A 60,948-nucleotide genomic window follows, 5' to 3' on the forward strand; every position below is an offset into this window, starting at 1 on the left:
TGATACAAATTATTATTCTAGATGGTGAAGGATTAGAGATACCGGAAGAAGGCATCTAGATGGAAACCCTTTGCTATGTTGAGATGCTTGAGACGGTGGAAAATGGCCACAGCATCCGCCTTAGTAGCGTCTTATATACTATGCCAAAAAGTCCATCAAACGATAGAACTGTTCTGTCGTTTGAAGAAACCCAAATATGTCGTCTAGTACGGTGTCGTGTCTTGGGGGTATCAGACGACAGAACACTTCTGTCGTCTGATTTTTCAGACGACAGAAACAAATAAAAGTTTTGTGTCGTCTGATGAGTTTTGCGTTTCAGGACCAATGTGATATGTATCTTTAAATGTAATCACACAACAGTTTTGTATTGTATGAGAAACAAAACAACTACATTCTAATATAAATTCTATTGTGTGAAGCATATTTGCAAAATAGATTTCTGTCATCTGAGGTTATTAACATGACAAATATTTGTGGTTTGAATATAAAAGGGACCACTAATTGTAGGTCTTTTATATTGTCTTTGGTTAAGTCCAACCACACTTATTTGTTATTGTTATATTCTTTAGCCAACATTTTCATCTAACTTATGTCGTTGTTTTGTCATTTAGACTACAATTTTATGTTGTACCAACGCCAAAAGAACAATAGATTTCTAATTGGTCTTTGTGTTGTTTGTGTGTAGCTGCAACCACACATTTTGGTGTGCTTTTGTTGTAGCTTGCAATTCGGTTGAGTCTTTGGTTGCTGAGAGAGAGGATAGATCGAGTTCTAGACTGAGATTGAGATTGTGATTCGGTTGAGTCTTTGGTTGCAGAGAGAGAGGATAGATCGAGTTCTAGATAGTTTTTTCGAGGGGTTGAGTTTTAGACCGTGATATTAGGGGTTCTTTGTTATATATGTCCAAAGAGACTTGAAACAATTAAAGTCAAACTCACAATATTCAGACAACACAATTGTGTCGTCTGAATATCACCTCGTTAACTAGTCAGCTACAGAGTTCGAGCACTTGAGAGGGAAAGACTTCAATTTCTTGGGGGGAATTCTAAAATTTTTGCTAGGGTTTAATGTAGAAAATCTCCATTTTTTACAACAACATATAACTGTTGTTTGAATCTGACCATATTTTCAAAAAGTTCAAAGTATGGTTTTTCTGTGTACTTAGACCACACATATAATTTATCTCTCTTCCCAAAAACACAGACGACATAAAATCAGCATTCTGTCGTCTGATAACTTTTTTGGCATAGTGTTTCTTCTCCTTGAAACTCGATATATAAAAGATTTATGAAGTTCATCAATGCTCATGGTGCCATTTTCTGCATACTAATGAGGCAATGAATCACGTTCACTATATATTCAGGAGGCAATGCCACCCGCCCTACCACGCACCACCCAAGTCTTTTCAAACCAATGATGGAGTGATAAACAGAAGGCCATTTGTACAAACCGACTCAGAATTTAAGACCAGCTGCCAATAATTTCTCTATATCTATTTGTTTAATTCAGAAAGGAATAGCTTTAGGTTTTGCCTTCAACAATTGTTTAACGAGAATCGAATTTTCATGCGGGGGTGTGATAAAGAAGTTCCATTTTTCAACGAACACCTTGTGCCTCTCCTTCAAAGAAAAAAAAACAAACATTGATGTAGAAGGAGTGGATTAATTGGAGACAGGGTCTAATGGACTGCTGAATAGTTAAAAATACCCAAAGGAACGTAACTGGCTGGATTTGTGATCGAAAAAACTGGACTACTGGAAAGTAGCAAAAGTCAGAATCTGTGCTCATGCTCCACATTCCCAACTCCTTTTGTTAATGATGTCAGATAAACGCCCTCGTATAGCATCCCAAACCCTTGCTCCAGAATAGGCCTCGGGCCCGGCCCATTCATAGCGGGCTTGGGTCGGACCTTACTATATTTTTAAATAGTAGCGGGCCGGGCCGGGCCGAACTTTATTGTAAATCGAAGGATCCAAGCTCGTCCATATAAAGCGGGCATTGCGGGCTTTTTCGGGCTTTTGTGTGCCGGGCCTTGCGGGCTTTATTTACAAATAAATCTTTAAAGACACTAATTTTTTTATAAACTTATATTTATATATCATGCACTCCAAAGAGCAACCCCTATCAATTCAAAGAAAATGGAAAAACCGACCGTTGGATGGAATTATTACAATAAATTATGAGTGTGGTAAAAAATTTAGCCAATTTCACCATATTTTCAAATCCGATCGAATTGGTCAACCGTCGTCGCTTGTATGTTTTCTTGGTTGACCGATGGCTTTGACGACCGCGAAACATGCTTATTTTTTCACATCACGTCTGTAAATATCCTATCGATGAATGTGCGTGTACATAAGATAAAATTTTCAATTTTAATTACAAAGACGTTGGCCTATATCAATTTGCCTCCTAAAGTTGTATGACTTGTACATTGCATTTAAATTGTTGAGGTTCATTCTAAAGCAACCATGAAGTAGAAAAATGAATTTAGAGAAACCAACCGCTCGATGGAGAGATTGTAATGTTTTATGGTGGTTGTCAAAAATTCAGCCAATTTGGTTCTCGTTTCGAATTCAATCAACGAGGTCAAATATAGTTACTTTTATAAACCTATATTTATATATCATACACTCCAAAGAGCAACCCCTATCAATTCAATAAAAATGGAAAAACTGACTGTTGGATGAGATTATTACAATAAATTATGAGTGTGGTAAAAAATTTAGCCAATTTCACCATATTTTCGAATCCGATCGAATTGGTCAACCGTCGTCATGATATGTAGAATATATATGCACATATTCTATATAGAAGTATGAGAACTTCCACACACACACACACACACATATATATATATATAAACACACACACATATTCTTTTATATATATCTATAAGAATATGTGTGTGTGTTTATATATATATATATATATATATATATATATATATTTATGTGTGTGTGTGTGTGTGTGTTTATATATGTGTGGAAGTTCTCATACTTTTATATAGAATATGAGTTTATATATATATATATATATACTAGCAGGGCCCACCCACTATGTGTGTGGAGAGAAGTTAAAAGTACTGGAAAAACTTTTTGTACAACTACCATATTTTCTGATTTTTTTTTATTTTTATTATTTTATTTTTTATTATCCCTATTGGTTAATTATATTTTACTATATTATCCCTATTGATTAATTATATTTACTATATTATCCCTATTGATTAATTATATTTCTGTTTAAGGATATCTCTATTTGTGTTTGGCCCAAACTCTAGGTTACTTGACCTAGTGGTAATAGGATTTAATTAGAAGGATCTAGAATCCTAATCAATGTAGAATTACTTTCCTTGTATGATTGAGATTCTATGCATTGTAATCCTCTATATAAAGAGGCCCCTATTATCAATGAGAATACACAGCAAATTCCTCTCAATTTCAGTTTCTCTACAACACGTTATCAGCACGAGCCCTAACCCTAGCTTTAGAAACCAAAACCCCAGAAATTGATCAAGCTCCACCAGATTTGCCTTGCCTACGCTACTACTGCCCCCGCAGCCCCCGCGTCGCAACTCATCGCTAACCCTACCAGGTTAGCCTCGCTGCCCCTGTAGCGCCCGCAAGCACTGCTTGCCTTCTACCTTCGCGCGCGCTCGCCTGCCCTCGCGACCGTGACTCACTAGCGGCCTCGCGGCATCTCCACAGCATCCCCGCAACTATCCTCGCGGCCTCGCGACATCCCCGCAGCAGTCGCATCCCACAGCATCCCCGCAACTGTCCTCGCGGCCTCGCGACATCCCCGCAGTGGCCCCGCAACTGTCCTCGCGACATCCCCGCAGCAGTCGCATCCCCGCAGTGGCCCCGCAACAGTCCTCGCGACATCTCCGTAGCGTCCTCGCGACATCCTCGCAGCGACCCTGCAGTATCACTGCACAGCCCAACCAACATCTTTTCCGGTCAAGAATTCCGGCATCTTTTCAAGGTAAACTTTTCTAAAAGTTCCCGTTTTTGAAGTTTTTCAAATTTTTTTTTTTTTTTTTTTTCTTGGGGACTTCCAACATCCCTTCTTCTACCCCCCTTTCTTCTTCATAGGGGAGACCAATAGCCGAACTGTGGGGGTTCGTGCTCACTCCAAGCTTGGAGCTTGTAGAGTCCTCCAAACTTAGAGTTTGTTGAGAAGAAAACGATCGACCACATACATCGTCGTTTCGATCTAATCCAAAACCCCTATTGGAATCGGATTTTCTTGAAAGCGACTACGCTCAGAAAATCCCTAATTTCTTGGAAGCGACTCCGCTCAGAAATTTTATATGTTTTCGTGGTAGCCTTACACGCTCCGAAACTAACCCTAATTCCTTGTTCTCTTTCAGGATGAGTAACCTGAACAAATTGGACTTTGCTCCATTGGGAACAACTGGCTCTGGATATCACAGGTGGGTTCGTGATGTCCGCCAACATCTCAAGGCCGATGGAATCCTGGATATGATTCTCGAGCCTAGCCAGGACGTGCTAACTGTTGAGCAAGCTCAAGATTCGGAAGCAAATTGAGCAGCCTTAGAGGCAAATAAGGCGAAAGCCATCATCCTAATGACTCGTCATATGGATGATTCGCTCCAGTACGAGTGTATGAATGAAGAAGACCCCAGAAGGCTGTGGGTCTCACTCGAAGATAGATTTGGCAACGTCCGTGACTCCCTGCTTCCTGACCTAGAAGTGAGATGGCATAGCCTCCACCTCTGTGATTTCAAGTCAATTCTTGACTACAACTCGGAAGTACTTCGCATTAAATTCTTAATGGAATTCTGTGGTAAAGAGATCACACATGCGATGTTGATTGAGAAGACTCTCTCCACTTTCCCCGTCTCTACATTGATGGTTGCTAAGAACTATCGAATCGATGTTAATGCAAGACGAATCACAAGGTTTCATGAGCTCATTGGAGCTATGAATGTCGTTGAAAAGCATGATAACATCCTTGTGAAGAACTATAATTCGAGATCAGTGGAAATAGAGAATATTTCGGAATCCAATTATAGTCGTGCCCCTAAGAGAAGGCGCCAAGAGCAAAACCCTAATATTAGGGATACTTCTGGACTTTCTGGTCCATATAATCGCTCTACTTGGGAAGGTAATCGCCAAAATAGGCGAACACGGAACCGAAGAGGTCAACGTGGAAAGAGAGAAGGAGGCAACGCCTCTAGCCATGTTGGTGGCTCCACCAACACTAAGAGCCATCCTAATGACGCTTTCAAAGCGCCTCAATCAATGGAGTTTGAGCAAAGAGATGTATGTTCTCAATGTTGAGTGTCTGATCATTGGGCACACATTTGTAGAGCTCGTGAAGAAATTGTCACCGCCTACAAAACATATTGTGAAGCAAGAGAAGCTCACTATGTAGAACAAGAAGATCAAGAAGATGATCTAGAGTGAAGGGTTGAAGACTACGAATCTGGCTGGGATCAATAGATCACCAATTCTGTTTAAGTCTTTATTTTCCAAGAGATGTAGGCAATTGCCATATCATTTTTTGTAGTAGATGCCAATGTTTTTGTCTTTCTTCAAAGTAGGCGTACTCAACGTAAATGTGATGTCTAGGAAGGTTTTGAGATTAGTGGTATCTAAGCGAGCCTTGCTCCACCGACATCTCTCTACTCACCTGGTCACATTTATTTTGGAATTACCGAAAGAAGTTAGATGACTACCATTGTTTTGCATTAGCTAGCATTTGGATTAAGATTCACCTAATGGTTAAGAGACAATGATGTACTCCGTTGGCTTATGAATAAAATTTTGAGTTCTTTTCATTATGACTCCATTTTGATTCATGAGCATGTTACTTTGTGACTACGATGGCTGGGCCATCAGTATTAATTCAAGGACATGGAATAGCCCAAGTCTCTTTGCCAAATGGCACCTTGATTAATGTCACAGAAACTCTCTACGCTCCTAGGGCAACTCGCACCTAAGGATAGCCAACGGATTCCATGCGAAAACGCATATAGAGAACGGAAATGAGTTCCTTTGCAATATCTCTAATGATTGCGAACAAAGGCGCATCTTAGAGAAGTTTATGTGTCTCTCTAGTGGACTCTATGTCACTATTCGAGCTATTAAATCCAATAAAGTTATGAGAGAAAATCTCTTGGATTCAGACACATATTGGCTTTGTCTCGACAGGATAAGTCACCCTGGTCATGATATGATGATCCGTCTACTAAAGACTTCACATGGACACCCTCGAGCGAAATGAAGCAAGAATAAAAAATTGGTTCCTGGACTTAGCAAGACCGCAACAATTGCAGCATCTGGCGCTGCAGCTGTCTTGGGGCGCCATATGGCCGCCCAAGTCCCTTGTGACAACGCCATATATGGCGCTACCCATGGCCATGACGCCATGGATGTCAATCCCCATGGTTATAACGCCATTGATGCCACTTCCCATGGTCATGACACCATGATGGGTGATGTAGTCACAAACTTTGCTTCAATATGCGTTTCAGACGCTCAGGCCCAACCAAAATTCTCATTGGTTGCTTCTAAAGCCTCTCGCTCGTTTTACAAAGCCCGTTCCTTAGGGAAATTAGGACTGAGACCGTCCTATGCAAAGGATATGAAAATACTCATTATGTTCTTACATAGAATCCGTAGGGATTCTGTGGACTGATTCCACCAACATGCGGACGTTTAAATATCTCATGATGTTGGTTGATATGCAAACACGCTGGTCACGTGTTGTGCCATTGTCCACTTGTAATGCTGCTTATGCTCCACTCCTAGCACATATCATATGACAACGGGCTCACTCCCCAGATCATCCTATTCAGTCAATTGGATTTGACTATGCTAGTGAGTTTACATTGAGGACTTTCGATAGTTATTGCATTTGGGACTGATGTTGGACATCATATTCCCATGAGCACACCCAAATGGTCTCGCGGAAACGACTACGATGGTAGTCCGGACATTGGTAATGCGCACCAATATCCGCCTGGGGTGATGCAATATCGCATGCAGCTATGCTAATCCGCCTACGACCTACCGCCACTCAATGTCTCTCTGCGTTACAGCTAGTGACTGGGTACAAGTATTTTGTACTTACGCACATTTGAGTGAGCCATTTATATGCCAATTGCGCCGTCACAGCGCTCTATAATGGGTCCTTACAAACGAATGAGCAACTCAGTTGGATTTGAGACTCCAACAATCGTCCGCCACTTAATGCCCTTGCTAGGCGATCTCCTTACCGCTAGATTTGCGGATGTCACTTTGATGAGACAGTCTTCCCGTCGTTAGGGGGAGATACGAACACGAATGTTCAACAGGAATGACAGGAATTGTCGTAGTCTGTCCCCACTATGTCTCATCTCGATCCCTGTTAAAGTGACGAGATCACACAAATATGCTGCAAACATGCCTGCAAGGATGGACGTCCCTACGAGAGGACGTAGCGCCACCCTACACAGAGGTAGGCATGGCGCCAACGCCATAGAGAGTGGCACTCTGGCGTTACAGGCCATGGCCCCAGCTAGGATGCATGGGAGGCCCGTGGGTTCGAATGATACTTTGGCACATTCCAATCCTTTGATCATCGACACTCAAAATCCGTCTCATGAGTATCTTTCGGGTTATGGTTATAGTTGGGGGACGCCTCAACGTTAGAACCCTATTCCTGAGAATTTAGAGCTCTATGAAACTTACACTAGTGTACATGAGATGTGGGATAGAAACTCCATCATAATTGATGATGTAGTCGCGCATTTCGTTGCGCATGAGTTTGTTGAGTCTGATGATATCAAACCACGCTCCGTTGATGAATGAATGCCAACGTAGAGAGATTTGGCCCAAATGGAAAGATGCGATCCAGGTTAAGATGGATTCTCTAACAAAGAGGAAGGTTTTCTGAGCTAGTGATGCCAACACCTCCTAACATAAAACCTATTGACTAATGGGTCTTCGTTAGAAAGCGTGATGAGAAAAAGAGATGGCAATCTCGCCTTATGGCGCAAGGCTTCTCACAAAACGCCCTGGAATCGACTACGATGAGACATATTCTCTCGTAATGGATGTCATTGCACTCCACTACCTTGTCAGTTTGGTAGTTTTCGAATAACTGAACATGCAGCTTACAAATGTGGTCACTACGTATCTCTATGGGGATCTAGATACAGAATATACATGAAGGTTCATGGTGAACTTCATTTACCCAAGTCAAGTGGCTCTAGACCACGGAGCGCGTTACAAAGAGGTTGAAACGCTCACTAAAGTGACTACTTGATTGGGAAGGGATATGCCCACGCGTTTCCATAACAAGTTTCGGATTCTATCGCGGTTCATGTTGGACATGATCTTCATTAGAAGCCCTTAAAGAGTTAAGGGAAACCGCTGAACACTAGAAATCCGAGTTTGAGATGAAGGATTTTGGGAGAACACGATTATGTCTCGGTTTGGAACTTGAGCATCGTGTTGATAGATGCTTAGGCATTTTGACAAGGTCAAACCTTCAAGCACCCCCATGATCGTCCGTAGTCTTGATCCTGAAAAGGATCCTCTTCGTTCAAAGGATGATGACGAAGATGCGCTAGGGGCAGAAATGCCCTAGTTAAGTACAATATGCGCATTATTGTACTTAGCTCCATGCACAAGACCGGACATCTCATATATTGTGAACTTGTTAGCTAGATATAGCTCTGCGCCAACGCGACGCCATTGGATTGGTGTAAAAGATATCTTTCGATACTTGAGATGTACGATTGATATGGGCTTGTTCTATCCCTACAGAGAGATGATGGATTCGGACCCATCACACACCAGGAACGCCGCCAACACTGGCCTGCGTCCCCTCTCCCCATCCCAAAATGAAGTTAGCGTTTTGGAAGGTTTTGCTGATGCTGGGTATCTCTCTGACCCACACAAAGGTCATTCCCAAACTGGTTAAGTGTTCACCATGGGTAAAGACTGCGATATCTTGGAGGTCTACAGAATAGACCCTAGTCGCTATATCTTCGGACCATGCAGAGACTATTGCTCTTCACGAAGAGATTCGTGAATGTATATGGATTGGATCCATAATTACGCATGTTCGAACAATTGTGGTTTGAAGTCTACCATAGATGAGCCTACGAGCATTTAGGATAATGCAGCTTGTTTTGAACAAATGAAGTAAGGCTACATCAAAGCGACAACACCAAGCTTAATCAGCAACAACAAACTCTCCTCAAGATCAAAATGAACTAGGTTCGATCTGAGGACAGTGTGGCAGACTTGCTCACTAAGTCATTGCCTAAATTCCACTTTCGAGAAACATGTTGGTAGCATCGTTTACGGAAATTATCCGAACTCCCATGACCGTAGTCATCAGGGGGAGATGCAGACATCAGGGGGAGATGTCTACATGTATGGTCTGAAACGTGAAGGGTGTGTTGTGCTCTTTTTCCCCTTCGACCGAGGTTATTTTTGTCCCACTGGGTTTTTGTTACTCGGCAAGGTTTTTAACGAGGCAACGAGAGAAGCACCGCGTTTGGACAACACAAGGGGGAGTGTTTAAGGATATCTCTATTTGTGTTTGGCCCAAACTCTAGGTTACTTGACCTAGTGGTAATAGGATTTAATTAGAAGGATCTAGAATCCTAATCAATGTAGAATTACTTTCCTTGTATGATTGAGATTCTATGCATTGTAATCCTCTATATAAAGAGGCCTCTATTATCAATGAGAATACACAGCAAATTCCTCTCAATTTCAGTTTCTCTACAACAATTTCATAATTTTTTAATATATAAAGGTTAAATTGATAAAAAAATTCAGTTTTGGAGAGCAAGCTCTCTTCTCTTAATAATAGTATATTATTTTATTTTTTATTTTACAATTTACTATATTATCTCTATTGATTAATTATATTTCATAATTTTTTAATATATAAAGGTTAAATTGGTAAAAAAATTCAGTTTTGGAGAGCAAGCTCTCTTGTCTTAATAATAGTATATATATATATATATATATATATATATATATATATATATATATATATATACAGTCCGGCTACACTAAGGATGTCCTTAGTTTTTCTTAGGTACGAATTTCCGGTTTTCACCCACTTTCAGATCAAATTTTCACATCTTAACCGTTCAGTTTTTAGGTCCTAATGTATAGATCACCTCTGCAAAATTTCAGCCAAATTGGTGATCATTAAGGCATCCAAAACTATAAATTACAACAATGTAAACGAACGGTTCCGGTTCGACAGATTCGGTTCGTTCGTGTAAATTGCAGTTTTGGACGCCTTAACGATCACCAAATTGGCTGAAATTTTGCAGAGGTGATCCATACATTAGGACCTAAAAACTGAACGGTTAAGATGTGAAAATGTGATCGGAAAGTGGGTGAAAACAGTAAATCCGTTCCATAAGAAAAACTAAGGACATCCTTACCTGAGAAAAATCCTATATATATATATATATGTAAGAATATGTGTATGTGTTCATATATATATATATATATATATATGTGTGTGTGTGTGTGTGTTTATATATGTGTGTTTATAAATATATACTAGTATTTTCTCACACATGCTCTGCATGTGCAAGTTATTATTATTTTTTTCAGAAAATAAAAAAGAAAAAAGTTAGTTATTGCAGAGAAAATATAATGGAGAGAGAAAAGTAGATTGTGGATATTTTTTTTGTTTATTTTTTTTAATAAAAATATATTTTATAAATGTCTTGATTATCCTTCTGATTTAATTAATTCTCAAAGTTTATTAATCTTCTAAGGGCATTTCTGTCAGAATTTTAGATTTTGGCTAACATATATATATATATATATATATATATATATATATATATATATATATATATATATATATAACACATACATATATAATAGTTTACGGGCCGGGCCTATGGGCTGGGCCGAGTTTTTGCGGGCGGGCCCACTACCCACCGAGGCAGGCTTTTTGCCAGGCCGGACCGGGTTTTTGGTCCTCAGGGCCGGCGGGCCTCCATCGGCCCACTTGATCCACGGGCTTTTTGATGAGGCCTACTCCAGAAATAAACAAATTGCATCTCAAGGGAGCATCCTAAATTGGACAAATATAAGGGAGAGCATCCAAAATTGGTAGGAATAACTTGTTTTCTGCATAACATAATAAAATCACCAAAAAAAAAAAAACAAATCACAAAAGAAAACAATTCGTTGGTTACAACTTACAAGGGAGTGCATACGTTGGCTTTTACATAAACTTTTTTCAAAAGAGAAACACGACAAAATAGTCCCTGGATTATAATACACAACAGTTTATTCTTTAGACAAGAATCATTCTCCAGCAAGTTCTGACAGCACCCACAAAACCATGGCTTCTGTTAGCAACGAATTGTTCATAACTCTTTCACAGGCTTAGCACCATAACTGGTATTGCTAAATTCATAGATCTCGATGGTTTTCTCATGATGTTATAATGGTATAGGTCTTTCGTTGAACACACAAAACTGGGGCAAATATTTAGTGTGCGCTTTATATGACTGCCCATGTATATAAAGTAAAAGCAACACAAATGCAACAGATATACAGTTGTCAGAACAAGAAACTACGCCTAAAAATCTGTGTTTGCCATCCAGCATCGATCCACTCATTTGTGTCTAGAAGTATCATGCTGGTTTGAACCCTTGTGGTCATCTCGATGAGAAGCCCTGGATCTAAATATGTGTTTGAATTTCCTGAAATTATAGAAGTAAAATCGTCAAAATCTAGAGACAATTTGAAATCAGAAGCAGCAATAACAAAGATAGAAGAAGATAGCAAATGAATTGAGAATCTTCAGGAAACCAGAGAAATGAGTGAAATCAATCTATGCTTGTGCTAAGAAAGAGTTACCCCCATCACCCAAAAATTTACTTAACGGATTGATTTGAATATAAGGTATCACAACCAGGTTAGATAAATTTTGCAGCAGGGCATTTAATTGGCCTAAGAATCTATTGATCACTATTGAGGAGTTTAAAAGGTCTTCACCTATGATGTTAACGTAACTACAACTACAAAACAACATATATAAGCAAAAGTGCCCCATTATCTCTCTAGATCTCTAAGGTGCAAACTACAAGGTGCAAGAGTATTACGAGTTCAACTCCTCAGTCCGGCTCTTAATATCACTCGACCATAATATTGGGTCCATGTTCTTTGGCATGGAGTTTTGCTGTTGGTTTTTCTCTCTAAGCCACTGCTCCACCTTAAAGCACTCGGTAACAATCTGAAAATGGAAAGTCAAAGACTCAAAATCATAGAAAATATTATTGTAAAGAAATTATATTAGCCATAACTATGTTTTCATACCGATTCTTTATCCATGGTTGAAAGTGAATCCGCAGCCATGCGATAATCACCAATGCACTTTAATAGATCTCTAGTAGCCTGTGCTCTTGCTTCCTCATCTTTATATCGGCTTTCAATTGGATCTACCAGCTATGATTATCAAATAGAACATCAAGAATGAGAGATAGAATAGGAATTTACATTCTCAGATTTGAAGAGGAAAGAACCTTCTTAAGATCTTCCAGCTTTGAAGTATAGGCATTTTCAGTTTCATCATCTCCATCATCATAAAGCCAGTCCTCTGTCTGCTGTAGGCTCCTGGAGATGCCCTCCCTCTCTTGGTCACTTGCGAAGCTTCGATATGTGTTGAAGAGCTATTTCACATGGATGTCCTCATGTTAAGAGGTAGCATATGGCAAAAATATAGCCGCATGAACTAAAAGATCTATAAGAGTGTGACTAAGCTACAGCCAAACATGCTCAGGTATAGATAGTGAGAAGAACATAGTTAACAGCTACCATGAGAACAGCCTGATATTCTTTTTCAAAATAAATCCATAACTAGTGGTCATCCCTACTATTAGATAATTTAAGAATTCAAGTTCACATCACAATCATACAGTCAGAATTCTGAAATGACTACCGGCATGAAAGAAAAATTTGTTGGGTGGAAAATATGTAAGTACAGTCATTTAGAGGGGAAAAAACATTGGCCTCATAATCAATTACTGCTTGGAAAGACCCAAGCATATTCAGGGAGGTTAATCAGATTCAAATCAGTGCTAAGTGTTTGAGCCGGTGGAACTATAGAAGCGAAGCAAACATGATGGGAATATATACGAGTTGTACCTTATTCCGCATCTCATAGACATAAGATTCCAACGCATTCTTTTTGTCTTTGGTTTGTTCCATAGTTCTGTCCTGTTTAGCTAACTGAAGTTCTTTTCCTTGAGCTTCTGAAAGTTCAGCCTTGGTCATTCCACCGTATATATTTTCACTAATGGGTATATCTAGCCTGCTAGTGGCTTTATTGTGTCTACCATCACCCTGGAAAAGAAGATAAACTTTAAATGAGTTTACAACTACTCTGTAAACTTTAACAACAAAAATGGACAGGAATAGAGTTAAAATCTTTGCAACAAATAAATACAGCCATCAGTGAAATTCTTCAAACCAATAACAAGTAGAAAACAAACTTACAGTAGCATGTGAAGATTTGGACTGCATACTCTCTTGAAACCTGTCTTCAGCTGCCTCAGATGAAACAGAAGCAGTTACACAATCAGTGTCCATCGGGTCCATTTTTGAATCGTCTCCATGTTCTTCCACCATCTGAAGCCATGATAAGATTTATACCACAGAAGCTAAAAAGTAATTAGTAATGACAAAGTTGATATATGTAAGAATTAAACTTCTTAGTTCTTACTTACCCTGGCTGACACAACAGAGACAATACCATGGAGGTCTAATTGAATTTTAACTTTAACCCTTGTCTTGTCACTATGGAAGCCTTGGAAAGGACCAATCTGCATAAAGAGAAGCATGTTAACTAAGAGGTATTTGTATTCCACTAAAAAAAGGTAATTTCATATCTAGGTAAAGCCTAGAAAGTATCAAAATGGGATCTTCATGAAGAATATAGTGAATCTCTCTCTAACAAATATGTATTGTTTTACAGAGACTGGGGTTTCTACCCTCAAGGCTGCAAATAGTGGTCCTACGATCCTGATATTACCAAATGCTGCAAACAGTAGACGTTTAAGTTGGCAGTCTACAGTTGTGATCAAGCAAATATCTGTTTCTAATATGATTCTGTGTGATTTACCGCTGTTTATGTTGTATAATCCTTGTCCATTCACATAAGTATTCAACATGGATTAACAAAAAATTATCTTCACTGATAAAATTTTGATGGCCATATCCCTCTCCCACACCATCCAAAGAAGAAAATGAAGAGCACATATTACCGTAAAACAACTAATTTTTGGAGATGCGCCAGCAGGCAGTTCACTGGGATCAGCATACAATGCTTCCAAATGGAATAAACTGCTTCGTTGAAGTGTTAATACTTTAGCACTTGGGATGGGTTGGCCTTTTGGAAACAAGACGCCATCCGAGCCAGTGCCGATTGGACCTTCATCTGAACAGAATCCTATAGTGAAAGGAATAGCATCTTGAACCTGCATATAGATCCAGAAAAGCAATTACTTTCATTGTGGTGCAACTATCCACATAGCACAATTTGAAAAATAATAATGTAATTATATTTCCACAACCATTAAAAGCTGACAATGGCATACTTGTATACAAAAGATCGTAGAAATGAAAATGGCATGATCTCATCCTCCATATTATTTTTCAAGAAAACTACATTTTACTTAAAAAGGAAGTACTAAATAAGAGATCATAATGAAAAAAAAGAAAAGAACTATCTCTTTCTTTTCCGTGGAGCATGCAGTATCTTGTGTAGCACAAAAGTCAAAAAATTTCAGTGCTACTAACATAATGATTATATAGACATAATTGTTTACATTTCCTGATAACCTTCAGTTATTGCAAGATTACTTTATCTCAAGTCATTACCTAAATTTTTCCCTATTAGTTGAAGATGACTAGAATGTGATGCCCATATAGTCCACTATTGTGCTTTGTTTCTTTGAATCTAGTAGGGATTATGGAGTGCACATCAAAACTGAAGCAACAAGAAGTTCTTACGTCGAAACAATAAAGTCAAATAGCCAAGCTGTTATCCTTCCTGGATTATTGTGCTTTTTATCTGCTTAAGTGCTCCATGTTTCAAATTAAAATAATTCTTTTTGAAGGTTGTCTCTCTTCAGTAATTAATGAAAGGCAATCATACTTCTCAAAACTATAAAAAAAAAAAAAAATGAAAGAGAAATGGGGGAGGAAAGAGCTCATTTGTTGAGCAGCAAGCACAAAGTCAGGCTCTAGGATAAAAATGTGTGAGGCATTTAAATCAAGCACGACGTGTTGAGAATAAGTCAACATAGCAACATGCTATTGCATATTTAAGTAAGAGAATCCCATCTGCAGCTTAATTGACAAAAGCCATATAACCCATCAACAGGATAGAAAATCTACAATTGCACTTTCAATATCAACTCTTTGAATATCCCATATCTGCCTATAACAGATGTGAAATGCAGTAAGACGAAAAAAAAAAAAATTGACAAGCAACAATTATTCTGTATGAACAAACATATCATGACAATCTGATGGCAAGCAAGTACTACATTTGAGACCAGGAATTGAAAATTCATCTCGAGATGCAAACCTCATATTCTCTGACTCGGAAAACAGGACTTAGCATTGCACATTGAAGAGCACATCCACGTGCTACACATTCACTAGCATTCAGTGTCCGACGTGGTTCTACCTTGAATAGAGAAACTAATGCTCTAGCAATAGCTGGGATCCTAGACCCTGACCCAACAAGCTCTACAGAATGAATCATGTCGGCGGTTAAATCTGCATCAGCTAAAGCTTTACTACAAGGAACACGAATCCTCTCCAACAAACTTGAAGCCAGCATTTCAAATTCTTCCCTTTTAATGAAACCCTTAACATCTTTCTCATCCATTAAACACTCAATATTAAGAGGTGCCTCCGCATTTGCACTCAAAACCTTTTTCAGCTTCTCACATGCTGCCCTTAGCCTGACACATGCCTTGACATTAGAGTACACATCAATTCTATACTGCTCCTTGAACTGTGCAGCAAAATGACTAAACAAGACCTCATCAAAGTCTCTCCCTCCCAAGCTTCTATCAAAAGTGTGAGATCGCATCGTCATATGCCCAGACTCAAAAGATGCAACAGAGACCTGGGTATCACAATGGCCAATGTCAACAAATGCCACGTAAGTTGGACCTGAACTGGGGAAATCTGTTTTGTAAATCCCATAACTGAGAGCAGTTGCAGTACAGTCATGCATCAATCTCAAAGGCTTCAACCCAGCAACTATCGCAGCATCCAAATATGCGCGTCTCTGCAAGTCTGTAAAGTACGATGGAATACCGATCACACAATCTGAAACAGGCATTTCCAGATTCTTCTCTATACTCTCTCTCAAATGTGCAAAAAGCATCGCTGTAATTTGAACCGGTGTAAATGTATGCATTCCACCCAAGTAACTCAAATGTATCAAAATGCCACCGTCTGGGCCTTCAGAAGTTTGAAAAGGCAACATTCGAAGGTCCTTTTGAACATCAGGCTCCCTAAAACTCCTACCAATAAGCCTCTTTACCTGCGAAACCGTCGATTTTGGGTGCATCATTGCAGAGGCAGAAGCAGCAGACCCGAGAAACCTTTGCTTCTCGCCGAAGCAAACCACAGCCGGGGTTTCACGTTTCGATTCCTCATTCAACAAAACATCAATCCCCCGTTGCTTCACCACCGCAATCACACAGTTCTCATTTCCGATATCAATCCCCACCACACTCATCTTTAACAAAAATTAACGCCTCCGATCAAATTATCACCACCAAGTCCTCAAAATTGTGCCCTCAAAACCTAAAATCCAAACCCAAAACGGAAAACAGAATCGTCAATTAAATGCACCAAGGCTTTTACAACCCAATTTCCATTCAATTAACCAAAACTGAGCTATTCCTAAACTAATCCAAAGCTTAAATTGAGATATTACTACACTCGATCCTACATTTTCCAGCGTCTTACAAATCAAATCAACCGTATATTCATTCAATTTCAATGTGCAATGTTGGATAAAGCGAATCGTCAAAAAATTGAAGAAAGATGAAGGTACCTGGTTGAGAAACGACGTTCCGGGGAAGATGTGGGAAACGGAAACCCTAGAAAGGGAGAAAAGAGATTAAGAGACTGGTGGGGAGAAAAGCTCTGCGATTTGCTCGCATTACAGAATATTCAACATATACCATAGAATTGGAATTCCATGCTTTACACAAAATTTGTGGCAATTTCGTGGGTCTTGTTGCAAATACAGGTATTTGCAGCACTGCCTTTTCAATTTGAGTACCCTGCCGTATGAAGCTTGAGCCATTGACAAATTCCAAACGACATACATATCTACAGTTCTACACTACACTTTTTTCGTCTTTTTTTTTTTTCTTTCAATTTTAGTTCTTTTTAGTTTTTACTTTTGATTTAAGTGAGGAGAATAGCTAGTCGGTATCTGGGTGCGTGTATTTGGTGGGGTGATAAGACAATAGTTTCTCATTTGATAGATCATGTGTTCGAGCTCCATCAAGGCTAAATGCCCATAAAACAGTATTAGGTAATCCACTAATAGTAGCAGTAGTGACACATAGATTTTCATGAAAGTGTTAATACATTTTTCTTTTCTTTTTTTAAATATTTTTTAATGTCGGATATTATCCCGCTATGGGTTGATCGGCCATTCGAATTTGTCCCACTTACAAGAAGCAGTTATTGGATCGATTGAGTTTACTTGCTCGATGATGACTACAACAAAATAAGAGGTTACGATTCTCATTTTTCTACCTTTGTGGGGGTATTTCCCTACGGTGGTTAAATGCCCATAGACAGTATTAATACACTAGTAGTGACATAAATGGCTTTCGTTTCACAACAATTGGTATAAGTAAGACTAGAACACGAAATCAAATGTCAATGACCGGTCAATATGACAACTCAAAAATGTAGCAGGTGGAGCCAGCTCCAAAAAAAATTTCTAACAAAGTGGAGTGAAGTGAAAAGAGTCGAGATGTGAAGTGAATGGAAACCTAGGTTGAGCAAGTTAAACTTGGATTGAAGTTGCAAAGGGACTATGATATAACTCGAGTTAATCTTGGGTGGATTTTGAATTTGCTCACCACTATCCCTTAGATGGTGATACTACCACTCAATACGGTGCTGCCACGTGTAATGCACCATAATTATAATTAACCATGGTTAATATTATAATTAAGAATAAAAAAAGACTTTAATAAATATAAAATAAAATATAAGGAAATGAGGAATAAACCACCCGATCGACATCGCAGCCGCCATCAAGTCCTCTCTACATACATTATGAATATAAGAAGAATTCTTATAAAGAATCCTAATGATAACAAGTCAAACAGAACAAAGGCAAAGAGAAAGTTTGGGAATTTCTAATGTTATATTGATCTTCTCCAAAGATGGAGTATATATACAAAGTATGCAGAACCCTAATAGGAAAGTGACTACCTAATTACACCGTACTATACTCCCCCTTAACTACATAATATTCTAAATAATTACACAATCCTAATTACATAACAATTGCTACAATCATGGGATACGATGCAGGAGTGACTCACGCCAACACTCCCCCTTAAGTTGGAGCATACAGATCACATATGCCCAACTTGTCAAGTGAGTCATAAAAGGCTTTACTCGAGAGAGCCTTTGTAAGAAAATATGTTAACTGTTCTTCAGTAGGAACGAAGGGAAACAAAATGATCTGTCCATCCAGCTTCTCTTTAATGAAGTGTCGATATACCTCCACATGCTTTGTGCGATCATGTTGAACAGGATTGTGAGCAATTTCAATTGCAGCCTTATTATCACAATAAAGCGGCATATATAGCCTTTTTCTGTCTGAACCCCAAATCTCTCAACAAATTTCTCAACCACAACATCTCACAAAGTCCTTGGGCTATTCCTCTATACTCTGCTTCTGCACTAGAACAAGCCACCACCTTCTGTTTCTTGTTCTTTCAAGTAACCAAGTTACCACCCACAAACGTGAAGTAGCCTGAAGTAGACCTACGATCTGTAATATTACATGCCCAGTCTGCATCTGTGTATCCGGAAACATCCAAGTGACTATGCTTTGAAAAGAGTAATCCCTTACCTGGAGCAGACTTCAAATACCGTAAAATACGAAATACATCACTCATATAAGCCTCACTAGGATTATGCATAAACTGACTCACCACACTAACTGCATAAGCTAAATCTGGTCTAGTGTGAGATAAATAAATCAACCGGCCACTAACCTCTAGTATCTAGCTTTATTCGTAGGTACTTGATCCAAATACTCTGCTAACAAATGGTTTTGTTCAATAGGAGTATCAACAGGTTGATAGTCAAGCATACATGTTTCTGCCAGCAAGTCGAGAACATACTTCATCTGACTCAACACAATACAATCCTTCCCACGAGCAACTTCAATTCCTAAGAAATATTTCAAAGTACCCAAATCTTTCATCTCAAATTCAGAAGATAACTGACCTTGTAACCTTTGAATCTCCTCAAAGTCATCACCTGTCACAACCATGTCGTCAACATAAATAATCAAGGCAGTCACTTTACCACACCGATGCTTAAGAAACAAGGTGTGGTCTGAATTGCTCTGCTGGTACCCAATTTTCTTCATGAACTTGGTGAACCTGCCAAACTAAGCTCTGGGAGACTGCTTCAAACCATAAAGAGACTTTCTCAATTTGCACACCACCTGCTTTCCAGTAGAAGTACCATATCCAGGAGGTAAATCCATATAAACCTCTTCATGTAGATCACCATGCAAGAATGCATTCTTAACATCAAACTGTTGCAAAGACCAATCAAGATTAGCAGCTAACGAAAGAAGTACCCGAATTGTGTTAATTTTGGCCATTGGTGCAAATGTCTCATCATAATCCACTCCATACTTCTGCGTATAGCCTTTAGCCACTAATCTTGCCTTATATCTGTCCACTAAACCATCAGGATTGTGTTTCACGGTGTACACCCACCGACAACCAACTGTCTTCTTCCCAGGTGGCAGTGATACTAACTCCCACGTACAATTCTTCTCAAGAGCATCCATCTCGACTATCATTGCCTGCATCCACTTCTCGTCCCTTATTGCATCCAGCACTTTACTAGGAAGTGATACAGAAGATAATTGATTCACAAAGGCTATATACGATTTAGACAACCTATGGGTAGACACATAATTAGCTACAGGATACCTGGCCTTAGCATTCAAAATTGGTTCATATTTCTTTGGGCTCTTGGAAATCTCGTAAAATACTCGTATCGTAAAATAGGATAAGACTAGAGGGAACTGCTGACTAGTCATCTCATGCCACCTGGAAGGGACTACCGACCAGAGACGCATCAAAGGGTACTGCTGACCGGGTGAGGAGGTGATGACTAGAGGGTACTGCCGACTAACCATAAATAGTTTGAGGGTACTGCCGACTAACTATCTCATGCCACCTGGAGAGTATTGCCGACCGGAATATTCTGGAAGGTACTGCTGACCAAAATATTCTGGAGGGTATTGCCGACCAGAATATTGTCTGGAGGGTATTGCCGACCAGACTATTACCTGGAGGGTATTGCCGACCAGACTATTACCTGGAGGGTACTGCCGACCAGGTAATGCATGCATGCGCTAACATATTTACCTCTTCAAATAAACTAAAATCATTAAATCATAATAATAAGCTCATGAAATCTCGATAAATCATTTATATCAAATACTGGAATTTTTTTACTCATACTAGTTAAATCTCCATTTTTTTTCTCTCAATAACTCGGTACTCAAAATCTCGATAGAAATCATCATAAAATCTCAATAATTCAAATATCGGCAAAAACTCTGAAAATCCTCCATAACTCAAAATAAACTCATTGCCGAAAAATCATAAATCATGAAATCTCGAAAAAATATTCATACTTAAATATAATCATTAGTAAATCATCGAAACCATAAATCAAATACTTGATAAATCAAAACTCATAACACTCAATATCTCAATAAGCCATAAAATCATAAATAAATGCTCGAAAGTAGTACCGCATGCATAATTTATTTTAAAATCAAATGTCCACTCACAGATTTCCGCTATGATGTCCAACCGACAATTTACTCCTCGAACTCGATCTACATGTCATCCTAAACAAATTGATATTATCATTAATTGTTTAAGATAATTGAGGATAAATTGAGGGTACTAAAATTTGAAACCCTAAAAATGATAATTCATTGAAAACTCAAATTTATGTCAGAACGAGTTCAAACTACATAGGTTATGTCGATTTGATAACTATAACAACCTATCGAAAATTGGGGTCGATCCAACGATCGGATCTTCCCAAATCGAAATCTGAATTTCTGAAACTTTGGAAATTCTGATTATTTTCAAAACGTGCACCAAACGATACAAAGTTCGTACCAACATGTCTGTAATGCTACGCTCTACCTAACAAACCAAAACAGAAGGTCTGAAGTGGCCGGACGCGCCCTCACGGGCTGCCACAAGCAGCTGCGCGTGGGCCCCACGTGTCGCCACCTCCGACCCCAAATTGGGTCACCAAACCTACATAAAAATGTTCCTTACAACATCCCCAACAACTTTCTCAACTACAACATTGATCAATTTCAAGTCTACAAGTTGGAATTTTCCTCGAAAACACGAAATCCCTTGTTTTTCTTCCGATCTTCGGTTCTCCTTCCTCCAATCGAATTGGAGCTGGTAGCTGGGTGGGTTTGAACCACGAAGAAGAGAGCTTCAAGAAGTGGTTGGTGGCGCGGCTGGAAGTGGCCGGAAAAATGAGAATTGGTCTGAAATCCCAAAACTGGTCGGCCGGAGTTTTTGCTTGCTGCGCCTTCCACCACCAAAACGGTCGTGCGCTGCTGCCACAGAGAGGAAGAGGAAGACAAGGCGGTTCAGATGAGACTGATTTTGCAGCCAGAAGTGGCCAGAATCGGCGCCGGTAAGGCCGAGAAAGATCGGCGCCTATTTGGGGTTTTTTGGGTTCTCTCTCTCTCTCTCTATTCGATTTCCTGATCACTAAAATAATTAGTTTCCCCTTCTGGAAACATCTAAATATGCTTAAATAAATTTCCCAAAATTACAAAAGTGCCACTGAGTTTTAACCTTTATAACTCCTTCGTTACAATTTTAACATGCCGCATGTCCACGAACTCAGTTTAACGCGCTCTACAACTTCCTATAAGAAATTTTCATAAAAAACTAAGCCGAACAAAAATTCAATTTTTGAAACCCCTAAAAAGTCTTAAACGAATGTCAAAAGTAAAGATAATTATCGTTTACCATCCAAATGACCAGTAAACAGGTAAATTTGGATACGGGGCGTAATACACCAAGGGCTTGATTTGGTCATGATAGGGGCTTGTTTCTTGTTCAATTCTGTTGGGGATGAGCTTGGCGGTGAGCTCTCTGTCGGAGATGGCTACGTGTTAGGTTGTGAGGGAGATGAAAGAGTTTGACTCCAAACTGCAAAAATACAATTGTACTGTTCATTTATTTGATAATGGCATGGGTTGTAACGGGGTAGTTAACGGTATGTATCGAAAATGGGTCGGGTTAAATTCTCCATATACTTATGTTATAGTTCTGAAAATATATTAACCTGAATTCTCAGTGGAGGATAACTCATGTACCGTTCTTAAAAATTTCTCAAATTTAATATTATTTTCAAAATTTAAAAATATTCGTTATTATAAAATCGGATTAACGGATCGGGTATCTGTTAATCCCGCGGATATGGATTTGAATTGAGCTATCAACGATCCGCCAAGTTAACAGACCAGATTGGTTTAAATTTTTATTACTAAAACGAATTCGAATTTAGACCAATACGCTCCAAAATTTAATCCATTTACATATCTATCTTTAATAGGTCTAGGTCTTTTGTCCAATTAAATTTTGCTTAGTCGTTGCTTCGTACACATTTGATAGAGTCGTATTGAAGTGAAGTCTAAACGACTTTGGTGTTCCAGACCATGTCAACCGACAGTAAATCCTAATAGACTCCATTTATGTCGTGCCATCTGCCCGCACCTCTCTCTCAGGAGTGACACCACGTTTTATCTCCTCATTTTTGCACTTTCTGATTCCGCACCTATTTCAAAACCACACCCTGCTATCTTCCCCCACTTCGCCCATTCCGCCCCAGACACTACAAAAAATAAAACCACCCCCCAAAATATTTTCCAGAATCAATCAAACCATTTTTGTTCATTTCCAGAACGACATCGTATCTCACAAGCAGTAAGGTACCCAGCACCTCTCTTTCCCAGTTTCTCAACTCACTATTTGCTCTTTGTATAATTATATTTGTTTACTGTAACTATACACCTCTTCCATCTTAGAGATTTACTGGATCGAAACCCTAATCTTAAATCGACTTTACTTCCCTTTCCTCGCTCAAAGTTGGAAAATTTACCTTGGTTTGCAGAGTAAAAATTGAAATTTTTTTTTTTTTTTTGAACTGATATGTTGAGAAGAAACGAATCAGGAATTATGATTTGTTAGGTGAATGGAGGGAATTATAGTTTATTGGCTCCTATTTATAAGCTTCTTAGTTTTATTTTTCTGACTACATGGTTTTATCCTATATAATCTCAGGTTTGGTGCAAGTAAATATGTTGATTAGGGAATTTTGGGTTAATCGTTTAGTTTCGGAGCTGGGTTTTAATTTGTTTGTTGCTTCAGGTGTCTTATTAAATAAAGTTGATTATTTTAAATGTACTTTAAGGTTGTAGTTCATCCGACTGTTTTTAATCATAATCATTGTCACTGTTATTATGTATTTAAGGTTCATTTATTCATTAGAGACCAGTACTTCTTTGTTACTTTTTTTTTCTTGGAAATTTACTATATCTTTAGTATTGGAATGCAAAAGTTATATAAATTTGCAGGTGTTGTAAATTTGTAATTTTTGCATCTTCAGACTACACATGTATGGGTACATTGCCACCTTTATGGTGAAAAATATAGATCTTCTTCCGCTTTTCGTTTTAGTGTTTATTTATTTTTGATATTGTTTGATAAGGTAAAAAGCTTTAGCTTTTGGTTACGGGCTTGGAATTTGTGGAGGTTAGCTTACTTCATATGGTATGGGTGTGTTGACTAAACTTGAATGGGGTTAAGAAGGAATTGAAGAGAGAAGGAGATGGAATTGGAGTGGAGAAGAGTCACTCCTATTAAGATGTTTACCAACATTTGGAATCAGAATAGGAATCTATGGGTAGTATAGATTATTGAAAAATATAAGTGCGGTTTTTGGTAGAAAAATTTCCCCCAAAAAAAAAAAAAAAGGCAAGGTGTTTTAGGGTTATTAAGAACCTAGACTTTCTGCACTTGCTCTTCTGTGTGTGAAAGACTGCACTTGTGTACGCAAAAAGCTTTAGTATGTATGTGTAATGTGTTGGACTTCTTCTATTGCAGATACAATGTTTACAAGGAAACTAAAAACATCTATAGAATCTTGTCATTGAATTTCTTATAACCAAAACCAAATTAGAAATATATGCAGTTAAGGGGTTTCCACACGGCATTATTGCTAAGTCTTACTATTGAAGCCCAGATGTCTGGCAGGTAATTTAAATTTTGGTTTCAATTTCTCATTCAGGCTCACTACTTGTTGCAGGGAGGGGAAATACAAGAATTTGTGGGGAAAACAAGATTAGACAAAAGCACCAAAGATGCAAGGAGATCAAGAAAACATTGCTGATGCCTTATCAAACATCCCTGTGAAGCGTAAACGTGGACGCCCACGGAAATATCCAAGACTTGATCCTCAAGAGAATGCTGCTCCTGTGCCCAGGTATCAGAACCTGAACTTGGGGGAGAATGCTGCTGTTCCTCCTCCTGGATTTGTAAGGAGCAACGGAAACCAAGCCCAACAAGCAGCACCAACTAATGGTACAAGTACAACTGATAACATGGTGGGAATGGTTGTTTCTGGTGTTGTTGAAGCATCATTTGACGCCGGCTACCTTCTCAGAGTTAGGGTTGGTAATACTGGTACCACTTTGAGGGGTGTTGTCTTCAAGCCTGGACATTACGCTCCTGTTGTACCAGAAAATGATGTGGCTCCAGATGTTGAAATGATCCGACGGCATGAAATTGCCCTCCCAGTTGAAAACCATTCTTCTGTTCATGGCCATAAACCTCATTCAAGAGATGCTTCCCACCCCGTTAATCATGTGGCTTCAGAAGGCCGACATGTGGCTCCGGTGGCTGCACAAAATGTTAATCGAGTAACGTCCAGAGGCAACTTGATGCCTGTTGTGCTCGAACCTTGCAAGGTATCAAATGGGCCGGCACTCACCAGTGAATCGAATCCCGTTGCAATCCAGGTTGCAACCGTAGCAACCTCGAAAGGGAAACAGGTTGTATCAGCTGCTCCATCGAATGGGTGTTCAATTCCCAACGACCAGGCATCAGCAGTTCAAAATCAAATGCTCGGGTCCCAACCTCACACCGGCCATCAGGTAATGTATGATGCTAAAATAAATGAGAATGGTCCTACTGATCCACCCTCTGTAGAGGAGCTGCATAAGACAGAAGCCAAGCAAATGACATTGCCTGAGAATGTGCCCTCAGAACCAACTGAGAGTCACGTAGAGGCTGGTAACTTGGCTACTCAACCCTTAGTTGAGCCCCTGCAAGCAGTAGAGCATAAAGACCATCCTGCATCTGCTTCCAAACCAATGGAGGATGGCAGAAATGGCAAAATGTCCGAGCTATTGCAGGTAAGGACTTTGTTTATAACAGAATATCTTTAAACATCTGGTTATAACAGAATGATATTCAGGAATCAGGACATAGCCACTGATTTCCACCACCTCATTAAGGTTTTGCAGGAAAGCATGAAGGAGAGGATGAAGGACCAAACTGAGAAACTGTTCGGAGATGGACAAAATGATCATTCAAGCACACCTTCACAGGCATCTTGAACGAATGTTATGTATACATGCCTCCTTGTTGGACATCAGGTCTTAGCATGATCAGCCAATTGTGTATTAGGAATTTAAAAAAAAAAAAAAAACAATTTAAATGATGAAGGATGCTGGGAAAGTTCATTTAAGTACTGTTCTCTTATGTAGGACTGAGAAGATTTTAATTTTTCCCTGTTGTAGTTTTATTTGACTAATAAATGTATTTTTGTTTTTTTTTTTCATGATCTGTGCAACTGATACAGTATCCATGCTTGATTTGATTGCTGCTTTAATTTTTTTTTTTTTTTTTTTTATCGAAATGATAATACTACCCTTCTGTTAAAAAAAGAGTGATAGTACTACCTTCCACTTCCATATCCTAATTTTGGAAGAACTTGTACCGAGTTCAAGCATTGGTTCCTCACCTCACCTTGAGGATGGAAGTATTGATCAACTTTACCTTATTTTTCGTGTGGATGTTAGTCGTATCACAAGCATGAGCAAATGTGAGTGAAATAATTAGACCTGTTTACTATTGGTGTGTTATCATAAACAATATGTTCGAACTTTGATACAATGTCTTTTTGGAGAAGGGGTCTCATTCTGGTTCATAATATTACAACACATCCAGATTCTTTTCAAAAGCAGTTGATTATAAAATTTACACAATTTGACAGCAGCTTATAAACGTTGGTAAAAAAACAATTTTCATAAGCTAAAAGTTAAAGCTGCTTGTTGCGTTGGCTGTACCAAACTGTGTTGTTTCTATTTAGCCGGTGAAATCCTTCAACCTAGGTCGCAGAGTTTCTAGCATGACTGCATGACACTCATAAGAAGTGGTAACATACTTCTCATGTGACTGGAATGTTATAAGAGCTGCATGAGAAACGTTCTTGGTTTGATACTAGTTACCCTTTATACAGAGCAACCTCTTGGACTGAATAATTTCCTTGACTGGCAGCCATTTTAAAAAAGGTTTACTTTATTATACCTCCCAACTCCCGGCCTTTACACACGAAGGCATATGTAATGAAATTAAAAATGCAAGGAAAGAACACTAATTTAATGTGTAAAGATAAAGGACATAAAATGCAATTAGCATATAAAAATATTTATTCAAATCTTTTCATAGAGCTGAAGAAAGCATGGAAACAAATAACAAAAAAATAAAGATACTGTTCATCTCATATCAAGGGTTCATTACAATTTATAAATGAACCATCCACGGCACAATGGCAAAACTTCCAACAAATCAGAAGATATAAACATCAGGGATTATGAAATTTAGAATCAACAGAATCAGTCCATCTGTTTTTTCAAGTACTTTACATGTTGCTCTCTTCTCAAAATTATTCAACCCTATTCTGTTTTCTATAAAAAAAAACAATCACCACATTTTTCAAACAAAAAAAAAATTGAATGAAGCTTCATCCCCCTAATCAGGTTTGACAGGTTCCCTTGTGTAAAAGTTCTCTAGCTTTCTATGTATAGAGAATAACCTGAATGGACTTTTGTCCAGCAAAAAACTCGAGGCCAAAACTTTGTATTAATATGATAAATATATACTGTAATTAAATGCCAGCTGAGGTCATGAGTGAGAAAACTTGTTCACCAAACTTGGGGAAGATATCATTAGAATCTGGAACTTGGATGAGACAATTAGAACGGAAGGGAGGTTGCAAAAATCGGATGCGACTTGGCAATGGGAAAAGGCTGCTGTCCAGTAGCCATAAACTGCGGAGGCACACACAGCTGCAATGCTTGGCCTGCAGTTCCTGAATTAAAATCAACAAAGTAAAAAGAGAGAAAGTGGAGACAAAGATTCCAAAGTGAAGGTGGTTTCAGAGCTACTATTTTTATTTGAAAATTAAATTGTGAAAGCTACAATTGTATCCATGAAGATGACATAAGAAGGTCTAAAAGAAAGCAATAATTATGTTATTCAGGCTTTTCCTTTTCCGATGATTCAAATAGTTGGAATTTCTATTTTCCAAACATGAACATTTTACGCGAACACATAAATTGCTGGACCGGATTCATCATAAAGGTAATAGAATTGTCCATACCTTGGTGCTTTGGAAACTGGACCTGATGTGGAGTCAACATAGGACGTGCAGATAGTGGTGAGATGGTTGGTGTACCCTGAACCAAATCCTTCAATATATACAAAGGAAGGGAGGTCAGAAAAATGGTTAATAAAAATAAAGAGAAAAAAGACAAATTAAAAATAAAGATACAATTATCATATGCATTATGTTATTTTCTAAACTGTTATTCCTCACAAGCATCTAGCCATCTATCAATAAAATTCATCCAGCTATTTGTTCAAAAGAGCGTCAGCTATACTTCAGTTTGAGCAATGAAAGAAACTATCTTTTGTTATTTATCTGCTTCCAACATACAATCGTATAATATTTGTTATGCCAACGTATCTCTTACTTGAGAAACTGGATGCACATAGACAAGCTGTCCAAATCGTCCTACCATAACCTGGAGGGGGAGAGAGAGACACACACAGAGAGAGATCAGAAACATGGAGTTAAACAGTAGTCATAAATACTGAAATCAAATTGATATAAAGATGATTTTACATCCTTTAAATTACTTACAGCTTGAGTATTGGGATGCACATAGGTCGGTCCAGCCTGAACAGGATGCTGACCAGCATACCTAACTGTCTGCGCCCTACTGCTCATGTGTCCAACAATCTATAGGCAGAAAGTAAAACCCAACATGAATCATAACTTGTTCGCAAGAACTCTATAGCAAATATTACTATACATTTTGATAAGAGAGGTATCATGCCATATTTCAGTCAACGGATAATAGAAATCATATCACTTGCATGCTCTACACAAATGTTATTTTGACTACTTGATGTAAGGTATGTAGACACTAGATATGTAATCTTCGTTTCCTACTCAAGGTGAGGGAAAAAAACCATGCTCACCAATTGCTTCCAACAATTGGTATACACATCAAGTACTTAATTTTCAAAGAAATGTTATCTATTAGATTGTGAATCTTTGACCTAACAAATAATCATCATAGATTTTTCTGATAGATGACTACATATAACACACATGATGATTTGATCTAACTCACCAATGTACACAAAATATATGAACAGTAAGTAAACATACATATATGTTACATATATATAGATACATATTATATACGTTACAGACAGATGAGTAGATAAAATATAATTCAATCTTGGGCTGTTAATCACTTCCTAAAGCTAAGATTAAAACACTCAAAATAGTAGTATTTTAAACCAAGCAGTGAGATCGTTTTAGCCTTGGATCTAATGGCCGAGGATTGACTGCTTTAGCTCCCACTAAAGATCATGCAGACAGTAACTCTGCTAGTATATAAACAAAGTCTTACTTTTTTTTTTCTGGCAGGGAAACAACGCCTTACTATACACCATAAGAAAAGTGATAAAACCAGAAAAGTCATCAGCTTCCTAATAACCAACCATTGAATCAAAATCTAACAACTGATATTCAAATCAGATGATGTACTTTAAGAAGGAAGAAATAAATGTAACACATGATCCCATGATTGACCAGCATGAATTTTTGTCCATTGGTCAATAGGCTGGTTAACAGAAACATATGTGTTGGACACAGACACACACACAGAGGGACTTTTCCAATACTCAGAAGTAAAGCTTGAATCAGTATCATTAAATAGTACCAATATGAATTAAGTAATGCCTATGATACGTACAGGTTGTGAAAATTGAGAAGCACTGCTACCATTCCCAGTTGTGAAATTATTGTATGGGAGAACCTTAACAGGCACAGATGTACGGGATGCGAAAGGATTCGATCCAACTTCTGGCTGGACGGCAGGACCAGGTACCACGGGGCAATTGGTTGGTATAAAACCCATGCTTGCCACTGTTGGCACTGCAGGAGAGGTGGCTGCTATGGGCTTTGTAAAAGATGGCGAGAATACTTTTGCTCCTGGGTTGAGCTTAAATTCCTAAAAGAAACACCAAAACAGAAGAAAATATATCAACTTGATTATGTAAGTTAGGAAACAAAACATCAACTTCTAAAAGTTATTTATATAACCCGGTAATTGATACTAGAATAATTGGAATCACCAAGCAGTAAGGTTTCCTTAGTATTAGGCAACTAAATCTATAGTCTCTTATAATGCAATTACAGAAGATTTTAACATAGGTATTCTTATATTAGTATTAGTGCCCAGGTGCATAAATTAGATGGTAAAGACAGATAACTAATTGATTCTCGTTTAAGAAGACAATATGATGATCAGTGAAATCACTGAATAACTCAAGTTGACTCAAGCATGGGTATTTCAATAATAAGTTTTACCTTGCCACTTTTATTTAACTCTGAACCATGAGGGATCATTTCAGTTGATGTTGTTTCTGAATTACGACTTGAGACATTAGCAGCTGGCTTCAACAAAGTTGAGGAACCTGAAGAAACAACATTTGAACCGGAAGAAGTGTATTCTGAAGTTGTCCTTTCACAGCACTGAATGTCTCGTTGAACAATTACAGTAGAAGGATCACAAGACACTCCGAAAGGAAATAGCTTGGATGTCATCTTTGTATCCTGAACTTTGTCAGCCTGGACAAACGATTAGCACAAATGAGTACAGCATATATCACAAAGTGGTAGAGCACTATTGGAAGAGTTTCTTAACATACACTTTCTTTCCTATAAACCTCTAATTTCTGGTTGAAATCATCCTGCTTCCCTTGAGACCCATCATCCACCTGTCTGCCAAACAGTTAACAAGATCCTGATGATAAGATTGAAATAAAAAAAGACAGTACATAGAAACGTAATTATCCTATGGTAACATGACATATGACGGTTGTTGCACACAGTTATCAGCAATCTGACATGATGACCGTCAATGTGCCTATGTCCAAGAGAAGTCGAAGAGGCATTTTCACTCAAGAGATACATGCCAAAAGTCCATCACAGAACACTGGTGGAGGTATATTAACATGTGAGCACTTCTAATGCCAGAGTCAAGGCACAGAGGGCTGGGGCCAAAGCTCAAGGGTGGTGCCCAAAGTGTCACTCTCAACTATAAAATGATATAAATAAAAAGAAGAATAGAATTCATACCTCCTGTTCATGCAGGCACCAGAGGATTCTCTAATCTGCATTACCAAAAAGAACAGATTTTACAATAATAAACCTAAGAGATCCTACCTACAAGTGAACATTACTACGCTCCATGCAAACATAAGATATACTCCGGCAATACCACATCGACTCCTTTAAACAAAAGCTTTTTTTTTTTTTTTTCCAACAACAAAGAAGACGAAAAAATCATTGTAATAACACAAAAAATCCTCCAAAATTGTAAACTCAAGTTGACATTTGGATTCCTAAGCCGACTTTGCATCCTAGATCCCAATGCAGAGTTGTAAGAATCACAGTACTAGAATCTACATCCTTGTAGATGCATCCTAGCCAAGAGGGGAATGATACATATTCCATAATCATGACGCAGTGATTTTATCATCAGATAGTGCAAAGATGTGTACTGTGGATAGGGAGAGGTAGATCATTTTCTTTCATATCACCTATTGTCAAACTCCTACTTCAACGGTCCTTTTACATTCCTCAAGGTGGACAGATTATGTCAGTGCTTTAGGATTCTTTATGTTTGAGCTACTTAAGAAAATTGGCCAGAGTAGAAGGAATTTAATCAGTAGAGCATTTCTAAGGAGAAAAGGGGAAGATCTCTATCAATCTGTTAGAAGAAGGTCTGCTCTCATTTTGCTGACTTGTCAATTGATACCCATACATGAGGTTCGAATTTGCAATGCTGTTGCATTTCTTGATTTTATTTTCCTATCCTCTTTTACATTTCTTTTATTTTCTTTATCTTTTCTATTTTCGATATGTCTTTTCCGTATATCAAGTTTGAACGAGATGTGGTAAACTACTTGACTTTAGGTAGAACTAAGTTCATCAAGTTTTAAGAAACAAAATGATGCCTAAAAAAAACAAAAGGATTACCTCTGATAAGTTTACCTCATCACTTCTCTTATTTTCAAGTTCTGCGGCATTCTCAATATGATTCAGTGGCATATTCCTCCCTCCATGTTCCTTGCCAGCCCTTGTGGGTGTAACACCATGAAAGCCATTCCCATTTTGCATTAGCACCCTGCTTAAATGAGTAAAATATGAATGCATAACTCTGAATCAAGAATAATAGCTGAAAAACAGATTTAAACAAGGAACCCATTCTTCTACGTAAGACAAGCAGTGGCAGAAACTATCTGCCAGTATAATCAGTTGCCATACTGAGCAAAAACTGAGGAAACGACATGCTCAGTCCAATCAGCAATCTAAAGACCTTGTTTTACTCTCAACACTGTGTAAACTATTCAATGCAGATATAGGTACATACAAGTCCAAATTTGATAAAATACCTTCCACCCTTCTTCTTATTTATGGCAGACTCACTTGACTTCTTCGCACCATTCTTTGAACACTCATCAGAAGAAACAGTACCCGTAACAGCTTCAGTTCTGTCACCAGACATATTTCCAGCAACACCATCAGCTGGAAGTAAAACTCCCTGAATGATTTATAAAAAGCAACATTTACATCACGCACTATTGTTCAAATCAATGCAAGAAGCAGATCCAAGGAATGCCATGAATTGCATACCTTTGTAACAACTTGGACAAGGTCACCAGAAAGAATCACAAGAGTGTCTATCAACTCCCCATTTGCTACATTCGCATCAGATTTTCCCTTTTGAGTCATCCTTGCTTTCTTCAAAACAATGCCTACCAAACCGAAAGCCCACAATTAAGATTCTCACTCTTCATAAATTCGTCTACAACACACACACACACACACACAAAGCACCCCAGTAATTACACCTAAAGATCCAATTTTCTAGTTTTCCAACTGCAAAGTTTTTATCTTTTTCTTAATGCAAACTCTCCATTATTTCAACACAATGGATCACTAACTCTTTAGAAAACCCAGAAAGAAGAACAAATACAATAACTAAACCCAGATCAGACACTATTTGATCCCAAACAACGGGATCACCATAACCCTTCAAGAAAATGAAAACCCAGATACAGTTCCACATAAAACCAAAAACCCAGCAACAATTCCACACCATTCTCCAAAACACATTGAACCCACTAAAGAGCTCAAACAAAAAAGCACACCGTAATCATTTTCCACAGAAGCAGTGTGGAAGATTCCGGAGTAGACAGAGCCGTCCTTGACGTGAACATCGACTGGGAGACCAATGATGCACATGGTCGCAAACAGCAAGGCCTCGCTTAATGAAGAAGAAGAAGAAACCGCATCATCTTCTGTGAGCTCTCTGTTTCTGCACCCCATTTATATGTCCTTCTCTGTTTCTGATGATCCAAACACAGATTTCTATGAGTTGAAGCTGCTGTGTTTGTTTCTGTATTGAAGAAGAGAAAGGGATCTGACGAAGCTGCGGGAGGGAATTCGAAAAGGGAAATCAATTTCTCGTTAGCAATGTGTCTCTGTTTTGTGATACATCGTAAAAGCCAACTATGTTCTCTTTTCTTGTTTGTTGGCTTTGTTTTACTTTTTTTTTTTTTTTTTTCTCATGATAGCATACCCTAAACATGACACTAAACAAGGATTAACCTAGGCCTATCCTGGCTAAAGCCATCCCAGTCCAGGCCCATCAGAACGTTATTGGTGATTGGGGAAAGTTTTACTAGTTAGTCCTGATCCAATATGAGCCTAAACCTGTTTTATGTTGGGAGAATTCATTGGTTGGTGAGTTGTGATCTATATCTTATAAAAGGAAAAATTTATTGTTCTTTCACTCTGACCAAATTTTACGATAATACTGTTATGAGAGATTATTCAGAGCACCGCCATGCACTTGCACCAACATAAATGAATGGTTAGATTGCATTAAATACACTTTTTGTTTATTAAAAATAAAGTTGATAATAAATATCAAGGGTTGAGATTATTTTATAATGGTTGGGTCACTTACACCGTCGGTGCATAGAATAATTTCCATACTGTTATGCCCCATACGATTCACTTTTTTTTCTCGCAGTTCCAAAGACATCAGCCTCATATTTTGGTTTGCATCGAGCAGGGAGAATTGAATGATTGAAATACTGATTACCGAACCTTCCAATGTAAATCCGAGGTTCCTCATTTATGATTGGGATTTGATGTAGTTAGAAATTTTGTTGTGCTTGTTGTTGTAAATGCTTTGGCATAAGTCTCGACCCTCGATTTGGGGTTGAAATGATGGTGCGTGAGGGCATGTGCCGCCTCTTATGGACCTCTGTTTTAGCTTGTTAGGTAGAGTTGAGTGTTATGAACTTGTAGGTATAACTTTTGTTACACATTTTCTGACAAATGGGGATTGATCGAAATCTCGTAATTTCAGATTTTTGAGTTTCGATTCATGAAAATCCAACCGTTGGATCTTCATTGTTTCACATTACGTTGTTAAAACTATTGAGTCGATGTAAACTTTAAAGTTTAATTCAACTTTCAGGTTTCTAACCAATTGATGATAAGGGTTTCGAGTTTTGTTTTATAATTGAATTTAAATTCGGTCATCCAATTAATGGTTATGAATTATCATTTTGTACAAGATGACATGTAGAGCCATCATTCGATGAAGATCTCGACCAACGGCAACTTAGCCGTATTCACATTAATGGACTTTTATTTTCAAATTAAATTCTCTAAGCACAAATATCTCCGTTAGTAATATGGGTAAGTAGGGATCATTCTGATAGAAGATTGGAGTCTAACCACTAATCTAAGACTCGAAATTGATTATACCTAATCAGTTCAATCCTAAAGAACTAGCTGGAAGATGACTCTAAACAATTTAAATGTCATCAAAATCTACACACTCTATCTAGAAGCAGACAAAGTTTGGTGAATTTTGAGGTTGATTTGGTTAACAAAATAATTTAAAAAAATGAACAGAAAATTGTTCTGATTTCAGGGTTTGGAGAAAACTAGGGCTGGGCATAAGTCGGGTCGGGTCGGTTTGAGGCCCAAACCGACACCGATTCATAGTTGTCGGTTTTGGATTTTTCAGGACCGAAACCGGTTGTAGAATGTAATGGACCGAACCTTCGGTTGGGCCGAATATTCGGGTCGGGTCGGGTCGGTTTCGGGTTAAACCGATTTAGAGTTTTTGACCCATTTTCGAGGCCCAGTTCATTAATATTTCAATTTCCCTGCTTTGTAAGACTTTTTCTGGGGCATTCTAAAGGCCCATTTATGAACACCTAAGATTTCAACAAAATCCAAATTTCAAAAGTGCAGCAGCAAGACAAAATATCAGAGTGCATCAACCTAACTAAAGACTAAAAGTGCAGCAAGCTAATAAAACTCCATCAACCATACTAAGAAAAGTCCACCATCAGTTTGAATCCTAATAAAAGTCCATCATCAAGAACAAATAAAAGTCTTTAAACCAATCAAATAAAAATGCAGCAACTTAGTTTGGAACAGGCAGCTGCTTTCACCCATCACACAGTCTCTTCGAGTAGATCACCAATATTTGTTATACCAGAATCTGCATCATATTCACAATATCAAATTTCAAGTTTTCAACAATCAAACAGAACACAAATTTTAAAACGACAAGAACAAAACTGAAGTAATTTACCTGCTTCCATCTTTTCAAGCTCGGCGTACTGCTCCATTTCAACCCTAATGGGCTCCTTGAACAGTGGCTTACTTGTAGCCCTTAACCAATCACTTGAGCAAACAAGTGCCTCAACCATTTTAGGGGTCAAACTTGCTCTAAATGGATCAAGAATCCTTTTTCCAAGACTGAAGGCGCTTTCACTAGCTACTGTTGATGCAGGTACAGCCATAACATCTCTTGCAATTTGCGATAGAATGGGAAATCTAGCACAATTCTCCTTCCACCAATCCAACACTTGGAAGCTTGGGTTTGAAGGGTCCTCCGATGGCTCCAGCAGGTACTTATCAACTTCATTCCTGATTTCAACGACATCTTTTTCCTGCCTAAGCTTCATGAACTCATTCATGCTTGCAGCATAGCTGTCGTGTTCAACCAATATTGCAGTTTCAGCATCAAACTTTGGCTGAGTTGCAGAGATAGACGCTTGTGCCGCCTCTGGATCATTTTCAGCATACTCAACGAAGAGCTGCAGAAACATGCTCTTTACTTCATTCACCATCGAACCCACCAAGGACTTGTCTTGCTGCAGTTTTGGGAAAAAATATTCCATGTACAGCAGCTTGTACCTACAAAACATAAAACAGTGTAAAACTGGAAAAATATTCCATGTCCAGCAATATATCAAGTACCAAAATAAAAACCGTACCTTGGATCCAACACCACAGCTATCAAAAGGATTTTGTTAAGCTCTTCAAGCCTCCCCCAATATTTGTCAAACTTCTTCTTCATTGAAATCCCAATGCTCACAAGCAATGGATCATCACCTTGTAAAACAGAAATCGTGCAATTAGTTATGCTACTTTATACAAACAGAAAATTTAACAATTAAAAAACAGAAATAAATGAAGTAATTTACCTTGAATACATTTGTCCAACTCTCCGATGATGGTGCACATCCAAAGCAATGGCTGGTTTGCGGTGACAATAAGTGTCCCACTAAACTTGAGAGTTGCATCATAAAATATCTTCAAAAATTTGACCAGCCTTGCAGCCTTCTCCCAATCAAGACCAATTGGAGGTCCATCTCTTTTCTTCCCACCAACCCTCTCATTGAAATAGGATTCAAACTGTGAATCCTCATCCTCCAACCTTAGAAAAGCTTTCCGGTACTTTACTGCTATGTCTAACATGAAATAAGTTGAGTTCCATCTAGTGCACACATCTAAAGGCACTATCCCACCCTTGTGGTCAACTTTTTCTTGAGCTGCACACTTTCGGAACTTTTCCAACCTAGCTGGACTTGACCTAATGTACTTCACGCAGTTCCGAATCGAATCAATTGAGGAATCCAGCTCCTCCATTCCATCCTTAACAATTAAGTTAAGGATGTGGCAGCAGCACCTCATATGTAAAAACTGCCCCCTCAAGACCAACTCTTTCCAATTTCCTATCTTTTCTCTCATGTAATCTAAAGCCACTTGATTAGGTGAAGCATTATCGACGACAATACAGAAAACTTTCTCTATTCCCCACCCAATTAAACAAGTCTCAACTAGCTGCCCTATTGTTTTGCCCCTATGGTTTGGTATCACACAAAAATTAAGGATTCTTTTGTGAAAAACCCATTCATCATCAATAAAGTGAGCTGTGAGTACCATATAGTTGATATTTTGAATTGAGGTCCAAGTATCAGTGGTGAGGGATACTCTCTGACCATAAGTGGCTAAAATATTTTTGATCCTAGTCTTCTCCAATTGATAGAGATCCAAAATATCTCTAGCAATTGACCTACGGGACAGCAGCTTAAACTGTGGCTGACAACTCTTCATGAAATCAATGAATCCCTGTCCTTCAACAAAGCTAAATGGTAGTTCATCCCTAATTACCATCCTAGCACAAGCTAGCCTTGCCACATCGTTATCAAAAGATCTCGCAATTAACTTCCCCCCATTATCTATCGAATCAAACACTAAATTTTTCTGTTTTTTAGCGGGAATTTAAAGAGGACACTTCTTACACTGATATAGCATATGATTTTTCATCGTACTCGTGCCGTTGAACTTCGAGTGGCATAAGTAAGTCTGCGGACAGTAGTTGCATTTGGCCTTCGGCTTCGCCATCTTTGAACCATCAGGATTCATCAGCTGCGAGAAGTGCTCCCATACCACACTTGTGTTCTTCCTCTTCGTACCAGACTGCAACTGAGGTACTTCCGAAGAAGGGGTAGCAGTGCCAGCAGGAGGTGGAAGTGCAGGGGGAACCATGGCACTAGATATAGGGGTATCAGCGGCAGTAGTGCCAATGCTGCTCCCAGTGACCTCAGTCCCGATGAGCAGTGGTTGAACCTCAAGTGATTCATCCATCCTCTGCATCAACAGTTTAAAAAAAAAAAAAACACGAAGCCAGTCAGTTCCAAATCAACACGAAGTCAGTTCCAAATCAAAGTCCTTACATGGTATCACATAAACAGATCGTTTTACTCATAACAAAGTAACATAAACACTACTACAGTTGATATTTTTGGAAAATGAACTAAATTAACATCTCCAGGTAAACTACATCTCCAAGTGCATGTTAAATGGATCAAATCTTGTAAACAAGTGAAAACACAGAGATATGATCAAACTTTCGAAATAATCAAAACCCAAGTCCCTAAAATCAAAACACAAAATTTAATAATTAAAATGAAAACTGAAAACTGAAGAGAGAGGCCAACCCGATCTGGAAGAGAGGGAGAGTTGAGGGCGAGATCTCCCGAGAGAGAGGTGGAGCCGTGGAGGGCGAGCTGACGACAGACAGGTGGAGACGTCGAGGCCGACCTGATCTGGAAGAGAGGGAGGGTTGAGGGCGAGGTTGAGGCCGGACTGAGAGTGAGAGGGAGGCGGTCGAGGTTGAGGCGGACTGAGAGTGAGAGAGAGGCGCAGTGAGGGACTGAGGGTCGAAAACTCGAAATGAGTCAAATGAGGAGGCAGAGGTGTCTTAGGGTTTACACAAGTGTGATCGCGTGTGGGCAGGTCTACACACGTTTTGGTGTTCCACCAACGATCTGAAGACAAATATATAAAATATATATATATAATATATTTATTTAAATATCGGTTCGGTCCGGTTTTGACCGGTCGGTTCAACACTTAACACCGAATCCGACCCGGTTCAATTCCGGTTCGGTCCGGTTCTGTCAATTTCCAGTCACATTGTAATCGGTTCGGTTACCGAACCGGAAAAACCGGTCCGGTTCGGTCGGTTTTCTACCTCATTTCGGTTTTTTGTCCACCCCTAGAGAAAACAATGGGAATTAAGGAAGATAGCTAGGGACGCTTCCACCACTAAACAATCAATTCTTGGATAACTACCTAACCTAAATTTAGTTATTTGGATTACCACATATATAAGCCTAAAATGTTAAGGTGCAAATTGTATAGTTTGTAACTTTGTATTACTTTGTCGTACTTTGCTTGCTAACTAAAGGAGGATTATCATGTAAAGCTTTATTCTCAACTTATTGCCCCGTGGAGAGCCAGATGAGGGGAGACCTTAATTTAGGTCCGGTTCAGAGGGCGGGGATATTTATTTGAAGCCTAACAAATGAGCTCATTAAATTCAAAAACGTTTGAGACATAAGTCACATAACAAGAGGCTTAGCACAAGATGTTAGTCACTAGGACGTCATCTAGAAAATGGTTTACACAAATATGGCTCAAGTGGTTTGGTTGTCTCTTACAAACACATAGGCACTCATCTACACATTTAAGACATTAAACCTAATATATGGTCCTGCATATGCATCCAGAGAAAACACATAAACATATCGAGAAATAGAAAAACTAACTTTCATCAAACCACACGAATAAAGAGTATCAATATCCGTTAGAAATTATGCTTAGGGCTTAGACAGCTGCTAACTAGAAAAGAAGTTAGTTGCACAAGAAGTTTTAAATACACACCCCTAATTACTTAATACACACTCCATACTTAATACACCACCCATTTAATTTCTCATTCTAATATTTTACTTCTTTCTTTTTTTTTTAATCAAAAGATGATCAAATGATTTCACTCCTACCCCCATGGTGACTTGAACCCATGACCTCGATCTTAGGTAGTGAGTGCTCTAACCACTGAGCTAACACCACTTCGTCCAAAGAGATATTACACAACCCAAAGTGCCTAAAATATCCTAAATCTCAAAAATCATGAAATATCCTACTTTTTGACTATATTAAGGTTACTATTTAATATGATTAGTATATTCTAGTATATTGATGTTTTGTAAATGATCATATTGATTACTTGTGTTAGTTATTGAGGAATCCATAAAGATTTATTATTGTTCCCTTTAAATAGATGCATATAAATAGGTTTTGTGTTATTTGAGCTCTCATCCACCAAACACCATGTTAATCAAGTATAAAATTATGAGTTGAACATTTAACCAAAACTATATTAGTAGTTTCTCCACAGTGGCGGAATTAAAAAGTTGTCATTAGAGGGGCCAAACAAATTACTAATTACAAATTTTTTTCACCTATAATGTTTTATATTAGAAAATAAATTGATTAATCATAACTCTTAGAACAAAAAAGAAAATTAACAAAAAAATGGGAGTAAAGCGATATGTTTTAAAAACATTTAATGCCATTGATTTTGAAATTCTAAATATTATGGTTTCTAACCTCATTTAATTACAATTTATTTAAGAAAAAATTAAGTTAGATAGTTTCTAACTTTATTCTTGTATTAAATTGGGAGGCCATGTATAGAAATTTGTTGTGTTTATCTTACTATTTATACATAAATAGAATAATATAAGGAAAATATGACTATTTTTTTTTCTTCTAATGCATAGATGTCTGTTTTGGTCATTTAACCTGCTTATAAAATCTAATTTGAAATATAAAATAATAGGGATGTGTATTAAGTGATTAGGGGTGTGTATTTAAAATTTCTCTTTGCACATGAATAAAGGAAAATAGATATAAAGAAGAATGGGGAGGAAGAAGTTTGTGGCTTGCACGTTTGCAAGTTTTCTGATGTCTAATCCCCTTTATTTGCTGCTCTAATTGCTTACTTTTTTTTTTCCTTGTAAGTCTTTACTTCCTTAACTTGTGGGGTAGCCATCTTGGATTTATCTGATTGGTTTAAGATTTGTGACATCACCAAACCAACAAGAAAGCTCCACATCATTAAAATTCGCCGAATAAACTCATTCTTTTTGCACTCCTCATGGGTCGGTAGGAGTTTAAATCAGCCGAGTCGAAGCTAATACCAAGGTGATCAAGCTCGGCTCAATTATTTTTTATTGAGTTCGAGCCGGGCTTAAGCGTGAATAATTTCTTCAAGCTCAAGCTCAACTAAGCTTAGATATTGGATGAGTTCGAGTTTGAATTAGGCTTGGCATGACTCAGTTGGCGCTAAATTAAAAAATTCAAACAGTAATAATCTAAATTAGTGGGTTAGAGTTTGATTTAATTGTTGCACACTTCTAATTTATTTTTGCACAAGTGTTGTTGTTTTTTGTTATATGCTATACCTAAAATTATCTTCCAATTGAAATGAAAAAAAAAAAAAAAAAAAGATTTTTATTAGAAAAACTATTTCATAATACTATAAATTTTCATGAGAGAAGTTTTAATACGTTCGAGCTACTCATGGAAATACGAGCTACTCACAAGCGTGACAAGCCAAATATAATATAGTTCAAGCTCGGCTCATTTTCTTACCGAGCTTAATATTATCATTTGTCTTACAAACACAAGCCGAACGAGCTAATACCGAGACGAATATGAGTTAAACTCAAATTACGTCTAGCCTATTTACAGCCCTAAGGGTTGGGCTTATTTTCACGCATTTTTCATCTTCTCGACTCTTTTTCTCTTCTTTTCTTCGAAAAACCTATTGAAAATAAATAAACTAACCAAAAACAGTATAGCAAATATAAGATAATTAAGTCGCATAAATATGCACCTATCAATACCAGATATTCAAACACCAAATCACCATAATATCCTCAAACAATAGATAAATGACTACTAGAAAAAACATTCATGAAACAACACTGCTGAAAAAAAAAAGAAAGGAAAATACAATTTTGATGTATCCCTCAATCAAACACGAGACATATTAGTAATATCCATGAAGTAATAGATAATATCCTCAACTTATTTTTTTGCAATTGCTTCTCTCACCATTTTCAAAGCCTTTCTCTTACTAGCTACTCATGCCTATGCATCTCAATATCTTGGGCCCTCATCCCTGCAATTTCTCATTCCCCTTGATGCTTTGATGGTTAGCTTCAGTGCTAATAAACACGATTGGAAGGCGCATGTATAGAGGCTCACGTGCAATGGATGCAATCCCCAGAAGACGAGCTCAACGAAGACAATCTCTACCATCTTATTTCATGGTTGATCATTACATGTGAATTCTCATCCACTGAAGAACAAAGCAACGGAGACAATCATGATTGTTGTAATGAAATAAGAGAATCTGCATAAAATTTTACTCATCCTAATGTCTCTTCCAATTTAAACTTGATAAAAAAGATCATCCAGTCGAAAAAGTTTTGTTCTTCTCTAAGGCTTACTCTTCGTAATTCCTCACCGATACTCTTAAACTCTTCTCTTATATTGTGGTAATAGTTTTTGACTACTTGAACATTTTCACTGATAAGAGTAATCAAGATTTTAGAAGCGTTCATAGTGATCCACTGATCCTGTTACATTACTTGAACAACCTGCTCATTAGTGGTACTTAAGCATTTAGACTTGTGCAGTATCATGCCTCATTAGATCTTCAACATTTTGCCAATGACTTTATAAATTTTTGTAGTGATCGTTCTTTATAACTTCAACATTTTCTTCATGAGTGCCCGTGCGTACGTTGGACCTGAGTTTTTTTTTTTTTTTTTTTTGAAAGGACCTGAGTTTTTTAGGCTTGAGTTGGAAACATAGAAACGGGCCTTACCTACACCTTTAATAACAAATAGCAAAAAAAAAATTTGTAAAGATGTGTTGAAAAGAAAAGTTAAATACGTAACAAAAAATAATGTAGCTTAACAACTGCACCAATGCTATTCTTCAATTAAAAAAAACTTACTTATTATGAAATTAATAGTTTTGTCAAAATACCCAAAAAAAAAAAAAAACTTAGGTCTGACGATTTACCAGGTATGAGGCAGCTGCGAGTTCCAATAATCCTTCTCTGTACGTTTCATATCGTTCTCTTATTCTAACAAGGCTGGATGGGGCGAATAATGATACTGGAATAACCATAATGAAGACGAGGGCTGCCCTCATGATTGGGATCTATGATAGATCTCCTGTTGAGTGCAGCACTATCGTCGAAAGTTTGGGAAATCACTTCATAGATAACCAGTTTTAAGTACTCTATTTATCGTGTCGGGTGTGATTATGATAGCGTTTGTTACTTTCAAGAATAGTCTCTGTTGTGATACGATCGACATTATGTCCTCCTTGAAGTTATTTTTAAACTTTAATATCTGCAGTTGTTAATGCATTTGTGCCTATCCCTTATGTATTCTGTGTGTTGTGGCCTTTTCTGGGGCTTCCACTGTACTATTCTTATTATCTTAATGTTAATGGAAGTTTGTTTCATTTGTCGAAAAAAAAAAAAAAAGGTATGAGGCAGCTGCCTCACGGGTCTCACCTCATGTTCGTGTTTGTACGTGAGTGCGCTCTACAGCTGTTCATAGTGATCCTTTTGCATCACTTGAGCAGCTTGCTGCCGATTAAACTCAAAAGTTTGCATCACTTTAGTATGATGTTCCTCAGATCTTCCACAACAGCTTGCAATTTCCTTTTTTATTTATTTTTCGAAGTTTGCTTAAGGTTTTCCAATTTTTGTTATAAGCAGCCACTTCTGCTTCATGATTTCCCTTCACTTCCTCCATTTCCTTGTTTAGTTGCTCCACTCTTTTTTTAGTTGCATAGTATCCAATACATTTCAATCTAACAAAATTCTAAAAACAATAAACTAAAATGTAAGATTTGACGATAATTTACATTGATGAACCTCAATAAGATAAATGTCCCTCTTCTTCTCAACTTTTTCCAGTTTTTATTGAACATTCTCCTCATGGTCCATGATTCCTTTGCAATTAAAGAATAACAAAATTATATCAAGCAAGAGAGTAATGTTGAAATTTCATAGAGCTAGTTTGCAAAAAGTAGGCACATAAAAATTAAGATCATTAAGTTTGAAGAACGATTGAGACGAAGAACAATTGAGACAAAATAAGAGGCTTAGCCATGAATGTTAGTCACTAGGTCATCTAGAAATTGGTTTACACAAACAGAAGTTTTTTGTTGTCTCTCTAAAACATATGATGAGAAGGCAATCATCTAGAAATTTAAGATTTTTTTTTTTGGCCAATACAAATCTAAAACATTAAACTCTAATATATACTCCTACATAATCATCCATAAAAACACATAAGAATATCATCAAAGTAAACCCAACATCATCCAAACGAACGAATTTTGAAAAAAGGTATCAATATCTATTTAGACATGCTTAGGGATTGATAAAAAAGATCATCCTGTCTAAAAAGCTCGGCTCTTCTCCAAGCCTTTTACTTCGTAATTTCTTAGTACTCCTAAGCTTTTCTCTTATATTGTGGTAATAGTTTTGATCTACTTGAACATTTCGCTAATAAGAGAACTCAAGATTTTGGAAGTGTTAATAGTGATCCACTGATCCTGCTGCATTACTCGAAGAGCCTGCTCTTTACTTAATCACTTAGACTTGTGCAGTATGATGCCTCATCAGATTTTGGTAGTGATCATTAATTATGGCCAACTCCATAACGTGATGATACTCTTAATTCGAGTGATTTTGTCATTCAGGCTTTGTAGCATTCAGCCAATCCTCAGCAATAACTTCATTCTGACATATGTTTCTAGGGTTCATTATCTCCCAGCTACCTATGGCTGCCATCACCACTCTGGCAATAAGAACCACACGTTCAGGAGATGGAAAACCATTAAAAGCTATGTGAACTACGTCACATTGCAGTTGCCAAAAACTCACAGCATCTACAGTGCTCCATTGCAATTGTGGCAATGATATCTATGTCAATGGCACAGAACTTGTCCAAATCATCAGTCATTACATAGCTTCTAGTAGTTCGAAAGCACCTGAATGTCCCAATCATACACAACCACCTAAATTTTAATGCCCTCCAATGTGGATGTGACATTTGACAAATCTAATAATAGAATAGAATTGGGAATGGTAGTCCGAGATTGTCACGCCCTGAATCCGACCGGTGTTGATGGATTTTACACACGTAAAATCAAATCTGAGGTGTGAGTGATAAAAGTAAAATAAAATTAGAAGAAACACTAAATACATTTTCAGAAATCATCAAAATAAAACGGCTTTAAACATTTGCCTGAAAACTCTTGGGTTCAAAGGATCAACAAAAACCACTCCTTCTGCAATCCTGCTTCATGATCGTTTCTTAACTTCAGGTTTCATTCCATCTACTTCCTACAAGAAGTCATCAATTTGGTTGGGGCTTAAGAAGCTATGGCCACGGTTTCATGCTAATCTGCAATGGGTTGTGGGTGATGGTAAATTAATACGTTTCTGGAAGGATAATTGGCTCGGTGAAACTCTTCTCAACTCCATCAATTGTGCTCCTGAAATTCTCCCCTTTCTTGATGACACGGTTTGTAGTTTTATTCACAACAGGGAATGGAAAATTCCTTGGAGTTTTAACAGGGCTCACGGGGAGGCAGCTGAGGCAATCTCTCATACCCCTTTGCCATCTTTTGACATGCCAGATCAGCCGGTGTGGGCATTGGAGAAATCAGGCATCATCACTGCCCAATCCGCCTACCGCTTGTTGGCAGAGCAGTTGCCAGTGGTGACCTGGGGACGTAAAATTTGGCATGGTGCTATCCAACCTCGAAAGAGTTTGGTTACTTGGAAGGTTTTGCTGAATAGAATACCCACTGATGAACTCCTCCAGCGTCGTGGCTCCATTCTATGTTCCAGATGCCAGTTGTGCAGGAAAAATCTAGAGAGCACTAATCATCTTTTTATTACCTGTGAAGTTTCATTATCAGTCTGGTATTGGGTTGTATCTCTATTCAGGCTTCATTTTGCTCCAGGTATGTCGCTGGTTGATCTTTTTGGGGATGCTTATATCTCTAGCCTCTCTTATTCTTCCAAACTTCTTTGGCATATTACGATTTGCAATTTATTATGGAGTTTATGGATGGAGCGTAACAGACTAAAACATGAAGGGGGTGAGTATACTGAGGTTGCCTTCAAACAGAAGCTGCTATTGTCACTCAAAGAATCAGGTTCTCTGATTTTTACCTCTACTTCTAATTTTCAATCTATGCCAATTTTTGATTTGTTGGGTCTTTCACCACTGCGACCTACAGCCCCTAGAGTTCTTCAGGTGTTATGGCGGCCCCCTCCCATCCATTGGGTGAAAGTGAACACGGATGGATCTTTTCATGATCAGGCACATTCAGGTTTTGGTGGCGTTTTCAGAAACTGTGATGCATCTTTCCTGGGTGCTTTTTCTGCTAATGTGCAAGTGCTTAGTGCTCTAGATGCAGAGATGTTAGCAGTCACGTACTAAGGCAGTGCACATTGCTTGGATAAAACAATGGCATAATCTATGGTTGGAGGTGGACTCGTTGATTTTACTAACATACTTTAGGGAACCTTTGTCTGTTCCTTGGCGTCTGCGTACGACTTGGGGAAATTGTATGCATATTGCTCGACAGATGAATGTCCGCATTTCACATATATTTAGAGAGGGTAACTCGGTTGCAGATCGATTAGCCAACTATGGTGCAGCCACGGAGAATTATGTTTGGTGGGACTTTTTACCGCCGTTTTTGCTTTCATCTTTTGGTCATGATTTTTCTGCTCGCCCAAACTACAGGTTTTCTTAGTTTTCCCGGGCCCCTTTATGGGACTCCAGCTTGTATTCTGTTATATCCGTGGTGTGTCTCATGTCAGTTACACTCTTGTACTAGTGCTCGAGGTGAAGGTTTTATGTCCCCCTCGCAGTACACTCTTCTTCTTCTTTTTTAATAATATTCGGGCGTGGGGCTGAGCCTCCCAGTTAGGCTGGGTTCCAAACCCTTAAAAAAAAAAAAAAAAAAAAAAAAGGATCAGTGAGGGTTTTGACTTCCTTTTGGAAAGGTTTGGATGCTAGACTGATACAGATAAACAATATATGCTATATTATATGAGATGAGGAAGGATAAGGTGTTTTACTTCGATATTATTCTTGGAAATTTTGTTTCGACGCAAATTCTATCATACTACTATACCAGCATCATACTCATGTGATGCACGATTCACCAATAACATAAAAGCTTTTTTCTAGCCACTTCTTCAATTTTTTCATATTTTTGTTTTTCTGCATTTTATTTTACCATTTTTTAGAATGGTATTTGAATGAATTACCGTTTTAGATGATTTTAATCATTTTTTTAGCATGATCACGTTTTCGATGATTTTAATGGTTCTTTTTAATCGAATGATTCATAGTATTAAGATGACACTGATCATGGGTTAGAATAATACATAGGCGACTACTCCATAATGATAATTTGAGTATTGAGTAGTTTATGCTAAAACAAAAACACTTTGCATGCCTTGTAGGCAATTTATTCTACTTCACTTCACACGCTAAACACGTAATTGTGGGACGATGAAACCAAACACTTTTACAAAGGCTCCTAGAAGAACTTCCCCTAGCATAGACAAAAAAAATAAAACAAATCTAGTGTGACACCCCGAACCAGGTGCAGGTGAGATTTGGTACCTAACGCCATATCTGAGGTGTCAGCGATAGAAATGTAAATCGAAATTAAAAACATTAATACTAAATACATTTTCTGAAATCGTCGAAATATAACATTTGAAATAACAAAACTCAACTAAAGAGAAATTACATCTCGCTCTCCTATCTAACTCGCTCTTATCTTCTGTAATTCTTTTTGAAGACTCGCCTCTCGACGTATGTGTCAAACGTCCTGAACAAAGTAAAAATCTATAGGGGTGAACTTTCACTCAGTAGGGCTAAACCTCTTTAGGTTAATCTTAACTACATTACACACGCAAGTTATCAACCAATACGTACTTTATAAATGATAATATATGATGCATGTATGCCAAATGAACTTCACTTAAGTACCCGTTAGTCCATATATCAAAAACAAGAGAGCCTACATGCACGTCTCATACCGTGTATTTTACCAACCGAGGGTGGCCTAGATTTTTTGAATATATGATCTAACAACCCATCACAACCATAAGAATTCAATCCACATATCCCTTTTGTTAGTCATCTTGTTTGCTCATGATCTTCAGACCCTAAGCTCGATGAGATTGTTTTATCAACACTCTTTTGTTGATAGGGCATACTTTCCCTCAATGTACACTTGTGCCGTGGCTGATCATAGATCCTGAACACCTCATGACGCCAAACTCAACTACACAAAAGGATTCATTACCTCCGATCTCATTGGGATATAAACATCCCTCACATCTTCCACATACACCACTTCAACTGCATACTCACAATGTCTCCCTTGCGTTAAGTACGACAATTTGAATATCAAAGCTCGTAATACAATATCCAACACATGCTTTTAAATAAAGCAATAACATTTCAATAAAGTAACTCATTGACTACACATGGTTTTATATAATTAAAGCAATAACATCTGAGAATTAAGTCAAGCAATATCAAACAATGACAAGCAAAACACTGATTTCAATATAATTCTATTTATCATTTTTTTTTTTGAATAAAGGGCTGGTGCGGCTGTCCTTAAGCCTTGATTAATGAAACTGTTGAATACAAGGGGGGGACATTGAGCCTAAACTCCTGATTACAATAAGCAACTAGAGTATGTCCAGAAATGATATCAGGAATCTCTACAAAATACATATATTCTAACAAGCACCAACTAGCAAAGAGTGTTCTATTGACTACTCTATTTGCTTTGACATAGCGGTGACATAACGGAAAGATAACTCGATATGTAACCCGATTACAACGTAGCATAATTACCAATTGCACAGCTTTCCTACTATGTTGTCGCCGGAGGATAAATCCGACGACACCTAGCTTCACCCTGCCACTAGGCGGCAACGACCATTTGACGAAGCAAGGAACTCGCCACCAACCTAGAGAAGACAAGGCACTTTGAGTGCACACACAGGCACATAGCCCAACTAGCCCTTCACAATAAGTGTAGGGACTTATTGCTTGCAAAAAGCGCAGGTAAACTAAGCAACACAAGTAAATAACAACTATAAAGAAAATAAAACTTGAGGCTGGGCCCACGAAGTGAACCCAAACCCTAACTTCAGCCCAGATCGGGCCCATAGGTATAGCCCCAGCCCAAGAAACCAAGCCAGCAAGTGGGCCACTTCCAACCCTACCGGCCCAAAACAGCTACTGCATCCCCACGCCACTAGTCTTGCCTCTCCTCCACCGGCGCCAAGCCACTGTCGCCTCACCTACGTCGTCCGACCATCGGAGGGCCGCGCCACCACGATCCCCACCAGACACTGAACGGAAAAGGTAAGTCCTGCATCCGGCAACAAGCAACGCCAACATCCAGACCGCCAAACCGCCGATCCCAACCAGCCTTCGATTTCCCCCAGCCAGCCTTCGAATCCAGTTCGCCGACCATAGACAGCCACCAAACGTCGCTCCGACCCACTCCGATCCCGTCCCACCGCCTCGACACAGCAACCCCCTGCGACCGACAGCGAAGGAAAGAGCCACCACCCCCTAATCCTTGCTCCCGAGATTGAGGCACACCCACGAAACAGAACACCCTTCCGACCGCACACCTAGCGCGCGGGCTAGGCCGGAGGCCATCACCAACGCCGGGACGCAGCCGGACAGGGACAACAGCAGCCGACGACGTTCTCTCTAGGCGTTCAGCACGTGGAGCGCGTTCCCTGTTTCTACTAGATAGCTATGTTTGTGTGTTTTTCTTTTTCTATTTATCATTTTAATAGAAAAGGTTCTCTGAGAGACCCTACATGAAAGAGTGAAATCCAAGCTTTAATTCTGATGCTGCTCAAAAGAACAATTCTTAAGCTCACCCCTAGGGTGAATGAGCAAATCACCCTCTCTTGCGATTAACTCATAATAACTTTATAATTTTCTAATCCAACCATTCATGTTGTATAACGTAATATAAAGATTAGCTCTGTAAAAAATCAATCAAATTGAAGACCTTTTAGTTGTTCATTTCTATGAAATACATGGACGGTTCATCATAGTAGTAGTAAGTGTTGTTAGAACCATCCATTTGTTTGATTCAATTAGATAATTAAACGATTTCCGATTCGATTGATTTTTTATATAGATGATCTTTAAAAGATAATTTAAGATATAGACCGTTGGATTATAAATTTATTAAGTGAACCTAAGAATTGTTTTGCTCAAAATTAGTAACATAGTGACTCACATTCTGAAATCCATATCCTTCTGCTTCTGGGATTGCTGATAACCATTCAATCCTCTTATCGAATCCTTATCTAATGAGAGTCACCGAAGTACTCCAAATTAACTCGATCACTTATTCCGAAATAGAAATCGATCAAATCCTTAAATTTACCAAGGACACCCAAATCCTTATTTTCGATTCTTCCATCCTTTCCCAAATCAGTTCGATTATGTCATTGTATCCCAATTATGCTCCAAGCACCAATCCAAACTGCAAATTAGAATTCAATCTAACTATCCAGAATTACTCTGGACACCCAACTTATCATTCTCTGCTTCATATTCTCAAATCCCAATTCAAACTCAAATAGTTTCATACTTCTTCAATTATCAACACCAACAAAAATCACGATCAGTGCTCTTGACGCTGAGGTTCTGGCTTTTATTGAAGCCATTCATATTGCTAAACTGAGAGAGTGGCAGTACTTGTGGATTGAAACTGATTCGACATTGGTCGTCAAGTATTATGCTTCCCCGGCCAGATTTGATCCCTTGGCGGCTGCGGGTAAGATGGTTAGATGGTTGAATTGTTTGGCTATTGCAAAGCAGTTGCAGCTTCATGTTTCCAATATTTTCAAGGAGGGGAATGCTCCGGCAGACGTTTTGGCTAACTATGGCCCGTCCCATGAGGGCGCGCTCTCATAATTGGACTTCGTTTCCTCAATTCTTGGTTCCCACATTTGGTCGTGACTTCTCGTCTCTGCCAGCCTACAGGTTCTCTTAAGTCTAGTTTGATTATGGTTTTGTTTCTCTCTATTGCACCTGCATGAGTGCATGCTTTGCTTGTAATTGTTCTTTATTTCTAGTCTGGAACGTTCTAGAATGTTCCAAGCCATGCAGGTAGTTTGGTGTATTCTCTTTGGGTTTGGCCTTGGCATTGTCCTCCATCCCAATTGTATTATTTTTCTTCATTAATAAATTTCCGAGGAAGGACATTGTCGTCCTCCTCTCGTTTACCCAAAAAAAAAAAAAAAAAAAACTCTTCTATTGTTTGTAGAGTCTGTAGAATCGCTGTAAATCTGTATGTAATTAGGTTTTTATTTAATTAGGATATCCTGTAATTATGGAAAAATTGTTTCCTATTAGAGTTAGACTACTCCTTTGTACTTGTATATATACCACTAGTACAAAATCGAAAATAGATAACGGTTCCGCACCGTTGTCTGAAAAAATATATTTTCGTTGTCTAGGTGAGTGTTGTCTTTTTACGCTTCACTCCACAACGGTACTTCACCGATGTTGAACATAATAAAGTACAACGGCTTTTAGTCAAAAATCGTTGTAGATATACTCTGTACATACCGTTAGCACTAAATACACCGTTGTGTATGTAATTATTCAATAACGGTTTTCGCTTAGATACCGATGTGGTAATATAATTTATACATCACTTTTGGCCTTCAACAACTTTCATACACAACGGTTGTTACCAAAAAAATGTTGGCTTCGAGGATTGTATACATCGGTTTTAGTTGAAAAATATTTTTCAACTTCATTACACAACAGTTTCTCATCAAAAACATTAGCGTTGAGAAACTGTTACATCGGTTTCTAAATTGACAGCGTTGTCGGTGATGATGAAGATAGTAAATTACAACGATTTCTAGAATAAATCTATTGTCTACTAGCCAGAGAGACGACGATTTTTTTCAACCATGATCTAGTGCATCAATTCAGGAAATTGAAATGAAATTGCAATATATTAATATATAGAGAAGTACGTACTTCAAGTAATCACATTTACAATGCTTTCGCAGTTAAAATTTTTTCAGTGAAGTTTGCAAAAGTAAAAGAAACTTAAATAATACAAGAATGTATTAAAGAAGTTTTGCGACAAAAGGTAAATTTTGCAACAAATTAAAGAAGTTTCACTAGATAATAGTTAAACCATAGAACTGAGGAGTCTAAAGTTGCTAACGAATTCTGCCCACTCATCACGGACTTCATCGATTTCTTCTTGAAGATATGTGGTCTCCATAGTTCCTTCCCGCTAAGGAAAAAAAATATATTAAACATTGGAGCATAAAACCATATGCAAATCAAAAAAAGTACTGTGACATTCAATTGTGAATGCACACATCGGTCATGTGATTCACTAAAAATTGAATAGAAGGAATCTGTCCATATAATTGAAACATAATGCAAAATTCTCAAACAAGATGCATTAATCATGCAATAGTTACCAAAAAAAAAAAAAATCAAGTCATGCCAGAAGTTACAATCTCAAACTGGAAACCTTGAAGCTAAACTAAATTCCTTTTAAGGACATAATGCATCATTATAGGTCTAAATCCTAACTATATATATATGCATTAGAGTATATATAATATGCTGTACCAAGGATATAAACCTGAGGATGCATCAGAACCACTAAATGTTTAAGAATCTTTAGATTAATTTTTCATTGAAAACTTTCTTCTACTGCCCTCATTAGTCTTCAGAGTTGAACATAGTTGTAATGACTTGGGAGGAAAGTAAATGTTTATGGTAAAAATTGAATCTAAAAGTACGACTTTTTTTTTTTTTTTTTTTTGAGATGAATGATGTCAAAAAAGTACGACTTCTAACCATTCCAGAAACCTGAAAGCAATGATGGGATAAGAGACATATACCTGTATGCCCATAATCTAAGCACATTCAATCATAGCTTGATAACCAGCCTACAGTAGGGTTCACTCAGGAAAAATGAGTAGCTGGAAAGGAATAGGAAAACTACATGCATAAGCTTTGTTTTCTGGAAAAGATAAGTCATATCAGTGGGTTATTACTCAGCCCACCTTCACAGTTGTAGACAAGTGAGAATGAAACTGAAGAAAAGAAGGGTTTTCTTGTTGCTGGTTCCTTTAGCCTTTCATAATTAAAGTCATATTAGACAAAATGAGGAAAACCAATCCTGTGTGCTATGATTAGCCTCAAATATTTTGAACTAAACAAATCAATTATCACAAAGTCCTTGAAAAATACTCATCATCATTTAAACAGGACTTATTTTCATTTTTGAAGGTGCTCTCAAAAGTACATAATGGTACATGTTAACTTTTTAGTAAATCCATCTTCCTAAGTCACCATTTAAACAAGTTCTTTTCAATTTTTAGGTAAAAATTAGAAATGTTCTTTAAAACCTTGAAAACATGGCCCCTTTAAAATGGATCCTTGTGGGAAAGCAAATTCTTATCTCTAACTATCATGTCAAATATGACATTACACAATACATATCCACATGATCCACTTTCCAGAAAAGAAATTACTGATAAGATGCAATACTGTACTCGAATCTCAAAAGCAGTTTACCTAAAGGATGAACAAGAAAACAAAACACATATGATATAATTTTAAGAAATCAAAATACATAATGTGACTTCTCAATTAGTTTCAGCAGGATTTGAATAGATCGAAAACATAGGATTGATCAGGCATATCAGTTTTACAGCAAGCATTTAAGTTAATCAGTATCAAACAATTCAGTCTCAAGTAGGTCATCCATTGCATGCCCACACATACCAATTTCTTCTTCATTGTCTAATTTGGGATCCCTCTTTGTTTTATCAAGACTGGTACACTATTACTAGCCATAGCTCTTACATTTTATTTACTTCCGTCAAACAATGGGGAAGTTCATATATAGCTTAGATGGAAGGGGAAAGGTCTAAAATAAAGGTCACAGTTGATTTCATAATTGATAGAGAAGCTTTCATTCAGTACTGAGACTACTGCCATAGTAAAGTAGGGACAAAAATATCACGCGATCTCTCCTTAAATCAATAATGTCCACCAAAGCGTATGGTGGCAGAAGTCTATATCCACGAAAGACAATGTCAAGAGACATTAGGAGATGGAATTGTTCCAACATAATACGGGTCACGGATTGGTATTAAAGAAGAGAACTTGAAAACCCAAAAATAGGCAGATGCTGAACCAGCACTCTAGGACTTGGATCACCTACAACGAAGATGCTTAAACCATGTAGAACTTTATTTATTCTATTTAAATCCATAAGCAAGCATTTTGCTTTACCAATTCTGGCTTTTCTGTTCCTCCTTATAATTTCAGCATGCATACACTTTCTTTCATTGAGAACAGTAAATAATTGTAGGGTAGTTACAAAACATTCAAATTGACTGCATTCAAGACCATGCCTAATATATAAACTATAAGATAATCTGCTTTCACAGGATGACTTTACTCAATTGTATTAGTACCCTTGGTTTAATTAGTTGGTAGAAAATCTGTAATTTGATGGCCAACCAGAAAGATTTGAGCATAATTTGATGAAATATATACACGATCCAGTTTCCACCAAAATGAAAGTATAGACTTGCCCTTATACCTTTTTATAGTAGGATGTACCATTAAGAGAAACAGACATCATAATAATCATAAAAAATGAGAGAAGAAAATCAAAGATAGATAGGAGATTGGAAGAAGAGAGACTTGGTCTTCCCATACTTGAACCATCATTCGTTCAACGATGCAGGGGTCACTCTTACAATCAAAATCTTTATTTTTATTCTATTTGGACCTGGGACGACAATCTCATTGAATCATAACCGTATTTTCATATGATTTCCATTTCTGAGATGTACATAGAACATGTTGGATGTTGTATTTATTTTGAAAAACAACTAAGTAAACGGATCAAATCTGTACAAACTGATCCCAAAGTCCTAAACCCAAAACAATTTGAAACAGCTAAACATAAAATCTATCAAATCTATCAGTTTCTATAGTATTTGAAACAGCTATACTCTTTGTTTCAATGCAATTAGAAACAGAAACAGAAACAGAAACAGAAATTAATCACAAATTCAGAAACAGAACTTAAAAAAAGAAAGAACTAACAACTCAGAAATTAAAAAGCAAATCGGCTCAGAAACAACTAACCTCGTGCTGAGATGAGGAGGTGAGAATCCCCCTTTTCTGAATATGAGCTATGTCTCTCTCTCTATGTCTTTGTGCAAAGCAAAGCAAACAAACACACCCGATCTCTCTATCCCTCTGTGGATCGTTCTTGATAATTGATCGAATTGAAATGGATCAAAGTACCTGAAAACATAACCAAAGAGAGCGTAGCTTAGCGGAAGTTGAAAAAAATCGAATCGAAATAGGTCTTCTCTCCCTATCGTTCTTTCCCTCTCTCACCTTCTCTGTACTTCTACGGAACAAAGACGCAAAGCCTCTGAATATCACCTGAAAATTAGGGGAGAGAATTACCGGATTCAATTGGATTCACGCGGCGACGACAACGGATCTCTCTCTCTCTCGATCTTTCTTGATAACTGATCAAGACGGTTGCACGACTGTAGAAGAAGGATACGATATATCCAGTCAGATCAGTGGCAGAGCTGCAAAAAAATTTCAAGCGAGGGCAAAAGTGACAATTAGTGATGAACAGTGTAACGGTGCAACCGCAAGTCCGCAACCCAGCTTTACTATGTATAATTAAACGCAATAGCTTGGGTTTTTTTTTTTTTTTTTTTTTTTTTTATGACAGCTTGAGATTGATCTTGTTGGTATCTTGTTTCTCATTCCTAGTTTTGATGAATTAGAATAAAATTCTTTAAATAAACAAATTTTTAATCGTGGATCAACACTTTTAATATTTACAGATTGATAACGGTTTTAACCGTACCGTTGTATATTAAATTAACAAATTTCTAACTAAGTGACCAACACTTTTAATATTTGTAGATCGATAACGGTTTTGCCCGTACAGTTGTATAAGTTAAATTTACAAATTTCTATCCAAGGGACCAACACTTTTAATATTTGTAGATCGATAACGGTTTTGACCGTACCGTTGTATAAGATCAATTCACAAATTTCTACCAATGGGCCAACACTTTGTTACTATTTATAGATAACGGTTTTGACCACACCGTTGTACAAGTTAAATGAGAAAACTTCTAACTAAGGGACCAACATTTTTTTAGTATCTATAGATAACGGTTTTGACTATACTGTTGTAAAAAAAAAAACCACAACGTTTTTTATTAAACCGTTATCTAAGTAACGTTGTCTATTTTCGATTTTGTACTGGTGTACCCTCATTGTGGGATGAATAGAATCATCGAATTAACCCTGAATTGAAGTATTCTTTTCTACTTGGTATCAGAGCAGGTTCAATCCTTTGAACTTGCGCTGCATCCTTTGAATCCTGAATCCTGAATCCCGAAGAACACCACAAACTGCTGCGTACCACCACCGTTGAAATCAAACCATCCTGAATTTCAAACCACCATCACCCTACCTTTTTTCGAAAAAAAAAAAGAAAAAAAAACTTTTTTTTCAAAAACATTCGTATCCATCTTGAAACCCTTGAAAATCCAATCCTGCGAAAATCATGAATTCCTCAATGATGCAATCAGAGAAACAGGCTATGGGGAATTCGGTGACTACCGAATTTTCTGTTATGGCTCAACGCAAACAGGGTCCTCCAGGCTTCTCAAGACCTTCTCCACACCGTCCTCTAGGTAAACCAAATCCATATGCAAACAAAAGGTGCATTATCTGTGGGGAGTTAGGTCATAGCAAGGAGCGGTGCTATGAAGTGATTGGTTACCCTGATTGGTGGGACTTCACCAAGAAACCGCGAAAGAATCTGGGCAAGGCCGCTGTTGCTACTAAAAAGGAAGTTTACCTAGACAATGCCTCCGCTAATGTAGCGCAGTCAGGTATGAAGGGTAAAGTTACTTTTAATAGTACATGGATAATTGATACAGGTGCATCTGACCATATGACCAATGACTCAAGTCTTGTGAAAAACCTTAGACGTTCCCCTCAAGACGTTGTCTCTACTGCTGATGGTACTCCAACTCCGGTCACCGGAGAAGGTTCTATTGCTTTATCTGATACCTTAACCCTTGAATCTGTCTTAGTTGTTCCATCACTAGCTTATAATCTCCTGTCTGTTGGTCAAGTTATTTTAGCTCTTGCATGTATTGTGACCTTCTATCCGTCTTTCTGTGTGTTTCAGGACATTCTGACTCGACGGATTCTTGGTTATGGTGTTAGAAGGGGAAAATTATACTATCTGGATCTGACAGAGACTGGAAAGAAACAGAAGCATCTTTTGGGACAAGCTAATCAGATCAACGGGGTAGAGAATGCGAAGGAAGCTGTATGGTTATGGCATCGCCGTTTAGGTCATCTATCCTTTCGTTATCTTAAGAAGCTGCAACCTCAATTGTTTTCAGTTGTTAGTGATTTGGATTTCCACTGTGACATCTGTGAACTGGCCAAGAGTCACCGTATTTCATATTCACCAAGTCTTAATAAAAGTCCTGTTCCTTTTATGAAGATTCACTCCGATGTCTGGGGTCCTGCGAAAATTCCTTCTCTTTCTGGAGCTCGGTATTTTGTAACGTTTATTGATGATTGCACTCGCATGACATGGGTGTCATTACTGAAGAATAAGAGTGATGTATTTGGAATGTTTACCGAATTTCACAAAATGGTGGCAACTCAGTATCAACAATCCATCAGAGTGTTTCAGTCTGACAATGGTGGAGAGTTTGTGAATGGCCCTATGATTGAGTTTTGCCGGTCACATGGAATTCATCATCAAACCTCCAATTCTTATACTCCTCAACAGAATGGTTTAGCAGAACAGAAGAACAGGCAGTTGATGGAAGTTGTTCGTGCTTCCTTATTTGGCATGAATGTACCTCGGTCCTATTGGGGAGAAGCAATAAAATCAGCAGCATATCTTATCAACCGTACTCCTTCACGGGTGATTGAGTTTCAGAATCCTCATCAGAAGCTTCATACACTTTTAACCATCCCTTCTATGCCTAATTTGGAGCCCCGGGTGTTTGGGTGCACAGCCTATGTTCATATTCTCAAGCCTCAACGCAGCAAGCTTGATCCCCGTGCCCGTAAGTGTATCTTTGTTGGTTATGCTGACTTCCAGAAGGGTTATCGATGTTATGATCCCCTTACTGGCACTATACATGTCTCTCTTGATGTTGCTTTTCGTGAATCTGAACCTTATTACTCAGGGGGAGCTTCTCAGTCTTCCCTTCAGGGGGAGAGAGGTTGTGAAAGGAATCCTCGTTCTATTATTGATTTTGATGTCTTTAAAGACTTGGAAAATTTGGAGGATAGATTTGAAGGTAGAAATTCGGAAACAGAAAATGCAGTTGCCGAACAGAGCATTGTAAATTCCGAAATAGACAATGTGACTACCGAACGAAGTGTTGCGAATTCCGAAACAGAAAATGCGACTGCCGAACAGAATGCGACTGCCGAACGAAGTGTCGTGAATTCCGAAATAGGAAATGTAACTGCCGAACAGAGTGTTGTGAATTCCGAGACAGAAGAGACAACTTTTCTGGATAGTTTGAATCAAAATCAAAACATATCTGAAGCTCACACACAAGATATTTCCCCTTCTGCATCACCAACTGAAGATCCCGGTCAGAATGATCCACCTCAGGTACCCCTAAACTGTAATGAGTCTTCTGGGTTAGAAAGTGTCGAACCTAGGAAATCACAAAGGGTTACCAAGGGAATTCCTAAGAAACAATATGAACCAGATATCAAAGCCAAAGCTAAATACCCTATAGCTAATTTTATGTCTAACCATAGGATTTCTGGGTCACATGCACTTGTTGTTGATCAATTATCTACTGTATCTATTCCTAGTAAAATGCAGGATGCATTGACGGATCCAAAATGGACAAAGGCGATGAATGAAGAATTGGAAGCTCTTCAAAAGAATGCAACATGGGAGCTAGTACCTATGCCGGTTGGAAAGAAGACTGTAGGATGTCGTTGGGTATTTACTGTGAAGCTTAATGCAGATGGAACTATTAATAGATACAAGGCGAGGTTGGTTGCCAAAGGATATACACAACGCTATGGGATTGATTATGAGGAGACTTTTGCACCTGTGGCAAAGATTAATACTGTCCGGATTCTAATCTCACTTGCAGCAAACAAATATTGGCCCTTTCACTAGTTTGATGTGAAGAATGCGTTTCTTAATGGGAATTTGGAAGAAGAAGTTGTAAACACGGAAAATCCTGCAACTAATGAAAGAAGGACACGTGTACAAAATAATATATTTTTATTAATGAATTTGCGGGTTACAATCTCTGTTGATGCTCTTTCACAAGATTCTCCTCTGATTCGATCTCTGACGTTGATTTAATCCAAGGGTGGCGAGCACTTGATCTTGAATCAAACGGTTGCAATGTGGACTTCCTGCTATGTTGACAATTTGAGGAAGATGATTGACCAAGGGCTGTAGAAGCTTGATCTTGATCGGATTTAGGCCACGAGTGGTGTCACGTGACGAGTGTTCTTCGGCTTTGGTAGGGGATGAACCAGCACGTGTGTTTGGTGCTTTGTTGATTCTCCACGAGCTTGATGAAGAACTTGGCAGAAGTTTTGCTTTGTTGACGACTTGAAGACGACGGATGATCAAGGGCTGTAGAGGCTTGAACTTGATCAGATTTGAACCACGAGCGGTGTCACGTGGCGAGTATGGCTTTTGATGGTGGATGAATCAGCACGTGTGTTTGGTGCTTGTTGATCCTCCGCGTGTTTGACGACTTCCGAGCTTGTAGGTGATTTCCCCTGCTTGTCTGAAGTCAGCGAGGTGAAGAGACCGGCTATTTGGCAGCTTGATGGTTCTTCACGAACTTGGGAGACTTCTGAGCTTTGGAGAGGTTTCTTCCGTCTGCTTGCGTCCCTCTATCTGTCGTCGTCCTCGATGGTGTACTTGACTCAAGGGCGATTGACGCTTGATCTTGAGTCGTATGATGGCCACGAGGGTTGACACGTGACGAGTGCTTTGGCTTGAGGTTGGTGATGAACCGGCTATTTGGCAGCTTGAAGGCTCTTCACCTGCTTGAGGACTTATGAACTTTGGGAGTGATTTTTCTCTCCGGCTGCTCCAGTCCTTCTCTTGATTTGAGAGGGGCTATTTATAGTGTCAGCGCCTCTCTCAATTTGGAATGCCTTGATGACACGTAATTAATTGTATTTTTCTTAATTACATAATCAAATCAATCAGCCCTAATTAACTGATTTAATCACGATTATTAAGGAATTATCCAATCAATTTGATGGCTGATTTTAATTGTATTTCATTAATAGCATAATCAAATCAATCAGCTTTAATTAACTGATTTAATCATGACTATTAAGGAATTAGCCAATTAATTTGATGGCTGATTTTAATTGTATTTCATTAATAGCATAATCAAATCAATCAGCTTTAATTAACTAATTTAATCATGACTATTAAGGAATTAGCCAATTAGTTTGATGGCTGATTTTAATCTTGATTATCAATTTAAATAAATTGATATCTAATCAGCAGACGAGATTTAATGCTTGATTTTATTCGGAATCAATTAATTTGATTGATCCGCTTTAATATCAATTGATTTAGCCGGAGCAAATTCATTTATTGCCGTCGAGCCTTTCATGTATCGCCAACTGTCATTCTCTGAGTCTGCGTGATTTTGCTGACTCACAAGCCATGTGGACAATTTGCAGGACCCACATGCTGACTAAATTTGTTCGGTCATAATTTCAAGTGGTGACCGAATTATTTAATGAATTTATTTTCATTAAATTTTTGGTGTCTACAAATGCCCCCACTTCAAGGTGCGCCGTAAACATGTTGTCACGTGTTGGAGGTTTGACTTGAAGTTTGAATTCGACTTTTTTTTTTTTTTTTTTTTTTTTGTGCCATGTGCAGTTTAGGCTCGTGCTGGCTAGGAGCGTTGCAATTCTTGTGTGCTTTAAGGAAATTTAGGCAAGTAGCATGCCCC

General features: G+C 38.1%; 4 protein-coding genes and 1 long non-coding RNA gene across 9 annotated transcripts; 2 read left to right on the top strand and 3 right to left on the bottom strand.

Moving 5' to 3' along the window:
* Positions 1 to 11,172: 11,172 nt before the first annotated feature.
* Positions 11,173 to 17,334, bottom strand: LOC133734404 (heat shock 70 kDa protein 16). Of its 2 annotated transcripts, XM_062162041.1 has the most exons (10): positions 17,095 to 17,333; positions 15,604 to 16,841; positions 14,276 to 14,488; positions 13,739 to 13,834; positions 13,509 to 13,640; positions 13,158 to 13,355; positions 12,536 to 12,682; positions 12,330 to 12,458; positions 12,116 to 12,246; positions 11,173 to 11,713 (listed from the first exon to the last, which is right to left on the bottom strand). In XM_062162041.1, exons 2-10 carry the CDS (start codon positions 16,771 to 16,773, stop codon positions 11,626 to 11,628), a joined length of 2,304 nt encoding a protein of 767 aa, XP_062018025.1. In that variant the 5' UTR covers positions 16,774 to 16,841; positions 17,095 to 17,333; the 3' UTR covers positions 11,173 to 11,625. The 2 variants fall into 2 exon arrangements, with proteins under 2 accessions (XP_062018025.1, XP_062018026.1); XM_062162042.1 differs by lacking the exon at positions 11,173 to 11,713 and having other exon boundaries at positions 12,112 to 12,246; positions 17,095 to 17,334.
* A 5,753-nt stretch (positions 17,335 to 23,087) lies between these two features.
* Positions 23,088 to 26,222, top strand: LOC133734406 (protein METABOLIC NETWORK MODULATOR 1). 2 transcript variants are annotated; one of them, XM_062162044.1, is made up of 3 exons: positions 23,088 to 23,310; positions 24,687 to 25,794; positions 25,906 to 26,222. In XM_062162044.1, exons 2-3 carry the CDS (start codon positions 24,742 to 24,744, stop codon positions 25,996 to 25,998), a joined length of 1,146 nt encoding a protein of 381 aa, XP_062018028.1. In that variant the 5' UTR covers positions 23,088 to 23,310; positions 24,687 to 24,741; the 3' UTR covers positions 25,999 to 26,222. The 2 variants fall into 2 exon arrangements, with proteins under 2 accessions (XP_062018028.1, XP_062018027.1); XM_062162043.1 differs by having other exon boundaries at positions 23,089 to 23,310; positions 25,897 to 26,222.
* Positions 26,223 to 27,136: 914 nt separating this feature from the next.
* Positions 27,137 to 33,527, bottom strand: LOC133734407 (uncharacterized). Of its 3 annotated transcripts, none has more exons than XM_062162048.1 (12): positions 33,182 to 33,527; positions 32,664 to 32,785; positions 32,423 to 32,571; positions 32,022 to 32,154; positions 31,104 to 31,138; positions 30,674 to 30,746; positions 30,333 to 30,593; positions 29,716 to 29,973; positions 28,590 to 28,688; positions 28,420 to 28,470; positions 28,047 to 28,134; positions 27,137 to 27,755 (listed from the first exon to the last, which is right to left on the bottom strand). In XM_062162048.1, the coding sequence occupies exons 1-12, from the start codon at positions 33,357 to 33,359 to the stop codon at positions 27,640 to 27,642; spliced, it is 1,563 nt and encodes a 520-aa protein (XP_062018032.1). In that variant the 5' UTR covers positions 33,360 to 33,527; the 3' UTR covers positions 27,137 to 27,639. The 3 variants fall into 3 exon arrangements, with proteins under 3 accessions (XP_062018032.1, XP_062018031.1, XP_062018029.1); XM_062162047.1 differs by having other exon boundaries at positions 27,137 to 27,746; positions 32,007 to 32,154; XM_062162045.1 differs by having other exon boundaries at positions 32,007 to 32,154.
* Positions 33,528 to 35,483: 1,956 nt separating this feature from the next.
* LOC133729533 (uncharacterized) lies at positions 35,484 to 36,396 on the top strand. The gene is made up of 2 exons (XM_062157066.1): positions 35,484 to 35,974; positions 36,052 to 36,396. Exons 1-2 carry the CDS (start codon positions 35,703 to 35,705, stop codon positions 36,284 to 36,286), a joined length of 507 nt encoding a protein of 168 aa, XP_062013050.1. The 5' UTR covers positions 35,484 to 35,702; the 3' UTR covers positions 36,287 to 36,396.
* Positions 36,397 to 52,156: 15,760 nt separating this feature from the next.
* LOC133728113 (uncharacterized) lies at positions 52,157 to 55,450 on the bottom strand. Its single transcript, XR_009855617.1, has 3 exons — positions 55,304 to 55,450; positions 55,046 to 55,207; positions 52,157 to 52,857 (listed from the first exon to the last, which is right to left on the bottom strand). It is a non-coding gene; the product is annotated as an uncharacterized LOC133728113 (long non-coding RNA).
* Between the last annotated feature and the right edge of the window lie 5,498 nt (positions 55,451 to 60,948).

This window comes from Rosa rugosa, chromosome 2, assembly GCF_958449725.1.
Source record: "Rosa rugosa chromosome 2, drRosRugo1.1, whole genome shotgun sequence".
Lineage (NCBI taxonomy): Eukaryota > Viridiplantae > Streptophyta > Magnoliopsida > Rosales > Rosaceae > Rosa > Rosa rugosa.

Bases quoted from the DNA above. Each gene is read 5' to 3' on its own strand.
- LOC133734404 (XM_062162041.1), bottom strand. From the start codon at position 16,773: ATGAGTGTGGTGGGGATTGATATCGGAAATGAGAACTGTGTGATTGCG. The intron at 13,641-13,738 runs GTAAGTAAGAAC...TCATGGCTTCAG, and splicing joins TCTCTGTTGTGTCAGCCAGG to ATGGTGGAAGAACATGGAGA. The intron at 12,683-13,157 runs GTACAACTCGTA...CATGTGAAATAG, and splicing joins TCTATGAGATGCGGAATAAG to CTCTTCAACACATATCGAAG.
- LOC133734406 (XM_062162043.1), top strand. From the start codon at position 24,742: ATGCAAGGAGATCAAGAAAACATTGCTGATGCCTTATCAAACATCCCT. The intron at 25,795-25,896 runs GTAAGGACTTTG...CACCTCATTAAG, and splicing joins AAATGTCCGAGCTATTGCAG to GTTTTGCAGGAAAGCATGAA.
- LOC133734407 (XM_062162045.1), bottom strand. From the start codon at position 33,359: ATGGGGTGCAGAAACAGAGAGCTCACAGAAGATGATGCGGTTTCTTCT. The intron at 32,572-32,663 runs GTATGCAATTCA...TAAATCATTCAG, and splicing joins TTGTCCAAGTTGTTACAAAG to GGAGTTTTACTTCCAGCTGA. The intron at 28,135-28,419 runs GTAAGAGATACG...TATATATTGAAG, and splicing joins ATGTGCATCCAGTTTCTCAA to GATTTGGTTCAGGGTACACC.
- LOC133729533 (XM_062157066.1), top strand. From the start codon at position 35,703: ATGGGCTCCTTGAACAGTGGCTTACTTGTAGCCCTTAACCAATCACTT. The intron at 35,975-36,051 runs GTACTTATCAAC...TCATGCTTGCAG, and splicing joins TCCTCCGATGGCTCCAGCAG to CATAGCTGTCGTGTTCAACC.